Here is a 72089-nt window from a genome sequence, read left to right as displayed (position 1 = left end):
TGAAATGCATGCTATGCAAAAACATGACATTTCATCATCTTTGAGCATAATTAACAATCATATTAACATAACATCATAACATATGGTATCATCACAATTCTCCATACGCACTGCTAGTACCTGCTGGTGACAATAGTACAACTCATGTTGAAACTACGTTATTTGCAAACTCGTTCTCAATGCATTGGTAACATAACATTATCATCATCATAACATCATAACAAATACACACACTAGCCGTATGTGTCATACAATTTGACTTCGCTCCAGCGTTTTTTAAAAATGACTTATTCGAAACCCGTTGATTGTTCTTCGTCAACATAGGAGTTACCACTCCATTTTTACTTATTCCAGAGTGGACAAATGAGTTCCACTAGGATAAATCCTCACCCTAGCCTTTGGGGTCATGAAAGAAATTAAGTTTTCAAGCCATATTTGAGAATATCTTTCATGACATGCATTTGTCAGTATGCTTCTTGTGAAATGAAAATTTTGTATAACATGCTCAAATAACGAATTGCACATATCATGTAAGCAAGTAGTCATGTACTCAATATATCATATAACATGATATTTCATTCTCAAATGACATTTATATCATGAATGTAGCATTTATCAATAAATCATAAATAATTTATTAAAGTGTAAGTTAGAGACCAACTTACAAACTGTTCGAGTTTGAAAACATCGTAGCGGCGGTAAACAAGGTTATACTAAGTTCGTATTTGAGTTTCTAAGGAAGATATTCATAATCAAAAGGGTTTGAAATAAGTATTTACAAAAATACCCTAAACTTTCCAAAATTTTCATTAAGGCCCTAAATTTTCACTATTTTCCAATGAGTCTCAAAAGTTACCAAACTTCACAAACCACATATTGTCTATGTTCTAAACCTATCTATGCCCTTAGAATTTTAAGAATCAAAGTGCAACTATGCTAATCACACCCAACCCATGGCACGCATTCCATTAATGTCTAAGTGTGATTTCAACTAATTAACCCCCATGGATGCATGTGTACTCAATTTCATCAAGTGCCATCAATAATTACAACCTTAATGACAAACTAAAAACTTAGGTTCAGTTCATACAAGTTCATCCCAACACTTAAACATGGTTCAAGACCTTAATCACCACTAAATCATCTATTAAGCATGATGTTTCTAGCTTTATTCATCAAGAGATGTTTTAAAAACTTAACCAAATCATGTATTCTCATTATTATCTTAATCACAAGGATTTTCTAAATTCACATTATTCAAGTCTAGGTAAATTAATCAAAACTTCCATAAGTTAAGCATAAACTAATCAAGACTGATGCATGCTTAGATGATCAACACAAGATAGAATTAAAACCTATTATGGCATGCTACTAACTTCAAAATTAAATCTTCAAGATTCATTCTAAGACATTCTTGAGTTTAAAATTATTCTAAGACATGCCATACCTAAAATTTCAACTTAAAAACAATTTATGAAATCAATTATCCAAATTAATCTGGTTTTGAACTAAGCATGGTAACTATAACTAAACTCAATTAAAAACTCATTCCCAAGGCATAAATTAAAGCCTAATATGCTATGATAATACTAAACAAAGATTAGGGCCAGGTGACTTACAAAATTCGTGGCCCTTAGAACTCCCAAACACACTTACTTCAACAACACTCTCACAACTCACTCGGTTTCACTCTTTTGCACACTAAGAGGAGAAAATATCTCAAGAACTCAAGGGAAGGCTTGGGAAGTGGTGTGAGGAAGTGAAGTGGTGAAAGGGGGTATTTATAGGTTTCATTGCAGGGGTGAGGGGAGAGAGGCACGGCAATGGTGAGGTTTGGGATTGGTGGAGGTGGGCAGCGGATGATGAGTGCCAAAAATTCAGATTGTGTCATCCTTTGTGCAGGTGAATAGTGCCCTATAACTTCATAATTTTATCAAGGTCAAGTGTTGCAATTAGCCTATGGGTGTAGGGGCTGCTTTGGTTCAGATTTTAAATCAAAACAAAAATGATTTCCAAGAGGAAATCGTGATAGAGGCCGACGGGTTTGATTCCACCAAGCTGACTAGCTTTTGTTCATTTTTTTGTCTTATCTTTGTGGTCTATTTTGCAAGTATGATGGCCTTCATTTGGAGCCTTTTCATGTGAGGAAAGAAGGCTTGATTGAAAGGGAAGTAAAGTGATGGTGGTTCTACCAAGTGACATGCACAACCCTCTCCCTTTGCCCATCGGTTTGGCTTTCTTTGGAGAATAAAATGACAAACAAGCTTTTGAGTGCCTTGAAGTGCTTCTTTGGGATTGGAGGGTAAGGGTGGTGGCGTGTGAGAATGGCTCAAGGAAGAGCAAAAAAATCCTGAAAAATACTAAGGGCACTCGGTTTGATTCCAACTAGTTTTCCTAAGGAAATGATTGGCCTTTGGTTCGATTTCTTGGAAGAATTTCACCCAATGCTATGACTGCTCCATAAGTGATGAGATGATATGTGATTGGTGCAATTACAAATGACAATACGATGGAAATGGCATGGGCTAGGGGCTGTTTTGTTGAAGAGCACAAGGTGATGCATTAAGGTGCCGAGTAGTGTTCATTTGGGCATTAACATGGCTTTGCTTCTATTAATATGTGTTGGGTCAATATTAAGCTTCTAATTTGGCCTAGGAATGATGCAATTCAATAATAAAATAAAATAAAAACTTCAAATAAAAAATGTGGGAAATCATTAAAAGGAAAATTAATATTAAAACATGGTTTAAATATCACTAATCATGTGTAACTTGATTAATGCCCTTAACTCAAGTTAGAAGCTTAATTATGGTCAAGTGGAGACCTTAGGGATGTGGGGTACTTCTTGGGCTTGTGGAAAATCAATGGTATCGTGTATGTGGGCTTCAATTAAAAGTGTAAAAATGAAAGACGAGGCTTGTAGGGCTTGTAGGGTTATTTGTGTAAGTCTCTTGATTGTGGGCTTTTGGTGTGGGTCAATGAGTGGACCTTATGCTCAGATTTGAGGGCTCAAATAAGGCCTCAAAGGTCTACCAAGGTTGGGTCAAAATGGCATGTCTTTCTAAAGTTAGGCTAATGGCCTCTACTATTACCAAGTTAGGCCCAAAGGCTTCATGCCTTCTTCATGATTGGGCCTAATTTCTAAGGTTTTTCAAAAAATGCCTAAGCTTCTTAAATTCTCACGAGTCTTGGCTTATGGTATCTACCCTTAGCTCATCACATCCTTAGTGGCTGAAGGCCCTAGATAAAACACTTATGGGCTCACACCTAAATCCATCTATATTTAGCCCAATAATAATGTCTAGTGTCATTCTACTATTGGCTTCTTGGTAATTAATCTAAAATAAAATATAATACTAGAGCCCTTCCAATAATTCTAACTAAAATACAAAATGTGATTCTCATGCTAAAAGAATAATAAAAATCTCCCCAACAATAGTATCAATCTATCACTAACTAAGATTAAGGGAGGTAATATTAGGTTAAGTTTTAACATGCTTTTTAGGAGGGGTGTTACACTAATAAATAAAATTGGTATTTGCACAAATTCTCTCTTGTTTACCTGAAATTGCTATTTGGGCCTTAAACTTTCACTATTTGCCTTTTGGCTCCAAATTCCATCAAATTGCACAAACTTTATGTAATTCATATTCTTATTCCATTTATGACCACAGGGTTTCGTGAATCGAACATTCACTATGTGAAAATCATCTAACTTGTGGCATGCATATGGCTTGATTTACACTATATGTGATTTTTAAGCCTATAATTCTTATGAGCTCTTTATAACCATCATTGGATATGAACTTATTAACATGTTAATAACTTAGATTTAAGTCATATGGAATCATATCAGCATTCATGTGATGCACAAAATCAAGCATCATGAATTCGCCAAGACCGAATACTTAGCATAATGTATCTAGCGTCTATTTAATATATGAACCCTTGTAACTTTAAAGAATCATGCACTCTAACTCTTGACATGGTGATAATGAATTTCTAGATGCTTATAACACATGCTTGGATAGAATATCACAAGATAACCTCCAAACAACTCAAAACATAAACATGCTAGATGATCAACCCAAGATATAGATTTATAAACCTATCATGACATGCCACTTTCCTCAAATACAAACATTTAATCAATCAAACAAGACATTAGCTAAGCTTACAATATCATATCAAAACATGTCATGGCTAAAGTTTTACCACAAAACATGAAGAACACCAAATCTGAACTGAAACATGCTTCCCAAATATTAAACTCATCTCAGTCCCAGTCTCATTAATATACCATAAATCAAGGCCTAACGTGTGATTCTAACTTTCAATGGAAAGATTGGGTAGAGGTACTCATCAATTCGTGGCTTAAGGAGCTCTCAAGACCAAACTCAATCCAATGACTATATTTTCACCACTGGTTTCACTCTTCTCACTAAGGATGTTTTTGCTCTTAAGAAAACTAAAGAAAAGCTTGAGATTGGCGTGAGAAGAAGTGAGGGAAGGGGAGTGTTATTTATAGTTTTCAAGTGGGGAAGCAAGGGGTGAGGAGGTGCATGGTTTGGCTAAAATGTGGTGAAGGTGATTGGTGTGGGTTTTGGTGGAGTGTATGCTTGAGTTTTTTAGATTTGTACAGTTGGATAAATCACATTATTGACTCATGAAAAAGGACTAAAGGAGGATGATTGGTGTAGGGGTTGAGTGGTTTTAAAAATTAGGACAAAAATCAAGCGATTTCCCAAAGGAAAACAAGTATAGGTCGACGATTTTTAGTTTTCAAAACCTGTCCAGATTTGATCAATTATTGTCCTATCCTTGTGGCAAGTTTTTGGTTCCTATTCAATACTATTCAAGTGACTTTTTCAGAGATGAAATGAGGCATGAATGTTGGACACTTGGAGTTTGCTGTGTAGCAAAAAGTAAGTGGGTTGAATGGGGAAGGTTCCAGTAGTGAGTTTGCACATGGTTTCCCACCATTGTGCCAACGATTTTGATCATTGTTGGGGTGGGTTCTTACGGTGATTTGATGACAGATTTTTAGAACTAGATGTGGCACTATAGGCATGTAAAGATGGCTAAATTTGTTGCAGAAAAATTTTGAACACAATAGAGTAGTTCGGCTGAAAACATGTTCCATTTCCAAGGTGAATAGTTTGGTTTTAGAGTGATCATGGGAGCAGTCTTGGCTTCATCTTAGGTCTGAACTTTCTGGAACTAGGTATCATGAGGATGGGTTACTCAAGTGCAAAAAATCAGTTGATGAAGTGGATGAAAGAACAAGTTTTTGTTGGCTTGTTCTTGGAGTGCATTGATTTGCACCTAGTGCATCTGATTGGTTGGTTTCTTGGTATTGACATGCCTTCTCACTTCATGGCATGGATTGCAATCTAACTAATATTCTAGAGCTGTGGAAGATTGATCCAATGCAGGTGAGAAAGATGAAAATTTTAGAAAAAATGATGAAGAGAAAAAGCTTGAAGGAATCAGCATGCATGGTGTCAATGTTACTATTCCATGGCATGATTAAGGGCTTTGGGAATAAAAGCTTGAGGTCATGATGTAGGCTAACCATGGTTTAAAAAAAAATAACCCTAGAGGCGTGTGGGAGGTTTGTGTAAGAGAGAGGGAGAAAAAAATCATTTGCTAGATGGTGATGTCTCATTTGCATAGTGATGGGAATCCTTGGCTTAACTTCCAAGTGGTGCATTCTTATTGGGCCTCAAATTTATATTGAGCTAGACCTTAAAGCGGGCCTTGAAGTGAGCCTTCCCTTGGACCTCATGTTTAGATTTCATTAGGCCTTTCCTTGCACTAAATAGCCTATTACGTTGGGCCTTAGTCTTGGGCCCTCTATCTTATCAAGCTTGAACCTTATTTTAACCAACTCTTGGGCCTTCTTCAAATCCATCTAACTCCCATAGCTTGCTATGGACCAAGTTACAAGCCCATTAATGTGGCAAATCTTCCTACTATTGGCCTGTTGGCAACTATTGTCACAAAATTTCCATTGCTTCTAGAAATCTCTAAAAATCCTAACTAAAGCAATGGTGGAAGTCATTTTGCCAACTCATGATCTAATTTTTTTTTCGTAAGGATCATAACTTTCACTTGACCAAGATCACAGGTTACTATTGTCAATTTCTCAATATTTGACAATGTTACTAGGTAGTTTTGAGCAGGGTGTTACATAAAGCCCCCAGAATCTCAGTAACCTCTTCCTTATTTGGATCACATAAATTCAAAGACTCAACCACTTTTGCAAGAGAAACATACCTTGCATTGTAGTCAGGAATACATATGCCATTCCGTAGCTCGCTTATGCGATAAAAAATGGAGGCTGAGCAAGATATGTGCCTATGTGGGAACAATAGAAGAACAATCATTTGTTTCAATCCTTGCAAGGAATTGAGAAAATGTAATAAGCTCTTGCTTCCACTCTGGGCTCAAATAGTTTTTGCCAACCTTAACTGAACTGTGTGGTCTCCAGCAACTCTTCTCAGGTAATTCATGTCATGCCACTTTGTCCTTGCAAGCAAATGTGCCATACTGTCACTAATAATAGGAAATATTCACGCAAAAATCCCTCCAAAGATGAGCATGTCTCCTTCCCACAAGTTTCAAAGGCAAATACTAAAATGGAGAAACTGAAGCACCTTTACGTCACGAAGCTCGTCTTGGTGGATAAGTTTTCGCTTTGCGTGTTCCTCTAAAACTACAGTTGCATCCTTGGCCCTAGCTAAGACCTTGTCGACCATTGAGTCGAGGTCCTTCTTAAGGAGCATCTTGCCCATGATCAAGCCCATGTCCAAAAAGCCCTACGGCCTTCGCTTGCATCGTTAGAATGTTGCCGAGCTTTAGGATTTTAGGGACTTCTGGATGAGGACTCAGATTTTCCATCTGGATATTTAGTATTTGAGTCTTCCGAGGGACTTGCATTGTGGGTTTCTTGTGAGTTTGGTTCTTGTATAGAATTATATCTTATCTGGAACAAGGTTTTAGGTTGAGGTTGGAGATGATTCAGCTTGAAAAAGAAGGTAAAACTTTTGAGAATAGTTTTTCGTGCTGAAGATAGAGACTTGTAGAAAGGTTGTCTGTCACGGGAGAGAGAGAAGAGTGAGGACTAGAGACAATGAAAATTGACACCACTAGGGTCAAGCTCTCATCTAATGCCTAGAGGGGCGCCAGTCTCTATGCTATGACACCTCTAGAAAATCAAGGGCACCCCAATCCTTGTCGTCGGTGCCGAGAATGGTCCTGATTGCTAGGCCTCCTTTTTCGAGCATGGTATGAATTTTGCTAAGTACAGCCATTGAAGGAAAATGAAGATCTGAAAGTTCAACTTTCGTGGACACCACCACCTACTCATACATCAATCAGACTTCCCCTTTCTCTTCAACATTTACTGCATATTCTTCGTCTTCTTGCATATTCTTCGTCTTCTTGCATTGCACAAACCTGGTCTTGCGAGTGATTGAAGGTTTCCATAAAATCAGTCGAAAATCCTTTTAAATGTTGCTAGAATCCATTGAGATTATGTTGTGTTTATTCTACTAACTCCTTGGCTTTATTGATTAATACAAAAGTTTCTGCCATGGATTGATAGCATAGAGACTGGCGCCCCTCTAATACCAATTTGTATTTCACTATAGTAAGAAAAATCATAGAAAAAGTTGCTCTCTTCGAGAGGAGCTCCTCCAAAGAAGAAAAAAGAGATTGAGAGAGAAAACAAAACTATTTAACATTCCAAAACAATTTTTACAAACGACGGCCTCCACTACATATACTGTGAGGCACCCCTAATAGGACATCAACAAAATAAGGCCATGGGCCAATTCCTACAAACAACAAATAAGGTCATGGGCCCTAAGACAAACTTAGTAACTCAAACAAAACAAAAGAAAACAATTTAACTGGAGGCCCATCGAGCCCAGCCCGAGTTAATTGGGATTGTTACACAATTTGACAACTATATTAAGTCACATAAGTTTGCAAATCTCATTTAGTAAGATCTCTTTGCAGACCAAAAGTTTTTCTACCAAGTTATATACACATAGTATGTAAGCACAAGTAATATGAATACCCAAAAGTACATAATAAAAGGAAATAACATAAAAATGCATTTCCAATAATTCTAGAGAACCGTAGAATTGTTATACAAAGATACTCTTGATCACCAATACATTTGCAGAGATTCTTGAAATTAAGAAAGGAAACCAAGAAATAAACCTAGGACATAGTCCATGCTAATGATGAACTCAACTTCTCAAATGTGAAAAAAAGAAAAGAAATAAATCACACTCTATAAATAGAAAACAAGATCATAAACTAAATATGAAACATGAACTACACAGAAAGCATAAAATCCCATAAAAAGCATATGCATATTTCCTCTTAAGATCTCTACATATGGCACGAACAAGTGCACCCACCACACGTAGTTAACAAGAAGTTACAATTAATTTTTTGCATAATTTTCTCCCTTTTCTTTGTTTTTCTCAATACCAATCAACTTTTTTTTATACACAAATCCAATCAACTTAGTGAGCCTTGCACTCATATAAAACTCACGAAGACATGCACAAGATTCCCAAAAGAAGTTACCAAATTTTTGGATACGTCTATGGACTTCCTTGTCTGTTCACATGATTAGTTGGTCAGCAATATTAAAACCCTACAATAAATGGGTGAATTTTCTTAAAAAAGGAGATAGCTAAATAGGAAATAAACAACCACCAAATCTTGTAAAAATGTGGGCTCTGTCACTTTCACACTTTTTCTTGGGAGGTCCACTTATTTATAAAGAACTTATGCGAGATTTGTGCATTTAGGGTTTGTACATATCATTTCTCATCTTTTAAAGAGGGGGTAGCTAGATTTTCTTTTTAGGCCAACATTTATTACTATTTGCACTACAAGACTGAAGAATAAGTGAAGGTATAATTAACACCCCCATTTGTTACCTGATTGGTTGATTAACACCATTCGTTAGTGTGAGTGTGATTAATTACAATAAGGCCTCGTTCGGTTACTCATATGAAATGAGTTGAAATGAAAGTTAAAAGTTAAATAAAATATTATTAAATATTATTTTTATTTTAAAATTTGAAAAAATTGAAATATTTATTATATTTTATATGAGAATTTGAAAAAATTGTAATAATTAAATAATATGATTTGTGTAATCAAATGAGGACTCATGATATAATTGTCCACAGGAAAAAATTGAGGTGGTGGTTGGTTCTTTTATTCAAAAGAATAGAAAATATTTTGAATTTCTTTTTCTTTTTTTAAAGAAGGCTAACTATATGTGATCTTAATTTTCTTATTAATCTTAAATTTGACCCAAAAGAGTAAAAAATTATATGTGGACATTTATTATTATTATTATTATTTTTTATGTGTGTGGTTTTTTTTTTTTTTTAACTTTTCTTGATTTCCTTTAAGATGTTCTCTTGTAGGCAATACATATACAAAGTTTTGACTAAATAGAAATAATAACCTTCACAATGTGCATTTCTCTAGTTTTTTTTTTTTTTCAGTAATATATCCTTTTTAAAATGTGTGGTAATGAAATGGATCGGGTTATGGGTATGGAAAATAGGAAACGGGCTTTGAGTCCTTTCCATTTCCGACTCCAAACCCAACAAGAGCCCTCCCACAACCCCTCCCTAGGGTTTTAGAAAAAGTAGCTTTTCAGAATCTTAGATCCTCTGCGGGGTTTAGAGACAGACAGACGCTCTCCTCTCGGATTCAGATTTTTGTTTGATTACTTAATTGGATACAATGGCGACGGCCCTGAACGTTCCTCCAGCTACCACCACCACTACGCTGCCGGAGATGAAGAAAGAGGAGGAGAAAGTGGATTACTTGAACCTCCCTTGTCCTATTCCCTACGAGGAGATCCACCGCGAAGCTCTCAGTTTGTCTCTATTTCTCTTTCTTTATCATTTTTTTTTACTTCAATCTCTCTGTTTCTTAATTATTTTCTTGCTCTTGCCGTGCTTTGAATTTCAGTGGATGTCACCTTCTGCGGGTAGTTTTGGAAGATTTATTTGGTTTCGTATGAATTTCGAGCCGTTCAAATAAATATTTTACTGTTTGGACGGATTGATTCATTTTTTTTGGGAGAGGGGGGACTTCATGTTTATTTGTTGTATGAATGAATTCAGATGGACTTAATCTTGTATTATGGTCGTTTATAATCAGGAGGCATAATTGTTAAATCTGTTGAATGGGCTTTATATTTTTCTTTGTTTTTGTTTTTACTCTTAACATATGCAAAGTGAGAGGGATATGGAGTTTGTTGACAATATGCATTTGTTTCGGCAGTGTCTTTGAAGCCAGAACTATTTGAAGGAATGCGGTTTGATTTTACCAAAGGTCTCAATCAGAAGTTTTCACTAAGTCACAGGTAGCTTTGGCTTGCCCGTTTTGTTTTCAGTTTTCTGTGCACCTTTTCATTTTTTTAATATGTATTTTTTATGGTAACGGCTTATTGTTGACCACCAAGCAGTGTGTTCATGGGACCAATGGAGATTCCCTCACAATCTTCTGAAACAATCAAAATTCCTACTGCTCACTATGAATTTGGTGCCAACTTTATAGACCCAAAGGTAACTGATCTCATATTCAAGGAAATTATTTATTTCATCATGGATTCTGATTAAAAATATGCTGTTGGCATGGATGTATTTTATGCAGTTGATGCTTTTCGGGAGAATTCTGACCGATGGGAGGCTCAATGCAAGACTGAAGGGTGATTTAACTGAAAATCTTTCTTTGAAGGCTAATGCGCAGGTAAAATTCCAGTGTTGGATGAGCTATTATTAACCTTTTCTCATATTTTTTCCTCCTTTTCAGAAAAAGAAAAAACAATCTCCGACAGCATCCCTTATAATGTCTAAGTCATTTGTTTATCTTTTCTTGTGCCCATCCAGCTTACAAATGAGCCACATATGTCACATGGCATGGTTTCTTTTGATTACAAGGTTAACTTCTCTTACTTAATACATTCTTATATTTTTCATTGTGCTGAATTGGCATATTCTTTATTTATTTAGTTTGTTTCCTGATATGCTGTATGAGTGTTTTAGACTGCAGTGGCACCTTATTCACCCAAAATGTCTGTTACCTGCAAAAGTACTAAGAGAGCTAGGCTTTCTCATTTCCTGAAATTCATAGATGGGCATAAACTTATAGTAGAGCTTTTGTGTACTTTTCATGAAAGGTTCATTAAGGGGTTAAAGATGCAGATTTTCTTGATTATAGTTAATGAAGTATTCAATTTAGCATGATCTTCCATGAAAAAGCTTTTAGCATGATGTTTATCTCAATTTATTTAGACTATTCATATAGATACCTAGTTTTGTCTTCTTCCAAGAAGCGATCAAAATATAATGGAACAATTTTTTATGGTTATTGATTCCAATAGATACTCACTAGATATTCATGTGCTAATAATGAGGAAACTCTGCATTGAAGTGTCGTGGTACACTCACTGTTCAAATAATGTTAACTTTTGTTTAACTTTGAGCTGTACACACAAATGCACACATTGATATTCTAATAATTGGTAATTGAAGGTGTGAACTAATTTGATCGGTAAAGTATCTTGGCATCATACCATAGGCTTAGGATCAAATCCTGCATTCACTTAAGTTTGGGAAGTTTAAGGGTGGAGGGCTATTTCCCCTTATGTAGTCCTGTAACACCCCCTTCGTGTAGGTGAGGAGTGTTATGTACTTTTGTAATTATGCCTGATAAAGAGACAACTTGATAAAAAAAATCTCTCATTTATTGAAAAAATAATCTGGAAAAGATACAATAAACTGTCTTGAAAAGTGTTTAAATAAAAATTCTCTTGTAGCAAGAAAATTTAAGGCTGTTATTTTTATGTAAAAACACTTATTAACTAGCATGAAAATCCCTTGAAACATGATCTATGGCCTATGCCTGGTCGTATACTAGTCAACACTTATCTTTTTGACCTGAACATTTAAAAAACTTAAAAAAGCATACAAACAACCAAAAAGAGTTGAATGCTCAATAAGTAGTACTTCATATAGTAAGCATAATAAACAGAGTTTTCTTGAAAAAGTGCATACTATATACTCATACTTATACTAACATAAACATGTAACATGTACTATGCATAAGTCATTAAACTTGTCTTTACCTTTCTTTGATGGCCAGTACACCTTAACCCCCGTGTGCAGAGTTGTGCACTAGTTCCACTGCCTATGACCACAAGGGAAATTGCTTAGCTTATCATAATATACTTTGGTGGACCATGCTTAGGTCCATGGCTTGCACATCCACCTACAACTGCATTGGTACCGTGCATCTCTTATAACCATTCTTAAAGCTTCTTTCATAACTTGTTTTTTTTTATCTTTCTTACCATGTGCATGTAGAACACGTAGTGACAACTCATCGTGATCATAAATGATAACATATCGTGATGCATGTAAGACACGTAATAACATGACATTCAAAAATCACTTTCATCATAACTTGATACATAAAAAGGGGCTTTCAATAAAGGGCCATGCACACATAATACTTTACGAACATTGTTTACCATACAATACACGTGGGTGCAATAATGCTACTTACCTCTTTGCTTCTATTGATAACAAACACGTCAATAATTACCTACTTGAAGTTGCTGAAAAGGGGTTGGACTTGATAGGTGAGACTGGTTTTGTGAATCTCATAAAATTGCAGCAACTTTCCTAGGCTTTTCTTTAAAAAGATCAAGCAGGAACCTCAAGAAAACAAGGCTGACATCTTCCTTGGTATTTGCAGTAGTTATCTAGGTTTTGGGATTGGTTTTCTTGAAGAACATCACATGGGTTTTCTATAAAAACTTTCCAGACTCACAGCAGCCTCTGTTTTTCTAGTTTTCAGTCCATACAGTCCTTTTAATGAGACCTGAAAAACCTAGTAACTCATAGTTTGTTTAAAAAAGAGTTTAGTCAAGGTGCACGCAAGCTGGCCTGGACATCCTTGGTTATCCAAAAAAAAAAGTTTGTTTAAAAAAGAGTTATATGTAATGGCTAGGAGTTATGGGGAAATATGTTTCTAATCCTTGGATCTGGTTCTAACTTATCCAAAACGGGCTGGTTTCCAATTATCACAAACTTAACTGCTAAAAATCAAATGGGCTTTAGCTAGAAAATACTTGGGCTTATCCGCCCATATAATTGCCTAATGGGCCGAACCTACTCCATGTTGAATCTATGTCCATAATTTCATATCCAATCCTAGCTCCTCAATACTAGATCCTTAAATAATACGTACTGGCTAATGGGCCCGATAAAATAATCTTCCTTCTAGCCTTAACAAAATTGGGCCCGTGGTCCAAACTTATAAAATCTTTATCCAAGCCTATAAATTTTGGTTCTGGATGTTACAAGTTCATTCTTTAGAGAGAGAGAGAGAGAAGAGGAAAAGAACAATGACTGATAATGGACTTTCTTTAAGAATGTAGGAGGAATTTTCCTCTTGATTGTTAGGATAGGTGGTGAAGGAGCAGGTGAAGTTGGTGTAGTCATAGGGTTAAATATATTTAGACCAAGATGAGTACTGCCCCTGATCTCTAAACTCAAAAGACACTGCCTCTCAGTATAGGAACAAGATTGAAGGTGATTTTGGATTAAAGACCTACTAATTGTAACTTACTAATATAAAAATTAGAACTTACTTGCAAACAATATCCTTTATCCTTTATGCATCTTTGAATCAGGTACTTTTGAAGCTCCCCCAAATTAGTTGATCTTGGATTGAAAATTTGGGATCTTTCAATTTTTTGAACCCCTTGTGTTCTGTGCAGGGCAAAGACTACAGGACTCAGTTTCAACTGGGAAATGGTGCCTTATTTGGAGCGAATTATATTCAGGTATAAGATCTTCTGGAATCATGTGATGTTTTTATTTTTTTATTGTAAAACACCTTTTTGTGATGGATGGAGTATGATCAATTTTAAAAAAATTGCATGTCATGTGTACTTGGGCTATGCCTATTTTTATCCTCAATAGCATCCTTATTTGAATAATTCTATTTGAAGGCCTTTACATCACACACCATCCATATGGCATAATTTGATTTGTAAGATAAATTTTAAAATTTGAATCTTACAAATCATGCCATGTGGAGGGTGTGGTGCAAAGGCCTTCAATTAGCACTTCTCGTCATTAGTGGCATATTGTATAGAATTTCTTGATCTATGCCTGAACTAAAATGATCCGTGCAAGATATCCCTTACTGCTGAAATGAGGATACGGAATTTGCAAATATTTCGCTGTCCTATTGAGAGATCATTCTTGGTCCTCCCCAAAATGGTTCCTGCAACAGATCGCTCCACCTAAAATCTTGTCAATCATACAGAGGCAGATCACATAATTGACATTTAACCGACCTAATCCAACATGCGTAGAATGTTATACACACATCCTTTCAAGTTTAACGGTGTCTGACCTTCATTAATTGGGTGTATTTTGTTCCTTTATTTTCAAATTTGAATTGTTTTAATTTGTTTCAAATCTTGTTTTTTATAAGTGATGAGAATTTAATTTATTAGTGCTAATAAAACCTCTGTTACCTATAAAACCATTTGTGTCATTGATCTGTAGGTTAATTAACTAAGGTTCAAACAACAACAAAGTTGTCTTATTGTAAAACCTATGACATTTGGTTTCCCAATTTAGGAAAGTATCTGATTTGTTTGTACCTGTTTGTAAAAAATATTGAACTTATACGAATGTAGAAAATTGTGTGTTTTTTTGTCTAATCTAGACGAATTGAGTTGTCCTATTTTGCATTGGGTTTTATGTGTATGGAAGCCCATGCTTCTGCTTTTGCATGCTCCTCCAATTTGTTGACTAAAAAATTAGAGACTCAAACTTTTTCTTTTTTCTTCTGGATATAACAAACTTGTAAGAAAGAAAGGACTGTCATTTAAAGGTCAGGGCAGTGGAATGCTGATCTATATACTATTGTCATGATCCTCCCGGAACAACCACATAATACACATGTATACTTACAGGCTACTGAGAATATGCTTGAGGAAAAAAGGTTATATTATTTTCTCGACATTGAGTTATAAACTTTTTGCCAATTTACGTTTGTGATTTTCAATTTAGCAGCTTCGTAGTTTGTTAATTGTGGTGGTTTACTGTTCTGTGAATTCAATTCAAATAAGAAAAAATAATTTATTTTGGAACAATATAATACCATTATTTTATTATTGACCTTACCTAAAAAAAATTATTTTATTATTGACTTTGATTCTAGGCATTGCAGATATGCTGCATGCTATTGTTTGTAATTGATCTGCTTTTGAGAGTAGGTAGATCTCTCGTATACTTCTTGTGTACTGGGGTAACACCCTTTTTCATCATCAATAAAATATATATCTTACTCTAAAAGTAATTGATATGCTTTTTTTCTTATAAAAAAAAGTAATTGATATGCTTTTGTATTTCTCTTTTTATTGCCACTCATAAATCTCTCATGGTGAGAGAGAGAGAGAAAGCGAAGACAGTATTTTACTGAATGAACTTAATTTTTTCAGAGTGTGACCCCCCATTTGTCTTTTGGTGGTGAAGTATTTTGGGCTGGTCAGCATCGGAAGTCTGGTATTGGTTATGCTGCTCGATACAACACGGACAAGATGGTATGCTGGCTACAGTTTGTTTTGTCAGTCTTTTGTTTTGAAATGTGCAGATTCTTGACGTATTTATAGTAATTTAGTTATCTTGCTATTTTAAGATTACTTAGCTGCTCTTTTCTCCCCGACTAAGAGTTAATTCCTTCTTGTTTATGTTGGAAAATTCTTTACAATAAAATGTCATAATTGCTGACTTGCCTAAAGAGGTATAAGATTGCATGGAGAACCCTTTGGGTCAAGTTTTGGTGTAAAACCAAAAGGGTTTAGTACCCAAAATAGTGCATGGGATTTGCATGATTATCTTTTTGCTCATACGTTTCCAATTTTATCATTTTGCTGTTGGGTTTGTAATTTTTTTCCATTAGAATACTTATAAAAAATATCTATACGAATAAAATTCTATCTTATCAAAAAAAAAAAAAAAAAAATCTCTATAAGAATCCTGTGTTAGACTTTTTTTAATTGACATGTAGCAATATGCCACCACAACATGACAAAAAGATAAAAAAAAATATATATTTAAAAAATAAAGATATGTAAAAACATAAAAATTATTTTTCAAAAATTAAAAGAAAAAAAAATCTGCAAAATTAATTTTGAAAAGGTGAATTTAGAAACCATGAAATACAATTTTTAAGGTTTTTATTTTTTTATATATTTTTAAATGATTTTTGTTATATACTAATTTTTATATTTTGTTAAAGGTTTTTTTATTTTTATATTATTTTTTTGCCGTGTGACATGTCACACCAGATTTTTATTAAATTATCTATTAGAAATCTGACAGGATTATTATTGAAAAAATTTACTAACCCAATGAGCGAAATGATAAAATCTGAAACCCTAGAAGAAAAAAATAATCGTGCAAAACCCAAGACCCTTTTGTACTTAATCCAAACAAAAAATTATGTGACTTCAGATGTATTGTAATGATATGCATTATTAAAGGATTGGTAATCTTACTTTATTGTGGATTCTTTGAAACTGTTGTTTTCAACCTTTCCTTGCTGATCTGTGGTATTTGGGGCTTTTTTTCTTAATCCTGAAAATACAGTTTCTCAGTAACTGCCTAGATTTTCGAGTTACTTCAGCAGGCTAAGTTTCTTGTTTTCCTTTCCTTTCCTTTTTTTCGGGTGGGGAAATGTGGAGCTTCTTTATTCCCATATTCTGGCATGGAAAATTCATGTGCAGTAGTGGGAATATATAAACAAAAGCTGAGGCAAATATGTTTTATTTTTCTACAGGCATCTATAGCCATAAAACTCTTGTTGTAGGGATGACTTCATTATTTAACTCACATTCTTGTTCATACTTGTTTGTGACAACATGTTTGTATATACATTGTTGCTTGATGGCCAAACATTTTTCATTTCTTGCAATCTATTCCATAGTCCTCTATTCTACCTAATTTTTATTCGTTTGTCCTAATGAGCTTTATAAGTGGGGGTAAAATTCTTTTAGCATTTCTTTCAGAAAATATTTCTTTTTATAATTTTTACTGGGGAATGTGGAGAAAAGTTTGTTCCTTCTGGGGGCTGCAGATTAAGTTCGGGATTTTTCCTGGGTTGTATTTACCAATTTACCTGCAGGTTGCCACAGGGCAAGTTGCTAGTACAGGATTGGTTGCTCTGAGCTATGTTCAGAAGGTATCTGAGAAGGTGAGTAAAAATTTAGCTGTAGAGGAATGTGTTGTTATTGTTGCCAAGTTTTATTTCTTACAGAGTTTCTTTCTTTTAGGTTTCTCTAGCCTCAGATTTGATGTACAACTACATGTCAAAAGATGTCACGGCAAGTTTTGGTTATGATTACATCCTTCGACAGGTAGTTTCATCTCTTGTGAAAATGCTCTGACATCCTGGAGTTGGTATTGTCCTTTCATTTATTGATTAGATGTATTATATTCCATGTGTTTGGTTATCAAATATGAATCATATTACCATTAAGATGTGAGAACTGAGGCTAACAGATTTATTCAGCTTCCACTTTATAATGGATATTTTTCATGTCAGTATGACTCTAGGCCTAGTTCATGGGCTAGTTATAGAAGTTCTCAAACCAAATTGCTCTTAATTGTGATGATGGAGTCATAGTATATATTTGCTAAGTATGCTTTAATTAGGTGGATACAAATACCACTATACCATGCAGGTACTATATCAAGTATATTACTATTTAATATATAATTTTATTTAGGTTCTCTCCCACTCTGCACCAATATTGGATAAGCCTTGATGGGGAGAGTTTTTGTATTTGGGTGGTTTTGGATGGTTTTCTGGTAGTTTTCCCTAACAATGGTTGGCACGATTGTTTTGCTTGGTGGTGGCCTGGTAGTCATTGGCCCAGGAATAATTGTAGTAGAATAGTTAAAAGGTGAGGAAGCCAAATGGGTAAATAACAACGAGTTAATGACTACAATAATGAAGTCTTTTTCTTTATTAGAAAAGTAACAATAAAATGTTAGAAGAGTTAAGTGTAGGAAAGTTAAAGAGTACATGTAATGGGAAATCAATAACCACTATAAGATGAAAAGTTTCTTTTCCCTCTATTGAATTAGTATAAATTGCAGGAAACCTTCCATATTCAAACCTTTTTTTTAAGTTTAATGTCAAAGAATCGAGTAGGTTTATTGTGGTAATAAAGACAATGCGATGAAATGTCTTTTTTGCATATGAAGGGGTTGGGATATGTCAATTAAATAAAATGAAAAATAAAATAAAATAATGAGGTAGCTCAATAGAATACAAAGAAGATGCTTCGAAAATTGTATAGGTGATAGATTTTGACCGAACTTAAGCTCTTTGGGACATTTTTTTAATTCTCCACCAAATAATTGAAACTAATTGAGATTTTGTAAAAATGTTTTGATGCAAAATGTTATATTATATTCGTCATTTTATGGAAAATAAACACTAAATAAATTTCTCTTGATTTACTAGATTTTTCTTTTGTTTTTTTTATAAGTAAGATTATATTAATAAGAATAGGCATAGCCCAAGTACACAGGAGTTAACACCTAGTTAGGGGAAGAAATAGAAACAAGAAAATCATGAAAATCTAGACCATTGAAATCTACAGCTAATAAAGTTTTAACAAAGAACATTCTAATCTCCTCCGATGAACGCTCCTTATCTTCGAAAGTCAGATCATTTCGCTCCTTCCATAGGCACCAAATTTCACTCCTTTCATAGGCTTTGGAAAAAACTAATGGACCAATCAAGAAAATTCTGGGCAATCCTATGGTCTGGAATAGATTACATTGATTCTATTCAGGCTGTAATGATTGGCGAATCAAGTGGTTTCAGAAATTTGTCAGTGTTTTACTAGATTCAAGTTCAGATTCATAAAGAAATGTACCTATAGATTACATTTAAACTAATGATAGAATAACTAACTATGGCATGTACCTGGCTTCGCCTATTTAAAAATTCTTATTTACTGATAAAAATAAAAAATAAAAAATAAAAAAATAACTAACTATGGCACGTGTATGGTAGTTTTGACAAATTCTTGTCCATTCTATAAGAGGGTAGCAATGCCACTATCTTTATAGATCAGTGCCTGGCTGATGAGTGTCTCTGGGATCTAGGTTAGTTTATATGACTTTGGTTAAATCATGAGAGAGATTATTGCCTCGTTTCTATTGCAAGACACATCCACTCCAGGCAACTTGAGTTTTTCCATATTTAACTTTTCGTGAACGAGACATACTGGAAGAAGTTTGTATGAGTCCATTCGGTTGTGTAATGGGGAGGAGAACATCCCCTGGAAGCCTTCATTCAGACACAGGAAGAGGTTGGGAACCCTCTATTCATCTCTCAGAGAGTTTTTAATTGGCTAATTGTAAACAATGATAGTTATTCCTTCCTATAGAAGAGAGCTTGGTATGCTTTCTGCTTAAAAAAGGTGAAGTCCATAACCCCAAAACTTAGAAAGCGCAAAGTACATGGGATGTATACAAGTTTAGTCGTAGTTATTGTAATAGGAAAAAGGTTAAATATTGCATTGGAAGTTCTTGTCAGAAATATATTCTGTGAATGATAATCTGGATTCTGTGCCTTAAGTCGAGTCATCATTCTGCTTGACTAATTGATATGGTTCTAACAGTGCCGCCTTAGAGGGAAGATTGATTCCAATGGCTGTGCCGCTGCCTTTCTCGAGGAACGATTGAATATGGGGCTAAATTTTATTCTTTCGTCGGAGGTGAGGAACAATTGTTACTGCTTTTTCCTTACCTGCACATCAAGCTAACATGCTTATATGGGGTCCTACAATGTCTAGAAATTATAAATCATCCACTTATACCTGCCTGCATATTGACAATTTTTCGGAATGATTGTATATCTTGCAGCTAGATCACAGGAAGAAAGATTATAAATTTGGGTTTGGGCTGACAGTTGGCGAGTAGATTCAAGCAAAAACTTGGAGCTGTTTTATATCCTCATTTGTCCGTGGCAACCTTGCGGGCTCTTGCTTTGTTTCTCCTATTGTCGCAGATCATAGAATCAGTTTTGTACTACTTCTATTTCAGGCAAAGTTCTTGTGGGGTAGCTTCAGATGCTGCCACAATTCAAGAGATCATCATATTGATTGATTTGGAGTTGCACTCTTTGTTACCCTTTAGGTCTTCAGAATGAGATCGAATAACGAACATGAAGATATTTTAGCACTTTTAATAACGTGCTTATTTTGCTTCTTTCGTTTTCTTGCTCGGGATATGGAAAAACATGAAGAATCTAAGGTATTGATGAGTTATCATAAACCGAAAACAACCTCGATACATCAGAATGGATACAATCCGAAACAAAACCCGAGATTATCAGGGTATTCTTGAGACAAATTCTTGTAGAATCTAAGGTATTCAAATTGTTTGAGGAACGTAGTCGACGGATTCGCTTGACTTTGGAGTTGTCCACGGTGAACTAGTTCATTAGAGCCCTGGAGGAATGCTTGACTGGAGATAAAATGGAGTTTTTTGCAACCTCACGGGATGGTAATAGAAGCTACATTGCACAAAGAGGTTCCAATGCTTAAGGTTGATATAAAGCTTTGGTGGAATATGGCGGTGGCACCTGAAGGAATTTTGTTTTCATACCTGAAGAAATGGAGGGTAAATGGTGGAAAAAAATGGTGGTTGCACTGAGGGAAGCTTATGGCAGCTTGGAAAATGGGAGACAGATTGGTTTGTTAAGGTCTCAAAGTCCTACCTAGAAAGTGTCGATGAATGCTCTACCTAACTCCTACGCAGAGGTGGTTCAGTCATCGAGGCTTGATGCCGGAAGTGACGAAATGGAAATATGTGCTTAGGGAAATACAATAGCTGCGGTACTACGGGTGATGGGCAATTCTGAGTTTTTGAAATCAAAGAAGGTAGTTGTTGTGGAGGAAGAACGGAGACGTAAGCCACCTGTAAAAGTTACATCGAAATGGTAAGAAGCCCCCTGACCGAAAGAAGTCACACTGAGAGGTCTGAAGATCTTTCCTCTCTTAAACAAGATATTTTTTATTTTTATGAATAAGAAATTTTTTTTGGGACAAGTAGCAAGACAAAGCCTAGTACGCATGAAGTATATAAAAACTTAACCTAGTTACAAGCTAGGAACTAGAAAAAGAAACAAGTAAATCATAGACACTAGTTCCATTAAACACATTTGCTGAAACCCATAGAAATAAGGTATTAAAGAAAAAACGTCTAAGTTCATCACTGAGCATTCCTTATCTTCAAAGCATCGACCATTTCTCTCATTCCAAATATATTACATAAGGCATGAAGGGATCATATTCCAAACAATAGCAATTTGTAAATTACTCCCTCAATGTCTCCAGCAAGCAAAAAGATCGGCCACCCTCCTTGACAGCGCTCAAGCCATTCCACTTCTATTAAATACTTCATACCATAACATCCTAGTCCCCTCACAATGTATAAATGATCTCTCGATACACAAGCTTTCTTACATAAGAAGCACAAACTCAAAACAATTAATCCAAGCTTCCTGAGATTTTCCAAAGTCTAAATCTTTTCAAAAAAAAGCAAACCAGCTAAAGAATGCAACCTTTGAAGGCACCTTACTCTTCCAAGGAAAGGAGTGTACCCCATTCAGCCTAGACAACAAATTGTACAAAGAAAGAACTAAAAACTTCTTATTGACAATGTGGCTCCAAACTATCTTATCGCTTTCATCATGCCCAAGCTGTGGAGCATACAATAAGCCAAACAATTAAATAAAACCTCTATTTCCCAATCATTAATGGCTCTAGAAAATTAAACATTCCAATGGGATGAACCACTAGAAGAGTCCAATATCTCAACCACTGAAGCATTCGAATATTGAGAGATACAATAGAGATCTGGAAAAATAACACCCCGACCACCACATCATGGATCATGCCAAAAACAAAGTTTGGATCCATCACCAACCACAAAAAGAAAAAAATCGTTATACAAAATCATCCCAACCACTCCTAAAAAATCATTATACAAAATCAATCAAGGCCCTCTATAAATATTTGCAATCCTGATGATAACTCCATAATCACTTCCCTCCCAAGTAATGTTTTATTAGGTCTTGTTTGATTACACAAATCATATCATCTCATCTCATCTAATCATTACAACTTTATCAAACTCCCACACAAAATATAAAATACAATAAATAATTCAACTTTTTCAAACCTCAAAACAAAAAATAATATTAAAAATTATATTCTAACAATATTTTATTCAACTTTCAACTTTCAGTTCATCTCATCTCATCCATGTAACCAAACGAGGTAAATATACTCAACTTTCTAAACCCCAGCCCACCACACAACAAAGAAGTACAAATCTTATCTCAGGTAACCAAATGAAACTTAGCTTCCTCCCCTAAACCTCCCCAAAAAAAAGTCTCAAAATAACTTCTCCAATCGATTTGCCACACTAACAGAAATAGGAAATAAAGATAGAAAATAAGTAGGAATATTAGACAAACTACTTTTAATAAGAGTGATTCTTCCCCTTTTGATAAATACAACCTTTTACATCCCGCTAACCTTCTCTCTTCCTTCTCCAACACTTCGTCCCATACCATACTGGCCTTGAATCAAGCCCCCAAAGGAAGTCCAAGGTATCTAATCAACAAAGAGGAAACCTGAAAATCCAAAATGCTTGTCAATCTTCTCATATTTCTCACCTGGCCCACCGGTACCATCTCAGACTTACTCAGATTTACCTTAAGGCTAGACACAGTCTCAAAACAAAGCAAAAGCGCTCTCAACGATTGCAAATGACCAGAATTCACGTTGCAAAACAACAAAGAATCGTCTGCAAACAAAATATGAGAAGTTGTAGTCAGACCATCTTGATGCCCTCATATCATAAAACTTTATAACAATCCACCACCAACCACTGCCCCCAATATACGACTAAGAGCGTCCATTATAATGAAAAAGAAAAAGAAAGAAAGGGAGACAACAGATCCCCTTGTCTCAAACCACAGAAAATGTTAAGAAACGCTTTAAAAGAACCATTGACTAATACTGAGGAATGAACAGTCGAAACATAATGTTTTATCCATCAACACCACCTCCCTCCAAATCCACATCTCCCTAAAAGATAAAACAGAAAATTTCAATTAACATAATCATAAGTCTTCTCCTTATCAAGCATACATAAATTACCTGGCTCACCAAATTTCATTCTACTATCTAAACATTTATTTGCTATTACCACAAAAGCCATAATTTGTCTCCCTTTTACGAACGTATTATGAGATTTCAAAATAATAATCCTCATAACATTACTCAATTTGGCCAAGACTTTAGAAATGATATAGACCCCACTAACTAGACTAATGGGGCGAAAATCCTTCACATCAAAATCTCCCTCCCATTTTGGAATAAGTGCAATAAAAGTTACGTTAAGACTATTTTCAAACTTACCAAAAGAGTACAGTTCATGAAATACACTCATCATATCCTCCCTCACAATGTCCCAACAATCCTAAAAGGAAGCCATTGTAAAACCATCTGGACTAAGAGCCTTATCTTTGACCATTCATCTTACCATAGAAAGAACTTCATCCTCTTCAAAAGGATGTTCAAGCCATTGAGAACTCAAAGGATCAATGACATAGAATGCTAAGCCCATCCAGTTTAGGTCTCCAAACATGTTACTACCTAAGAAGCTTCTCATTGAAAAGGGAAATATGCTCATTAATGTCGGACCGATTAGAAAAAACAGCACCATCAACCGCAATACACTCAATAACATTGTTTCTTCTATGAAAGTTTGCCACCCTATAGAAAAACTTTGTACATTTATCCACTTCTTTTAACCAAAGAGCCATTGAGTTCTGTCTCCACAAAATCTCTTCCATCAAGATCACATTTTTAAGGTCAGCCCAACTATTCTTTTTCTTAAAATCTTATCCTCCAAAAGAATACTACCCTCAGTCTGACTCTCCAAACCCTGCAATTCCTCAATAAGAGACTCCTTATGTATATCCAAATTCTCGAGAACTTGCTCATTTCATTCCTTTAAATCCTTTTTCAAAGCTTTTAACTTTCCGGCCATTATGAAACTAGAGGTACCAAACAATTGATAGGAAAATCACCATTGTCTTATCATATCTTTGAAACTGTCAGCCTTAAGCCATATGGTTTCAAACATGAAATATTTGCATCTCCCATGAATACCACCACAATCCAATAGAATAGAAAAATGATCCAAGCAAATATGAGACAAGAGCTTTTGCTATACCTAAAGAAAGTGAGATTCCCAAGAAGAAGAAACCAAAAACCTATACAAATGGGACCAGGTCCTATTGTTGGACCACGTAAAAGCACCCCCCACGAGGTAAATCAACAAGACCAGCCTAAAAAATATACTTAGAGAACTCTCTCATCGTCGGGGTCAAGCTAGCATCTGTCAAGTTCTCGCTCAAAAATCAAATGACATTAAAATCCTCACCAACACACCAAGGCACGTCCCACCAACTAATTATACCAGCAAGCTCTTTCCACAACAAACTAATATTGTGGTTCACATTTGGGCTATAAATTCCAGAAAAGGCCCACTCGAAGCCATCGGCTACATTTCTAAAATGACAAGCCATGAAAAGTTTCCCCAAATATTCCTCCAAATTCTCTACTACCTTTCTATCCCACATTACCAACACACCACTTGAAGTCCCATTTGAAGGGAGATAGGCCCATCCCGCACATAAACTTCTAATAAGACTTCTATCCACCCAACAAAGCTTGATTTTTTGCAAACATACAATGTCAACCTTCTACAACCTCAACAAGTTCTTAATACGAAGGCGTTTGTTAAGACCATTCAGCCCCTAAACATTCCATGATATGATCTTTGGCTTCATAAAAAAAATTAGTCCCTCTACCCTTGGATCTACCATGACTAACATTGCCTTCGTTCGAGTCATAATTAACAGAACATGTTAATCTCTTTAACTCTCTATCTCATTTTGAAGCTGGTTTTGTAGTCGAAGAACGGTTCGACTTGATCACAATAAGCAAAGCCCGAAACTGCTCTTCAAAACATTCACATGAAATACCCACACAATCTTGAATTTGTTTTACTTTTCTTAACACCCATTTTGAGGATTTGGAACCCAAATCAGAAATTAGGGCAAGGAGCGTAAAGGTATTTGATTGAGACCTTCCCTCAATTGTTGGTCCCAATCTTCTGAACAATCCACATCACCTAAAATGATCTGAGATTCCTCCTGTTCCACCATGACAGAAAGACAAGAAAGATTAACCCTTGCCAAAAATATTCCTCGCATTCCTTATCAAAAGACGAAACATCTCATTTTCGAAAACTACTCCTTACTTAAGGTTTTGTTCTCACAAAACCACTACCCTTACTCTCGACCTCCTTCCCTACTCTCAAATAGCAACACATCGTTGCCATCTGCTTTACTATAGTAGCACCAATAGGTGATCAATCACCATTAATAGACCTAGAAACTACCAATGAGAGAGTCTGTGGAGGCGTTGTCACATGAACAGGGACAAACAACTCCTAGAAGCCATAGATAGCAGCGACTCTGACATCCCTACACAACTAGTCTTCCCATAGTTCATGACAACGATTTTAGGAGAATGGTTCTTCTACGGGCAATCCATTTTGCGCACACTTTGCGCACCCTCGTTGATGTGGCGGCCGGGCAATTTAAAAAAGAAAAGCTCACTTGAGCCCATGGAACTGATGAAATTCGGGGGTGAAATTTTGAAAAAGAAAAAATGTGAAGAAGACGACATGAACAAGCCCCAACTTTCCCCACTGCTTAGGAACCAATTTTCATTTTTCTCTCTCGTCTTTGCCAAAACATCTTTGCACGTCTCTCTCACCACCGACATTTACACAATCTTGATTAAATTCAGGTTTGGCCCAGATGATAATCATATCAGACAACACATCTGCCAAAAAAATTAATCAAATTTCACATCTCCCTTATGGTTTGGCTCCAATTGTTCTCGATTCTTCAAATGTAATTTTCAATTGATAAATCCATTCGCACTCAATAAATATGTTAAGCATCCTTAAGGCCGCAACCTCATATTACATCAACCCAAGTGTGATGTAACAACTACTTTACACCATAATTCATTTATAATTTCATTCTCGGCAAATCATTAAACCGCAAGATAATTTTTCTCATCATATAACTCATATGATTGCGATTTTGAAATGAAGCGCATTTATATGATGAAACAATATTTTTATTATCCAAGTCCTTAGTGTGCATGTATAGAAACTTTCACATAGAAAATGCTTATATTTGTCTTTTGTCTTTGACTCTTCTAAATAAAGGAGTGAGATCTCATTAGCGAGAAAAAAACTTCAATTTCTCAAACTTCACACTTATGATCCTATGCCTCTACGGCACATTTTAGCATATTATCTGTCCACCCGAGAAATAATATTATTGAGTTAATGAGTGACCATCCAATTCCTAAACCTCTAGAAATTCTCACTAACACCATTATTTTCAATGACTCTTAAATCAAATTAGGTCTAGAATTCTCTAATATCGCATTAAAAGCGCTAATAAAAACATCGTTTTGTGCAACAAACGCAGTATGTGATATTTTAGCTGCTAACTAGCGATATATCTCAATTTCTTGCTTACTCGATATTTTCATATTCTCCAATCCACTATAGGAGAGAAAAGAAAAACTTTGCGAGAAATTATTTTAGCGTAAAACCTATCTTGCATCAGTGCAACCACAAGCAAGATTTTTAGACTTAATTAAGTTGTACCTAATTATTCAAACTTTTGCTATAGTTATCATGGAAACCTCCAAGTTGTTTGATATTACATTACTCTCAAGGGTGCTCCTAAGTTCATTTATCTGCAAGAACCTATTTGTTCTCGCTAGAAAGAAAGAAAACTTAAGCAAGATTACTAGTGCTAATACCATAGAGATGTGTACTAATAAAGCCTTTAAAATAAATGTGTCAATCAATAATGTCTTCAACACTATTGCACACTCAGATTTTTATGTCCTTACTTGTTAGGACATACTAGCAAATTTTAGAAAGTATGTTCTTATATATGAGGTAATCTAAGTCGTTTCAAGATTATAATGCTCAACTTTAAATATAGGAGTAATTAATTTTCGCGATACAAAAAAAAAAAAAAAAAGAACAACAACTCTCGACTTCCATTATTACCCACAAGATTTTCAAAGGCAAAATAGTGGTTTAGTTCTATCTGATAGTTGATCTCTTCAAGTTCTATGAAAATTGTAATGCATGCGTCCCACGCGCACTTCCAATTTTACTCTAGATCTTTCAGAGATTTTAAGGATAATAATGGTCCGAGACTATTTGACACTCATAATAATCATCATTTGTTTCCAACTATTGCTCATGGAGGAGATTAATGAGACAATTAAATCGCATAATTAATCTCTAGGCTTTCTTTTTAATTATCTCAAAGTTACTAACCTATGCTCATCTAATTGCTTACAAATCTAAGAAATTTGTTGGGTTAATCTAAGTCATAACAAAAAAATAATTAATGCACGTCATAAGATCGAAAATTCACTAAGTTTCTTAATCGTTTCTTGCACCACAATGCCCAATTATTAATTTCTAACTTAATTTTTACGCAAATTTATATCATATAGGAGATTAATTCCAAATCATTCTCAATTATACTCCCACTAGGATAAGCAATCTACCGAGTTAATCACATACAAATACAATTTCTTCTCAGATCGAAGAATTTCATTTTGGGCTAATCATAAGCATGGACTATTCATACTCAGGTTACTTAATTATCTGTTTTATCACATTCTAACAATTTGAAGACTAATTTCTAAAATTAGCCTAGCAAATACTAGTGATAAAATAAACTTATATTTTGACGTGTAAACACAATACATGTACAAAAAATCATCACATTTCTTCCAAATAGTATTCGCAAAAATAATAATCTAGATAATTTAAAGCCTAAATTACAATGCCTAACAAATGTGATAATATATAATATCATGTCATGTATATATTCAATAACCACATGCAAAAAATATTCAAGAATAATATTCATGTCACAATTACATGTTGAATTAGTAAATAAACATTTTGTCAAAAAAAAAAAATTATGTGCCACTGATCTTGGACACAGCCACTAGGCCGCACCCACTTGGGCACCTAGCTGCTAAGCTCACAGCTCAAATCTCCCAGTGGCCACTTTTTTATTTTAAACATAGCACACTAGGCCAAACTGGAAAGCCCACGGTCTGCTTAACTGGAAGCCCAACAACCATGCAGGTCCTAATTGCCTGCTTGTTGGGGCCGAATTCCTAGTTACTAAAAAAACTACTTTTATTTTTTTTAATAAACTGAGAAAGAAATAGGCGGAGTCTAAAATAAATAACAAGATAGTTGGGACATACTCATTTTTCAGTCCTAGAACTAAAACCATAAAAAAAAATATCATTGTTTATCTTCCTCCACCCAACGGTTACAATGTGCTTGTAATGGAAAATTCTTGTATATATATATATATAGAAATATATTTATTTATTTATTTATATACCAGGTCAATTGACGGAAACATTTTTTTATAGCTACTTGTAACCACTGCATATTGTAGCGTGGCTGGAATTAATGGATCGTAGTAGCGCTTCCTCAAGCGGCATAGCATGCAGCGCTACTCCTCCATCGTTTGTGCTGCAGATTGCACCCAACTGGTGCCCGCAGCGTCTACATGGATTGCTGCACTGCCATTTCGAGCGGCTATGCATGTAGTAGAGCTTGCCAAACCAGCCTCGTGCATAGTTGTTCCCATAGTAGAGTTTGCCGCACTGGCCAGGTGCACAGCGGCGGCCGCACTGCATTAAGGTGCTTGCACTTCTAGGTGCGTGACGTCAAGGTGCGGTGCCGTGCAGAGCTTAGCTCTGCGTGCGGCCCTACATGCAGTTCTACCCGCAGCAAAGCCTTCGGCACCACCATGGGCTCTGCATGCAGTAGAGTCCCCATCGCATCTAGTTGCTCCCCACAAATCCAGGTGCGCTACGTACTGTGGCATCATGGTTCCATGGTAGTGCCTCGATCGTGGCATCAATGTGCTCCTCTGTGCGCAGCAAAGCTCGCAACATTACCATGGTGTGCATTGCTCTGCATGCAGCTATGCATGTAGCAAAGGCGGCCACGTCGCTCCTAGGTGCTTCTCACACTTGCAAGTGCTCTGCACCCCATGGCAAGTTTGTTGAAGCAATCATGTGCTACGGCCCTTCGTGTGTGCTATGGTGGTAGCATCCTGTTGGTGCATGCCTTTTTGTCCGCTGCACCATCACAGTGTGCACATCTCTGCGTGCAACAGAGCACATTGTGAGGCATCATCGCACGCTCATAGGTGCGATGCACTGCTGTAGAGCAGTTTACTAACCCCGTTTGGTCTGCAGCATTAGAACGTGGTGCAGCAACACCTTAGGTGCACACCGCTACCATCTGGCATGCGCGCAACACCAAAATGCTCCCATCACCTATGGTTTGCACTGTGCAAGTGGTTGCAGTCGCTATCGGTGGAGTGGCTCTACAGCTCGTGAGATACACTGAGGTGCACAACCACCTCTTGCTATTATGACTATTCACGAGAGCCATGGTTACAGGACGAAAAAAAATTATATCGTACGAAAAAAAATTTCATAAAAGAAATCACAATAAGAACATCAAATGAAAATCGAGAACAACCAATTTTATGCTCCGATACAAATGTTAGAAATACTAGATCAAAATATACAGTGGAAGCGATATTACCTCGTTGGTAAATTGTAGATATAGTGCGGTTGTTCCACAAATCCTCCAGTGTCATTTTTCATCCACAATCTTCGTATCAATGGTAGAGTGTGCTACATGGTGATACTAGAGCAACACTCACAAATTCTATAGCTTAGATGCCGGGACTTGAGAGAACCATTTGAGAGAGATATTGTTTGTGATGGTAGTAATCCATAAGGGGGAAGGGGCTATATAAATAGCTCCTCTAAGTGTAATCCTCGACTGGCAATTAAGGACCAGCCATCAAGGCTCATAAAGTGGCTTAAGAGCCACTTCATAACCCACAAGAGAAGGAGAAGGGGTGCCCCACTATGGGTGCCCCTATCTTATATGTAGCATTTCCTTATAAATATGTATGCATGAGTGTAACATGAGCTGAGTTGTAGAAGCCATTCTAAATGAAGTAATATTTTCATGGTTAAACCAGAACTCAATGAGAGTTAAATTAGATTCGACAATAGGGAAAAGCTTCCGGCTGGATGGGTTTAAAACCCAATTTTCACACTAGCCAATAGATGGATGACACTTAGGCACTCTAGAAAAATGAAAGTTGAATCCGTGTCCACCCAATTTCGCTCTCCCTCCCTCTGAATCTCTCTTCCTCCCCCATCTCTGCACACAAGCTTCTCTCAAAAAAATAAAAAAATCCCTCCACAACTCATGATGATGAACCAAGCAAAAGGAACACTCACGTCGAAACACCCACCACGACTCATGACGGAAGCCCCACTTGACGTGACGTCCACCACCTGCACTCATCTTCAAAGCCGACGAAAGGTAAACTCTTAGAAAATGGGGGCATTGTTCGAATTTAGGTTTCCTTCTTTATTCCTTTTCCTCTTTGTTAATTAGCTTTCTATCTCAACTGGGTTTCTGGTATTCCTCCCCAGTAGGTAAACTCTGCATTTGAAATGTTTATGGCTTTATATGAGCTTAGATACAGTTAGTTGGGATTTTCGACGCCTAGTATGGGTAAATTTATGCCCAAGTTCATTTCCAAATTGTTGTTTTTATAGATTTTTTTCCCTAATTGTTAATGTTGGGGAAAGAAAGATAATTTATTCTAACGAGCTGGAAGCTTGACTTATTTAACATATCATTCTTACATTGAGTGCATGACATCTTTAGTTTGACATTTTTTTTTACAAAAAATAAGTAGTATAGAAATTTTATTAGTAAAAGGACAGGCCTAAGTATAGTCAAAGTGTACAGAAGAATCACCTAATTTTTTGTTTTCTTATATTCCTCATAATATTCTTCAAGGGTCAGAACTTATCACCGAAAATGTGTTTCAACCATAAATAAGCTTGTGACCACCGAATTATCTTTAAACTCTACATCTCCAGTAGCTTTACATGGACCATTTTTGAAATGTGGCTTCCTGTGATTAGTTGGTAATATTTGGATATATGTTATAATTGGTGAAAATTTTTTTCTTTGATTCTCTACTAAGCTATCGTTGCCATGTAAAGTTCCGTGAATGATGAGTACATCAAGAGATCATGTTGAGATTTTAAATAGTTATAATTCTAGAGCTGATAAAGTTGAGATGATTGAAGAGGATCGTGAGGTTGAACTCGATATGAACATGCCCAAGTGAGGCCATATAACGTCATCTTCATATTTGGAGCCATATGTGGGGCTATAGTTTGATGATGTGGAGAATGCACTTAGTTGCTATAAAGCTCCAAGTGAACTGGTTTTAGCATTCAAACAAATCATACTCGGTTGTCAGGCATAGACAAATCATTAATTGATATAGAGTATGTGTGTTCGAGAGAATGATTTCGTCGGTATAATCCTAAACTTAACAAGAGAGCAGGACTCGAGGCTTTAAAAACAAGGTGTGGTTGTAAGGCAATGATGACAATAAAGAAGAATGAAGACAAATGGGTTGTGTCCAAATTTGTACTGTAACATAATCTTGAACTGTTGACACCTTGGAGTACAAGTTTGCTTCGTGGGCAAAAACGGGTGACATCGGCACACAAAAATTTAATAGACATGCTAAATGAGTCGGAGATATCAACACGAAAAATAATGTCTGTGTTGAGTAAGGAGCACGGTGGTGATTATAATATTGGTTACAGTCCTAAGGACATTCAGAATTATTTGGGCAATCGAAGGAAACAAGTTCTTAAAGAGTGAGACACAAAATTTATATAAGTACTTTTTGAAAAGCGAACGTAATAATCCAAGCTTTGTATATTCGATCCAAGTTGATGCAGATAAGTCGATGAGAAATTACTTTTAGACAGATGGTAGATCAAGAGCTGCATATCAATATTTTGGATGTCGTTACATTTAATGCTACATACCTAACAAATCGCTACAAGATGCCATTTATTCCACTAACTAGAGTTAACCATCATCATCAATCTGTGATGTTTGGATGTACATTATTGATAAATAAGACAGCTGAATCTTACACATGATTATTGAAAACATGGTTGGAAGCGATACTTGGTCGTGCTCCCTCTACAATATTAACTGATGATGACAAGTCAATGGCTAAGGCCATTGTGAAGGTATTGCCCAATACAACTCACAAATTGCGTTTATGGCATATCCTACAAAAAGTCATTGAATATCTAACTCATGTTTATAACAAATATCCACAATTTAAATATGATTTTAACCACTATATTCATGACACGGTAACTATTGAGGAGTTTGAATTGGAATGGACTGAAATGTTAGTGAAGTACAAGTTGGAAAAAAATAGTTGGTAGCAAACTATTTATGTCAAGAGAGAAAAGTGGGTGTTAGCTTACTTGAGATCTACATTTTACCTTGGAATGTCCACAACTCAACGAAGTGAGAGTATGAGCAAATTTTGTAAAAACTATGTTTGTTCAAATACAATGGTAAGTGACTTTGTCCATCAAAATGATAAAGTTTCGAATGCCTATTATCTAAGTGAGAAAGAGAAAGATGTGAAGACAAAAACATCGAAGCCAATTATAAAAACTTTTTACATTATTGAAGAGGAAGTGACCAAGTTCTATACAAGAAAATATTTTTTGATCTTTCAAGAAGAGTTATTTATTAGCCAACGGTTCAAGGCACATAAAACATGTGAGGAAGATGGAAGGAAAATATATTTGGTGGCTATTCCTGGAGAGAAAAGCCAGCATATGAAGCAATACTTGGGAACGACAAAAATGTTATGTCTTGCACATGTCTTAAGTTTGAAGTTTGAAGTTATTGGTTTTCTATGTAGGCACATCCTACAAGGTTTGACAAGAAAAATTATTTTGAATCTTGTACTGCAATCATATGTATTAGAGAGATGGACAATCAATGCAAAGAGTCGCATGGTACATGGAATATGTTTCGATGATGGGCCATTGGAGACAATCCCAACTGCATTTGATAAGAAACATCGTTTGATAAGACAATTTTATATAGTTGTAGAGATGGGGTCACTTTCTATTAATAATATAAGTATATTTCACAGAGTAGAGAGTATTTATCAAGAGCTTCTCTTGATGAGTGATGATGATGACGACGCAATAAATAACACAGAGGGACATATGCTTCAGAGCCAAATAGTTTTAAACTTTTAATTGCAAAATCTCACAATCATTGTTTCTAAAGGAAGGCCCAAAACATTATGACAAAAGAATCCAAAAGAATCCAAAAGAAAATGTGCCAACAAAGAAGCGACGATGCAGCATTTGTAAAAAAGAAGGATATGTTAGAACAAAATGTCTATCACATAGGTACTTGCCATGATTTAATTATGTTTCTAATTATGTTGTATGTTTCTTGTGTGAATCTTTTTACTTGATGAAATCTTTTCTTTTATAGTGGTATGGGCGAACCAAGTTCAACTACATTACCTCCAGATTTGGCCACTATGTCAACAACATTTGATATGTATGAATACTAATCTTATCTTATTTATTTTATATTTAAATGTTTGATTTAGTCACTTATTGTCATCCATTCGTGAGAATTTTTCTTGATTTGTAGAAATATGCAATTCCCAATTGCGTCACAAGATGAGAAGTATGGAGCATCATGGAGTTTTCACTTTTCAGAAGAAAATTAATGATGAATCTTTTGTAGACAACATTTTGTAGCCATTCAATATTTTTTGTAGTACAATGTTGGTTGTATGTAGCCATGACATTTTTTGTAGCCATATGTTGGCTATATGTTGGTTGTATGTAGCCATCGTGGAGTTTATTGTAACCATATATTGGTTGTACGTAGGCATGATATTTTTTGTAGCCATATGTTGACTCTAAGTTGGCTATATGTTGGTTGTAATTCAGAATTTGAATGAAGAAATGACACCTTCTTATGTTCTCTTAATCTTTTCATACAGCCTGGTGATTCAAATACAAACATATGCTTCTATTAATCTATTACATAATATCGTACTATTAATCTTTTCACACACCCTGTTTCTTAAGTTCACACCAACATTTTCAGAAAATGCCAAAAGAATTAGAAATCAGAAAAGTCATCTGAAAACTGATCCAAAAAATAGTCTATTAATTTCAATAATCCACATTCACTGATCCCATAAAATATAGTCTTTTACAAAAATTGATCAAAAAAATAAATACAAATTGTCCCGATAAGCCAAGTATATCTTAAGGTAGCATTAAACAATTTACAGAGCATGAAAGCTCATAAAACTTCAGAGAATGAAATAACGCAATAAATAGAATCTAAGATGCAATCAAAACACATTTGTACTTCTTCACCGATTGGAATTTTATGTGTTCAATTCGTTTACATTCAACTACTATTCTCTAATTTCTTCGTTGTGTTAATTTCAACGTTCGTTTACAACAATCTAGTTATTCTATTACAAGACTCATTCGAAAAAACCATACTGTTTTTTATCCTTATAATTTGGACAATTGAAAAACCGCTGACCAAAACTTTTTGAGTTGCCCGAGGTCCACATTTTGGAGGGAATGCCGCAATAACATATCCTGATATCACATCATCTCCTGCCCTTATAGACTGTAAGCTAGATATGGTGTCTCCTCCACTACTTTCCATATTGCTGCAGAAAAAAAGAATAAAAATATATAAACACTTTTGATTGTAAAATGTTAGGTAGAGAAATAAACATTAAACTGTTCATATGGGGTTTACCTCAAACAGTTCTTGATGTCCATAGAGTTCCTAATGTGGCTACTTAAAAGTCTATCTCAAACAATTCCTCTAAAAGTCTACCTCAAACAGTTCCTGATTTGCCATTTTGATTAATCATGTTAGGTTTATGCTAAGAGTATAAGATATGATTAGTGTTATAATTAAGTGGGTTCTGCCACCTGTTATTTTTACAAGTTTTGCCATCTTATCTTAATGTAGCAATTTACTTTTCTAATTTGTTTCATTTTCAGAGACATATAGGATTGCTAAACTAGAAATAGCAAGTGGAATCACAAACACTAACAAGTGGAATGACCCACATTCACTGATTCAAAAACTATACTTAATCTTTTTACAGCTGAACCAAGAGCCAAAGAAGAATTTTAACCATTTTATTTGCATTTTAAAATTATCTTTGTATAGAGAAGTAAGAGCTAGAGAGCCATTGTAAAAATATGAAATCAAATCTTCTCATATTAAAAATGCAATAATGTATTTTTTTTTAATAAATTGTAACACATTTCATTACTTCAAACAGTCATATACAAAGCATTTTAGAAACAACCAAGTCCTCTATCACAGAAGGACCCTCTTCTACCCAAATTTTACAACCATCCATAGATAAAACTTGCTTGGCTAACAAATGAGCTACCCCATTACTAGACCCATGGATAAAAGATGCTTTCCAATGTAACATAAGTTTGAAAAACTGCTTGACATCCTCTAGCACTTGCCCATACCAAGTCCAAAGTTCTTCATCTTTATTTACAACATTCACAATTACTTGAGAATCTCCTTCAAATTGCACCTTATTAAGGCCTAAATCAGAACATAATTGCACAGCTTTCCTCAAAGCTAAACTCTCAGCCATTGCAGAATCTGATACTAACTGCACTTGATCACTAGCTGCCACAATCTAGCCTTCCCAGTCTCTAATAATTACTCCCAGTCCAACAAGCTTCTTTTGATCATCAATAGCATCATCAATGTATGTAATTGATGAAGATTAAGCCATTTCCAAATAAAACTGCCAACATAACCGTAATAGTTTTAAAATGCCAACAAATATCACAAGTGGAATCACAAATACTAACAAGTGGAATACCAGAAATATGATGTAATTGATGAAGATTAAGCAAAAATATTAAAAATCTTCTCATATTAAAAATGCAGTAATGTAATTGATGAAGATTAAGCAAAAATATGATGTATGTATATACAGTTATATTCGAACAAATTAGAGAGGTGCCGGAAATTAGAGAGGTGCCCAAATTAGATTAAGAAAAAAACCCTGATCTCATTTCTATTGTAGAGAAGCTGAAATTTGAACAAAGAATTGTACTGGGGATGCATAGTTTACCTAATGGGGAGGAATACCAGAAATCCAATTGAGATAGAAAGCTAATTAACAGAGAGGAAAATGAAGAAAGAAGAAAATCGAAATTCGAACAATGCCCCTATTTTCTCAGAGTTTACATTTATTGGGTTTGAAGACGGGTGCAGGTGGTGGACGTCGCGTCGAGTGGAGCTTTCGTTGTGAGTCGTGGTGGGCGTTCCAGAATGAGTGTTCATTTTGCTTGGTTAGTCGTCGTGAGTTGTGGAGGGATTTTTTTATCTTTTTGAGAAAAGTTTGAGTGCAGAGATGGGTGAGAGAGAGCGAAATTGGGTGGATACAGGTTCGACTTTCTATTTTTAGAGTGCTTATGTGTCGTCTATTTATTGGCGGAGTGCAAAATTAGATTTGAAACCCATCAATCTGAAAGTTTTTCCCTCGACAATAACATATAAAAATCCTTGTATACACAGAATTCAAGAGTTTATTGCAAAGCATTTAATTATGTGAAATTGTACGTTCTATTTCAAGAGCTGGTGGGTCCTAATAATGAATTCAACACATTAGGGGAAGAACCAACTACAACAACGTACAGACGAACTCTAGGAGCTATTGAAAGTAGAGGAGCCTTAAAATGTAAAAGATCAGATATTTAATGATCAGATCGTTGTAAATTCCCCATGGACCCTTCTACTGTGTCACCCAGCTCTTGTTGTTGGGCGTGCCTTCCAGTGCATACAAGATTCCATACCATAAAAGAATCAAACTATATCTCAATTAGTGAATTAAATTCATTTCTTATCATTATCTTTTGTCGCTAACAAATTGGTTGTTAATTAATGTTATATGCTCTCACCTTCCACTATAAAAAAATCCCGTATACGAATCTCTGACTCTGAGTACATTAAAAGGTGGGTAAATAAAAACCTGCAACGAAAGCAATGGGCCGAAGTGGTTTCTTCTGGTTTCGTCAAACGTTGATTCTTCCATCGCCAGACTCCGCGACTCGGTCTCTCTCTCTCTCTCTCTCTCTCTCTCTCTTCCTCCAAAACAGTATCTCTGTCTCTTCCTCCAGAACAAACAGAGTTTGGAAAGAAAACGAAAGACTGAGCCATGACTGCGGCCACGATGAAGATCGCGTTCGGCCTTCTAACACTCGTCACTGTCGGAATGATTATTGGTACAGAATCGAACCCTTTCTTTCATTTCTCACATACATTATGCTTTATTTGCCAAAATCCTAGTCTCTGTCCTCCAAGTAATCTTTGCTTTTATGGTCAAGTTCTTATGTTCTTTTCCTTTTTTTTGTTGTTGTTGTTGTTGTTGGAAGAGTACCAAGGATTCGGTTTAATCAACAGCTTGGTTGTTTGTGGACGTTCGTTTTCTTTTCTGAGCGCAAATTAAGAGTAAACGAAGAAGAGACTTCATCTATGCTTTCCCTCCATTTTTCTTGGCTACGAGCATACCTTCAAGCTCTAATACGAGTTATTAGGTTTCTATAGCTTAGAGTGAGTGAATTTAACATATTAAGTGGATTATACTATTTTTGTTGCTGTCCGAGTTTATTCCATGAATTTCTTGGCCAGTATTAGTTGTTTGATAGATTACCGATAAAGATCAACGATCTTGATCACTCGTCTACGGCCATCCAAGTGATTTTTCATAAACAAACTCGGAAAGGAAAAGCCGCCGGAGTGAATCAACAACGAGTTTCATTGGTCTCAGGTCTAGCTGGAAATGTCATAGTGAGGGGTGGATTACATTATTGTTAGTTCTTTTCTTTTGCTAAGGAGATCAAGTATATTTCTTTCGTTTGTTTCTTTATTTTTAATGGACTGAAAACTCAATTCCTTCCCTAAAATGATGTTTTACATTGATTATGCTCGCAATGGTTTATAAACCGCCAATAGAGAGCTTTCTATTAGTATATTCGTGCTGACATGTTGTATGGGAATCGTAGGTGCTTTGTTCCAATTAGCATTCATACGAAGGTTGGAAGACTCCTATGGTATATTTCTCGGGCATTTCATCTTTCAGATGATATTGAGCAATTATTTTATCTGTCCTTTCCTTGCATATCATACTTATGTTATATCTTTTAAATGATTGGTAAAATAATTTCTTTATATTTGTCTACTGAATTACCATTTCTTCTTAAATTACTTTGTTGACATATGTTTTCTATCCTATTATTATACAGTACGTTGAAGAGTCTGCACCCAATGTAGGTTAGGCAAATCTTGAATCATATATTTTAGGTTTGCTGGCAATTACAAGGTATTAGGTGGTAGGTAGGAAATTTGACTCTTGAAATTACTCTGAATTATAATCAAGAAGTTTGGAGCATATTTTGGAAGATTGTATATTCTCATACTTGTGGGAGGACTACTTCTTTATCTGGGCGGTACGGATGATTGGAAGATAAGAAACTTAAACATTAAATGGAAGGGAGAAGTAGACATGATGAAATTTGCAGGAGTTTAGATGATATATGATTATTTATTTAGGTTTTGTGGGGTTTCTGATATGTTTACTTCCAGGAAGCTAGTCAGCCATTTTAAGGTATAGGTTTGTGGTTTTAGAATTGATTGATGGTCAATGCAGCAGCAGATTTGGTATCTCCTCCCCAGATGAAACTTAATTTGTTACCTCAAAATGAGCATTAGTGTCTTTCTTTGTTTTTTGTAATAGCATTATAGTCATATAATCAACTCTATAAAAGGTTTGTTGAGGAGCTCAGTTTCAACATTATGATATTCTTTCATTCCCAAGATTTTAATTGTTTATTACTTATCAAAAAAAAAAGATTTTAATTGTTTATTGATGTTGTTTGTGCTAAAAAAATAGTTTTTTCTGTTGATATATATGCTTCCTTAGTCATTTTTGTTTATCACTACTTTATCGAATGAAACTTAAGAATGATATCCTTTATGGGCACAGAGGTTCCATCATTTAGAAGATTGCGGGGAAATCAGAATGATGGCTATCTTCAACTGCCCAAAGGTCAGTATGCTTCCTAACCAATTTTTTCCCAAAATTGAGTTTTGCATAAGAAATTTTGATTTCATTGTACTCTAAATCGGTTGCATCTGTGAACCATAAAGTGGAGCATGTGATGAGTTGCTTATTTAGATGGGCACATACTGACTTGGATTTATGGCATCTACAGTTTACGTAGTCTGAGTTTGAAACATGTAAACACAAGGATTTATTGGTTATTATTGTGACCATTATTTTGTTCAGTAAAAAAATTAATAAGTATGCTTTCAACATTATAGCATTTTCAATTGTTCCCATGGAGAAGATGCCTGATACAGCATCATTTTGGTGAACTAGTGCACGTGTCAAAAAGAATTTAGTGGAGTCTGGGAGTACTTCTTCTCTGATCTCTTATATGTTTACTATTGTCAGGTATTCCCCACTGGGATAACGACAAGGAAGCAAGAATTTTACGTCTTGGATATGTATGTTCATGATTGGAATATCTATTTTGAATCCTATGGCCTCTGTATCTCATGCGCAATGATGGGGTTATATAAAAGAAGAAAAGTTCACTTATAATCTTAATGGCTTGCATTTTGAAGTATTACATTTTTTATAGGTAATTTTTAAAATATGAATGTTTAAATTAGAAATATGCAAGCAATTTTTTAAGCATAATTGATGCTACTATCAGACCAAGATGGAAATTCTGCCTCCATATGATTATTACGTTCCACTGGGGAGAAATATATATATATACACTGTATTTTGCTCATAAAAAAGACATATCTATTTTATTTTCGGTAAATGCATATTTATAAAAGGATTTAGAGTTATAGATGAATTAGGTAAAGATTTTTAGAGCAAGTTAACTGTATATACTTACTAGGACAGGTAAGAGATGTGTCATTTACAAGTAGTGTGGTTATTTATTTTGTGCTGATGGTTGTTTCTTACTTCTTTTCTTTCCTTCTTTCTTTCTTTCTTTATATTTTCTTCTTTCATTAGGTTATGCTAAAGGAAATGGGGTGGGATATGGAGAAAATATAAAATCGGAGGGTATTGATGGTTTTGTTTGATGTTGTCCCAAATCTTGAATTTGTCCTAAGTTCCTGTGATGCATAGCCAATGCATTACAGATTACTCTCTCTCTCTCTCTCTGTGCCCGCCCCCCCCCCCTCTCTCTCTCCACAGAAATAGATGCAGAATACCCTTTATCTCATTTTGTGGCTAACTGGTATATATTCAATTTTAATATGTAACATTCTCCTGCATCTCTCATCTCTCTAATTTTTTTCCCAATCTGTTTTTTTTTTTTTTTTTGAAAACAGTACTTATGTTTCATTTTGGAAACTTTGATGCTTAATGCTCTTTTTTTCTTTATGTAGGTCAAACCTGAAGTAATTAGCTGGTCACCTCGAATAATTGTACTTCATAATTTTTTGAGCATGGAGGTAAGTTTTTGCTCTATTTTATAGCATCTTCTGATGTTGACATCTACCCTGGCTCTTTACTATTAAATATGCTGGCTCTGGGGGTGCTAAGGTGAGCAAACTGGAAATCTGAAGCTGAATATTATTTATTGAATTTTTTGAATATGACATTTATAAATGTTGAAGCTTGTAACTGTTTAATTCACGGTATCATTCTTAATGACATTCTTTAGAACTAATATAAAGTGTAGATGTTAAGCCTTTCTCTGCTGATCTGGTTCCAAACATCCACATAATTACAAGCTAGGCCACATCTTTCTATTGCGTAGTACATTCTACTCCTTTCTACCTTGTAATCTATGTTTATTCCAAAGTTATTTTCCAAAACTTGAATAGTAAAATCTGCACTAAAAATTGTCTTCCTATACATGGGTAGAAACTCCCATATGGGATGATTGATCTCAAACTAGCAGGGACTGACTGCATCAATGTAATTTGGCAACATATTCTGGATTTTAAACTTTGGTAGAAATTTAATATTCTCTGCTTGATTCATGAATGGTTTAAAGTTGTTCTTTTGCAGTCTGTTGAATTTTATTTTTTTTCCTTGAAAAAAAAAATTACAGATAAATCTACAAAATGAGTAATTCAAAATGGAAAATTTGTTTGTTTTACAGGAATGTGACTACCTTAGGGCTATAGCCCTCCCTCGACTTCATATTTCCACTGTAGTGGATACAAAAACTGGGAAGGTAGAGACAATGCCCTTCCTTTTAATTAATCTTTTTATTGGCCCTTAATGTTAAATTTAATATTCTCCCTTGCAAATATTTGGTAGAAACCCCAAGGGGTTGGCCCAAGTGGTGAAGGCCTTGGTCTTTGGGTATTACTCCCTTCAAGGTCCAAGGTTTAACACCTCATATGTGCAAACAATCATTTGGGGCCACACCTCCTAGTGAAAAACCAGCGATTTAACCAGTTTCGTATAGGGAAACTTCTGAGGGTGCCATGTACGGAACTGGGGTTTACTCTACAGGGGTGGGTCCAAAGGGTCTTGCCTTGGAGAGGTTCCCCGACAAAAAAAAAGAAAAAAAAAAAGAAAAGGTAGATTTTCTGTTGCGTGATTTTATTTCATGATATGTTCACCTCTTCTCTCTGTTTTTTTATCTTTAACTTTGATAATAGAGTTGGCATCGGGAAATATTTTCTTCCCAGATGCTTCATTTTACCCCTATGCTCCAATCTGCCTAACATGTAGCTTCTTTGACTTATCAAAAAAACATGTGGCTTCTTTGTCTTAGCATTAGAGGCTCATATGGGGCGTGATCTTCCATTTCCCTAACTATTAGTTCTTGTCATTTATGTTTTACAAACAGATAACTTGTCTAATGTGGTAGATACATATCAGCTGTAGATGATATTTGTATCTGTATGCTTTCAGATTTATTTCATTGACTACCAAGTGCATGCATATTTACTAGAAATCACGAAGAGAGAGAGAAAGGGAGGATGATGAAGAAAAAAGTTTCTGGTGAAAAAAAAAAAAATTCTGTGCTTTCCAATTGATTTGGGAAACTAAATGGTTACAGATGTTAACTAACAGAATACTAAGTAATTTTGGGAAAACCAAGCTTGATTTACTTAATTATAAAAGGGAAAACATATGTTGAAATATATCTGGTTGTGATGCACTTATAAAAAAAATCTGGTTGTGTTGCAAAAGCTGTCACAATATGGTTAGAGTCACCTGGTTATTGTGAATTCCATTTACTTCTGAATGGTGTTTTGAATTCACAAATTAGCAGCATGGGCCATGAGACTGATCATGCATGTCATTACCTAGATCCTATAGGTTAGGGAGCTAAGTCAGCTGATTCTCTTATTTAAGTGGTTTAAGTATTGAAAATAATGCTGATATGCAGCAAACTTCCCATCCTTTCTAGTATATGTTAGGTTCTGGGTCTCAAACCCGATTGACTTAATTCACTCGTACAAGTTGTTTATCTTTGTTTCACCTAATAAAGATCCGATAATCTACAATAATGTTGGTAGTCAATGAAATAAATCTGAAAGCATCATCCCCACACACATGCACACACTCACACTTACTGAGATGAGGTTGTCCTAATTTGTTAGACTTGGAAATGAGCATAATGTAGTAATTTATCTGATACTGGCACATTCCCGTGCTGTGGTAATGTGGGATGCCTGAACCCTTTCACGCCAGAAATATTTCATAAAGCAAAATTCTCTATATGAGTTTTGTCATCATTTGATCACAATCGAAATAGAGCTCTTGATGCTAAAATTTTTCTTGCCTTAAAATAACCTTATTTTTTTAAGTTGCAATGACTGAAGTGTGCTTGCCTATTTCAGGGAATCAAAAGTGGCGTTAGGACTAGCTCTGGTATGTTTTTAAGTCCTGAAGAAAAGAAGTATCCAATGATACAGGTTAGTTTACTGTCTAGTTTGATTATTGCTTTCTTTACTTATCAACAAAGTTTACTGTCTAGTTTACTTTTGAACTTCTACGACTATATTAAGATATGGAATTTAGAATGAAATGCAAACTTCACGGAAGACTGCATTTTGTTGAACAACTCGGGTTCGGGAGCACGTACTGAGTATTTTATTTTATTTTTTGAAAAAACTTGTTCTACATGAAACAACTCAAAACTGTCAAATAGAATCATTACAATTTCTTGGCTAGGGGCAATCTGCCCTGTTGGAGGTATGCTTTATGAGTGGTTGGCATCTGTCCTTGGAAACACTCTATGCCCATGGCCAGCTTGAGATGTCTTCTAGTGGAGCTTATATTTGTGTGCGCGCATGCATGCAAGTAACAAATGGGGAATTATTTTTCTACTCCTATGGCAACGTGAGCTTTAGCTGAAATGGTACCCTTGGGGCAAAGTGGACAATGAGGTAGTGGGCTCAAAATCCACTAGGTGCGCATGTCACTTGCCAATAAAAAAACACGGGGGAAAAATATCCACCCTTGTGGTAGCTGTTTAGCATGGCTACAGCTGTAAGTCGAGCAGTAACTCTTTGAAGTTTCACCTTTGCATTTAATATTGGGGCCTGATTCATTGAGAAATGTTACTTCATTTGAGTGGTGAGCAAAAGTAAGTTATGAATAAGGAATATTAAAGTATGATTAAGATTAAAGTCTCACTTTTTGCCATACTCTCTACAAAATGCCTCGTTTCTTGTTTTGGTTCTTTATTTTCCTCTACTCTTTTTATTTTGGGACGTGGGAGGGAGTAATGTTCACAGATGTGGTGCCCAAAGAGAATGAGAGCAGGGAGAGATTTTCAAGAATATAATTTGCACGTACTATGATGTACTGAACATTCATATAATTTTATTTTTTAGTTTGTATTGATTGGGGGCAGGCCTTCTTTTTGTTGCTGACTTGTAATTGAATTCTCTGCTGAATTCTTTTCTTGCACAATCAGGCAATTGAAAAACGAATATCTGTCTATTCTCAAGTACCAGTAGAAAATGGTGAGCTCATACAAGTATTAAGGTGGGAATTTAATTTGCATACTAGTAATGTATTCTTTGCGATCAGGAAGACATTTTTTAGTACCAAGGCTAACAGCTGCAGCAGCGCAGGTACGAAAAGAGTCAGTATTACAAACCCCATCATGACTACTTTTCAGATACTGTAAGTTATTTACCCTGGATTTTATTTGGATTTATATCCTTTGTAGTCATTGCTCATACATGTTGTCTTTAACTCCTTTACTTTGTGTTGTGAAAAGGAATCAAAATCTTCCCTTGTTTTTTTTTGGTCAGTTCAATGTGAAGCGAGGTGGTCAGCGAATAGCAACAATCCTTATGTATTTAAGTGACAATGTTGAAGGAGGAGAAACATATTTCCCTATGGTAATTACCTTTTAAAATTTGACGCTTAATTCTTATTATGGTTTTCTATATAGATGAAGGTTAGAACCATAGGTGCTTCAAGTTATTTTACACTTTTGTTTTTCCTGTGTACTTGGGCTATGCCTATTCTATATCGATAAAATATCTTATTACTTATAAAAAAAAATTATTTTACACTTTTTTCATGCTTTTCATTTTTAAGAAAATGTATAACATTTTATTATAGTTTTCACATTTGAGCTATTTTCCGATTTGAGCATCTTTTATTCACCAGCCCATCTCACTCGAAGAGAATACAACCAAGCATAGAATGAGGTAAAGAGGTCCACCACCCAGTTCTCTGCCACTCTAATAAAATCCACTTCCCCTTAAGGAGAGCTATTTGAAAGCTGTAAAATATTTGATCCATCCTTAACCCGAGCAATGCTGAATAGATTTGGCAATGCCCCTTAAAGTTGTTGATATTGATGCCATTAATAATACTAGAATTTTATCTTAGATCCATCTCCCACCTTATATCTGTCAAAGTTGTTCTGAATACCCTTTCCATAGGGATTGCTTTCATTATATAGAAGGAAATTTACAAGGTAAGTATTTACACGATTACGTGTATATCTAGCTAGAAAGGAAAGTATCGAGGTAGAAAGGGAAATGTTACTAAAATACAATAATCATATCTAATCATATCTCCATGACAATATCTAGTGTATTGGTAAAACTCCTCCCAACCCGTTTAGATGTTATTCCATAGCCCAACCCCATAGGTTCCATTTACCTCATTGGAACACCACCCACCCCTTGCACTGCCACATGTGATCTACATAGGCTGTCTTTTTCATTGGTATAGCTCCATAGTCACTTCTTTAGTAAGCTCTATTGAATCTAATCAATTTCCTGATGCCCAATATCTTCAGAGATATGGTACAAACCTTGGCCCAAATAACTAAATGGAATTTCAGCTCTTCTCCCTTACTACCTCATAATAAGCCCCTCTGCAACTTTATAATACAGCTGGCATTGCCAACAGGGAGGGATGATATAACCATAAAGTAAGTGGGTAGGTTTTAGAGTGTTCTTTATCAATGTTGCAACCTCTTGTAGAACTGTACAATATGGTCACTAGTCTCTTGATGATTGGATACTTTTATGTCATTTCTTTCAAGGAGTCTGAATTTTTCTCCTTCTATGCGGATTTTCCATTTGGTGAAAAAACTTTGTACACATATCCCCTTCCCTTAACCACAAGAATTTTGATTTTTGTTTCCTTAAAAACCTCTTTATTGGAGAGTAAGCCTTTTCGAAATCCTTTGTTTTCTCTTCAACATCAAGCATCCTCTTAACTTTGACGACTTCAAAGATACACAATTCATCTAGATGGAGCTTTTTCTGTCTCCCCACATTTTCTAAGGCTTCATCATTTCAAAATTTGAAGTCAGCTTTTAGAGCTTTGAGTTTATGTTTCAGAACATAACTAGAAGAACCTTGGAAGCTATGCGAAGTCCACCATTCTTTCACCTCATCCACAAAACCCTCAGATTTCAGCCACATATTCTGAAACTTAAAGTATCTTTTGCCCTTCTGAAAGTGCCCTTGATCAACTTATCATTTTTCTTGAGCACGCATACTACTTGCTGCCTACTAGCTTGGTTTTCACAATTCTCCAATCTAGGGAAATTGTCACCACGAGCAAAATGAGGGACAGGAGGTATGTAAGACAAGGTTTCTGGTTATTTGTTGTGCACTTGACAAGATGAGTGACTATGGGTGGGGAAGAGTTTAGGAGCTGGAGAAGGTGTTGCTAATGGAGGAAATCTCGTGGAGACAAAAGTCAAGAGTCCTTTGGCTGAAGGAAGGGGACCGCTGTACAAAAATTTTCCACCGGATGGCTATTCACCGTAGGAATAATGCTATCGAGGTGCTTCAGGATGAGGAACAGGTTTAATTATGATGCTATAACTGGGCAATGAAGGTGGGAGTTGACACCATTTCTTTACTAGAAACGGTTAGAACTTTACTGCAGCTCTTTCAATTTGGTAGGTCTTGCACCTTTGGTGTTGAAAGACTTTGATCTTTTTATTGCAAGCTGTGTTAGTTAGCTGCTGTTGTAGAATCTCGTGGTAGGTTCTTGCGCATGGTTCGTTTACCTTTTGTTTAGCAAAATGAACTCTTTTAGTTGTTTAGCTATAGAGTCAAAGGTTTTTGAGGTGAGAAGACTTGGGGATAGGGTGTCCATTACTGAGAAAGGATGGAAAGGTGTGAGTTGCATATGGTTGGGTTTAGAGACTATCAGTTGGTTGGCTAACTCACTGGAGGCGTGTTTGAAGGCTGAGAACAAAGGCTTCTACTCAGCTCGACGGGAAGGCGACAGAGGCCTTACAGCCCAGCGTTGCTCTAACTCTCGTGGCTCATATATGGTTTTGGCTGTGTATGGGGGGGGAGGACGCAGGAGCTACATTCTCATACCTGAAGACAAGGCAGGAATGGGATGGAGGAAGATGGTGGCAGTGTTGAAGGACATGGGCAGAGTAGGTGTCCAGGGAAGAAACCCATCGCCTGAGAGGGTGAAAACTTGGCCATCCAAGTCGTACAAGGAGGCACTGGAGGTGCCTCGAACTGTGCAGCTCAATGTGATGGGAGACTTGCAAAAGGGATTAACTCCCTTTTCGGCAGAAACACAGTGTGGAGTAGGTGATGGCAGAGGGGTGATGGGACTAAAAGAAGGAAAATTTCTGAAGGAGTTACGTGAAGTGCAGGAATCGTTGGGGGAGCTAACTAATAGAGTTGGGGAGTTGATACGGTGCGTTGAGGGTTATGGATTGGAAGGAGTGGGCTCGGGTTGCCATTTGGGCCTTGGGGACACGGATGGTGGGCCTAAGGGGAAGGGCCAAGTGTTGTATACTGAAACCCAGCCCAAGAGGGCACGGCAGGGAGGCCCTTTCTGGAGGAAGAAGATGCAGGCCGCAGGTGGCCCGTCGATGAGTGGGCCTGAGCCACCGTCGCCGGAAACGACGCAGTCAACTCCGTCGAAGGTTGCAGAGGCCACGTTGGACGTTGCATCGCCGGCGGGTACAGAACCAGAGCAAGTAGAAGAGATGTACGACGGCCTCTGTGCTCACGATGGCCCGAATACTGCACAGAATGTCACGATGAAGAGTATCGGCGCACAGACTAAGTCGACGACGTCAGAGGAGCCGTTTGCGAGCAGCGACAAGACCATAGGAGGTTCGGAACTTATACGTGATGTTGCTCTGGCTACTGTGTTCGAGCCTAAGTCTTCGAACCAGACACAGACAGTCCCGATGACGTGGTTGGAGCTTGCGGAACCAGTCACAGGTTGTCCCGATGAAGTGGTTGAATCAGACGCAACTATGGGTGGGTCAAGACTCACTATCTTGGCGGGAGCAGATTCTGTCGCTGGAAAGGAGATGAGTACCAGTCAGCTGAGCATTTATGGGGACTCTGTGGGTGGAGAAGAGGAGGAGATGGGTAGCCCGTCACCCTTACAGATGCTCCCACCTCATATCGCACCTCGAGCTTCAGATTGGGTACTAAAAAAAGTAGAGGAGCTTCATGGTTGGGTGGGGATTTCATGTGAAGGGTACGAAGACCAATTCATGGCTCTCTTAGTAGCCATGGAAGCTGGTCGTTCTACGGTACTGAAGTCGGCTGCTAAAAAGGAGAGAGAATTGAAAAGATTGCAATGCTCCATTAATTATGATAATAAGGAGGGAACCTCGGGAAGAGATAGAGCAAAAGGGAGGGACGTCTATATTGTTAATGAAGCCTAAAATCTTATCTTGGAACGTGAGAGGGATCAATGACATGAATAAACGACTACTTATTAGGTCCCTTCTCCGTAGTTGGAAAGTAGACGTTGTTTGCCTACAAGAAACTAAACTGGCACTTATTTCTCTTCGTACTATTAGGAGTTTGTGGGGCGGTATGCATGTGGGATGGCTGTACTTACCGTCCAATGGAGCTTCCGGGGGCATACTAGTTATGTGGGACAAACGAGTGGTGGAAAAAATGGAAGATTGCGTGGGGGATTATGTGGTGGCTTGCTCGTTTAAGAACATAAGGGATGGTTATCAGTGGGCTTTTGCAGGCGTCTATGGTCCTAATCTTGACCGGTCTCGAAGGCTACTATGGGATGAGTTGGCCGGTATTAACAGTTTATGGGACTTACCTTGGTGTATTGGAGGTGATTTTAACGTCACCCGTTTCCCGAGCGAGAGATCAGGTGGCTCGGGTTTCAACTCATCAATGGTAGATTTTTCTAACTTCATTTCCGAACAGAATTTACTAGATATTCCTCTTGCAGGTGGTTCCTTCACCTGGTCTAGCAATCGAGAACTTCCATCTTGGTCGAGGATAGATAGATTTTTAATCTCTCCGGAATGGGAGGCACAATATCCAGATCTCATTCAGAAGAGACTTCCCAGGTTGTATTCAGATCATTTCCCCATTCTTGTGAATTGTGGGGGCATCAGAAGAGGCCCAAGGCATTTCAAATTTGAGAACGTGGTTGAAGTCGGAGGGTTTTCTGGACAGAATAAGACAATGGTGGTCTTCTTACCATTTTAATGGTAACGCTAGCTATAAAATGGCTTGCAAGTTAAAGTCTTTGAAAAAGGACCTGAAGGAGTGGAATATACAAGAGTTTGGTAATGTGGACAGTCAGAAATCTGTTCTAATGGAGGAGCTTAAGAACATGGAGGGTGTGGAAGAGGAGAGGGTTTGCACTGAATCCGAGCGGGCCCGCAAATCCCAAGTGATTGCGGAAATTGAACGGTTGTCTCTTTTGGAAGAAATATCGTGGCGTCAAAAATCACGAGCTTTATGGTTAAAGGAAGGGGATAGATGCACCAAGTTTTTTCACCAAGTGGCCAACTCACATAGGCGGTACAATGCTATAGATACTTTGTTGATAGATGGGGCGGTCTCTTCCAACCATACCGAAATTTCAGACCACATTGTCAATTACTATGATAAGTTGTTTTCGGAACAATTTGGGTGGAGACCAAGACTTGACGGGTTGGTGTTTGATGTTCTTGACCCGCAGGTTGCGGAACGACTCGAGAGGCCATTTGATGAGGTAGAGGTCAGGTCGGTGATTAAAGGTATGGCGGGTGATAAAGCCCCAGGTCCCGATGGCTTCTCCATGGCTTTCTTCCAGACATGTTGGGATGTGCTTAAAGATGATATTATGGAGGTTTTTCATGAATTTCATAGAAGTGGGCGTTTTGAGAGAAGCCTTAATAGTACATTCTTAGCACTCATTCCTAAAAAGCCCGGAGCTGTAGAAGTGAAAGATTTTCGTCCCATTAGTTTGGTGGGTGGGCTATACAAAATTTTATCCAAAGTATTGGCGAACAGAATGAGTAAGGTGATGGAAGGCTTGATTTCGAAGCCTCAAAATGCATTTGTTCAAGGTAGGCAAATCTTTGACTCGGTGCTTATAGCCAACGAATGTCTGGAGAGTCGTATTAAATCAGGAGAGCCGGGACTCCTTTGTAAGTTAGACATGGAGAAAGCTTACGATCACGTCAACTGGAGTTTCTTAATTTATATGTTGGAAAGATGCGGCTTTGGCTCTAAATGGTGTTCCTGGATCCTTCATTGTATTTCCACGCCTTGTTTCTCTGTTTTGGTGAATGGCACATCCAAAGGTTTTTTTAAGAGCTCTCGAGGTTTGCGACAAGGAGACCCTCTTTCTCCTCTTCTCTTTGTTTTTGTGATGGAAGCTTTTAGCAAGATGATTTTAGGGGCGGTAGAGGGAGGATTCATATCAGGATTCTCAGTGGGAGAGGCAAGTTCAGGTTTGCTTAACATCACTCACCTTTTGTTTGCCGATGATACACTAATCTTTTGTGAGGCCAGACGGGAGCAAATCCGAGCTTTGAGAGCTCTTTTATTATGCTTTGAAGCTGTGTCAGGCTTGAAGGTGAACTTGGCTAAATCAGAGGTAGTACCAGTGGGACATGTACCCAATGTGGAGAGTCTGGCATCCATCTTGGAGGGTAAGATAACTCAGCTGCCCATGAAATATCTTGGTCTTCCATTAGGCGCGGCGTTCAAAACGAAATCTATTTGGGATGTTGTAATAGAAAAAATGGAGAGGAAACTAGCTGGTTGGAAGAGGATGTACTTATCTAAAGGGGGCCGGGTGACTCTCATAAAAAGCACTCTGTCTAACTTACCAACATATTTCCTTTCCTTATTTCCGCTCCCTGCTAAGGTGGCTCATCGCATGGAGAAAATTCAACGTGATTTCCTATGGGGAGGGATCAAAGATGAGTTTAAATTTCACTTGGTGAAATGGGCCACAATTTGTTCCCCTATCAAGGAAGGAGGTTTGGGTATACGGAATTTGAGAACTTTCAATCAAGCCTTGCTTGGCAAATGGTTATGGAGATATCACCAAGAACGGGATGCCTTGTGGCGAACCGTTATTGCGTTGAAGCACGGGGAATCTTGGGGAGGGTGGTGTTCTAATGCAGTGAGTGGACCTCATGGAGTTGGGCTTTGGAAACACATTAGAAGAGGGTGGGACACATATGCAACGCTTACTTGCTTCAAAGTCGGCAACGGATCTAAGGTAAAGTTTTGGCATGACTTATGGTGTGGTGATCGGGCACTCAAGGATGTTTATCCACAAGTTTATAGCCTAGCAAGAAGGAAAGAAGCTTCTATCGCAGATCTGATTATCTCTTCCCATGGCTCTTCCCAATGGAACCTCACTTTTCATAGAGATGCACAAGATTGGGAGATGGACGACCTTTCGGCCTTTTTTGATTTTGTGTATTCCACTAGTGTGTCGGGGGAAGGAGAAGACAAGTTATGTTGGCGTCCATCTAAGAAGGGAGTGTTCACGGCTCGCTCTTTCTACCATTCCTTAAACTTGCACAACTCAATCCCGTTCCCATGGAAAAGCATTTGGAAGACAAAGGCACCGCTAAAGGCAGCTTTTTTTGTATGGACAGCATCTTTGGGGAAGATTCTTACCATAGATAACCTAAGGAAACGTGGCATTATCGCTATAAATTGGTGTTACATGTGTAAGAAGAGTGGTGAGTCCGTTGACCATCTATTACTACATTGTGAGGTTGCCATGTCTTTATGGACAGATGTCTTAGCACGGGTGGGGTTAGCGTGGGTGATGCCGGAAAGGGTGTCTGATTTTTTAGCCTCTTGGGGAGGTATTAGGGGCAACACTCAAATTGCATCCATATGGAAGATGCTACCTATTTGTCTATGGTGGTGCATTTGGAGGGAGCGGAATGCAAGATGCTTTGAAGATCAAGAAAGATCAATGGAAGAGCTTAGAATTCTGTTTTTCAATACTTTACTCCATTGGTCGATTGTAATTGATTTTCATGGCAGGTCTTTTCATGAGTTTCTTGTATCTCTAAGATAGACATTGTGAACGTGTTCATGTATATGTCCCGTGTACTTGGACACTCTATGTCTCCCTTTTGATCAATAAAAATCTGTTTACCGATCAAAAAATTATGATGCTATTAAGAACCATATTGTCAATTTCTATGAAGACCTACTTGCTGAAAAATCCACATGAAGACCGAAACTGGATGGTATGCCTTTTGAGAATATTGATCAAGTAAGCTCTTTGTGGTTAGAGAGACCTTTTGAAGCAAAGGAGGTTCTTCAGGTGGGCCAAGGATAAAGGCCCGTGGCCGGAAGGGTTTTCGATGGCCTTTTATCATGATTGTTGGGATGTGGTAGGGGAGGAATGTAGGTTTTTCAGGAGTTACACACCTTTGGCAAATTTGAAAAAGGCATTAGTGTGTCTTTTATTGCTCTTATCCCTAAGAAAGTTGGGGCAATGGAGGTGAAAGATTTCGGCCTATTAGTCTCATTAATGGGGTGTATAAGATTATCTTAAAGGCGCTTGCCAATCGCATGAGTAAGGTTATGAGTAGTATTATATCAAAATCTCAATACGTGTTTGTGAAGGGGAGACAAATCTTGGATTCAATGTTGATTGCCAACGAATGCCTAGATTGTAGAATCAAGGAGGGTACAGCCGGTCTCGTTCAAGCTGGACATGGAGAAGGCCTATGACCATGTTAATTAGGATTTTCCGTGTTATTTACTTGGGAGGTGTGGTTTCGGGGATAGATAGATTTCATGGATTAGGCATTGTATAACTACAGTTCGTTACATGGTTTTGGTGAATGGAGCACCAGAAGGATTCTTTAATAGTTCTAGGGGATTAAGACAAGGGAATCCCCTCTCCCTTTGCCGTTTGTCATTGTTATGGAAGGCATTGAGTCGTATGTTGAGTACAGCCGTTAATGGAGGCTTTATTGCTGGATTTTCTGTGGGAGGTGTTATCATATCTCACCTACTATTTGCTGATGACACGCTACTTTTTTGTGAGCCAGACATTGATCATATGTAATACTTGAGGGTTGTATTACTTTGCTTTGAAGCGGTTTTAGGCCTGAAGGTAAATCTCTTGAAGTCTGAAATGGTTCCTGTGGGTGATGTGAACAATATTTAGGGCTTGGAAACTATCTTGGATTGTAAGATTGCTTTGCTGCCCCTGAACTACCTCAGTCTTCCATTGGGGGCTGCTTTCAAGACAAAATCTATTTGGGATGGGGTGTTAGAAAAAATCAAAAGATGATTGGCTGGGTGGAAACAAATATATTTGTCCAAGGGTGGTAAATTAACTCTCATTAAGAGCACTTTATCTAACCTCCCTATTTATTTTCTATCCCTATTTCAGCTACCTGCAAGTGTGGTCTCGTATTGAGAAAACTTTTCATAAATTTCTTTGGGGAGGAAACTAAGGCCTCGTTTATTGTCGCAGATGAGATGAGTTGAGATAAAAGTTGAAAATTGAATAAAATATTGTTAGAATATATTTTTTTAATATTATTTTTGTTTTGGGATTTGAAAAGGTTGAAATGTTTATTTTATTTTGTGTGAAAATTTGAAAAAGTTGTAATGATTAGATGAGATAAGAATGGTTGTGAAAACAAGTGAGGCCTAAGTTCCATCTTGTGGGTTGAGATAAAGTTTGCTCACCAATACCATGTGGTGGGTTGGGGGTGCATAAAATAAGGGTCTTCAACAAAGAATTTTTGGGGAAATGGTTGTGGAGGTATCAAAGGGTAGGAGAGGGCTTATGGAGATAGGTCATATATTCTAAGTATGGGAGTCTTTGGGGTTGGTGCTCTAGTGAAGTTAGGGGGACACATAGCGTGGGATTGTGGAAAAACATAAGAGCTGGATGGGGAAGATTCTCAGTTTTTCAGATTTGCAATTGAAAGAGGCAATAGTGTTTTCTTTTGGCACGATGTGTGGTGCGGTGAAAGGGCTCTAAAGCAGGTGTTTTCTATGCTCAACCAAATTTCTTGTGACAAAGAGGCTGTTGTGGCTGATTTATTGGTACTATCTAATGGTGCTGTCCATTGGAATGTGGGATTTTCGAGAGCGGCTCAAGATTGGGAGTTGGATATGTTTGCTGATTTCTTTGATTCGTTATATGCAATGTCGATTGGCAATGAGATGAGGGATAGGCTGTTGTGGAATCCGAGTGGAAATAAAAACTTCTCTGTGCGCTCCTTCTATAAGGCTCTCTTGGGATTTTCTAATGATCATAGCTATCCTCGGATAATCTGAGACAACGTGGTCTCATTATTTCAGATCGGTGCTTTTAAGTACAAGAGTGATGGGGAAGCAGTGGATCATCTTTTGTTAAATTGTGAGGTGGCCTGGTATTTATGAAATGAGATCTTTAATAGGACTGGGTGGCATGGGTTATGCTTGGAAGAGTTAGGGATATTATGTGCTGCTGGACAGGTATCTGGGGGAATGCCCACATTGCCGCTGTGGAGAATGATCCCTCATTGCATTATGTGGTGCTTGTGGCTGGAAAGAAACAAGAGGTGCTTTGAAGACATGGAGCATTCTTTGGATGAGCTGAAGCAATTTTTTTCACTACTTTACTCTCCTGGGCTTCAGCCATTATTTGTAATACGCAATCTTCATGATTTGCTTGTATCTCTCACTAGTGCTTAGATGTAATTAGGCATATTCATTGTATACTACCAGTGGACTTTGGCGATGTCCCTTATATCAATAAAACTTTACTTTTACCTATCAATAAAGAGTTCAGGGCTGCTTGATGATTCTCAATTCAAGTAAGTTATAAAATGAGCCGAGAAAAGTTTACCATGATCTTGGTGTTTGAGTTTCTGTTTCTTTTATAGAAGTTCACGGTCTAAGGCTTCTCTAAGTTTTGCATCTTGGTGGCTTCACTCCTTTGTTATTTTGTTTAAATAACTGGAGTTTATTATCGATATCATCACCTTTGATACATTTCATGTGTGTGGTGGCTACTTGACAAATTAACACCTGGACATTAGCCAGGCACCTAGATAGGCACTTATGGTTTCTTGAGGATTTATCACCCTGATACTTCTATATTTATGGGTTTGGGCACATCTATGGAAGTAAAAAGAAATGAAAGATGCTCTGGTAAGTGGATCATTTATTTTTTTTGATCGGTAAACAAATTTTTATTGATCAAAAGGGAGACATAGAGTGTCCAAGTACACGGGACATATACATGAACACGTTCACAATGTCTAGCTTAGAGATACAAGAAACTCATGAAAAGACCTGCCATGAAAATCAATTACAAACGACCAACGGAGTAAAGTATTGAAAAACAAAATTCTAAGCTCTTCCATTGATCTTTCTTGATCTTCAAAGCATCTTGCGTTCCGCTCCCTCCAAATGCACCACCATAGACAAATAGGTAGCATCTTCCATATGGATGCAATTTGAGTGTTGCCCCTAATATCTCCCCAAGAGGCTAAAAAATCAGACACCCTTTCCGGCATCACCCACGCTAACCCCACCCGTGCTAAGACATCTGTCCATAAAGACATGGCAACCTCACAATGTAGTAATAGATGGTCAACGGACTCACCACTCTTCTTACACATGTAACATCAATTTATAGCGATAATGCCACGTTTCCTTAGGTTATCTAAGGTAAGAATCTTCCCCAAAGATGCTGTCCATACAAAAAAAGCTGCCTTTAGAGGTGCCTTTGTCTTCCAAATGCTTTTCCATGGGAACGGGACTGAGTTGTGCAAGTTTAAGGAATGGTAGAAAGAGCGAGCCGTGAACACTCCCTTCTTAGATGGACGCCAACATAACTTGTCTTCTCCTTCCCCCGACACACTAGTGGAATACACAAAATCAAAAAAGGCCGAAAGGTCGTCCATCTCCCAATCTTGTGCATCTCTATGAAAAGTGAGGTTCCATTGGGAAGAGCCTTGGGAAGAGATAATCAGATCTGCAATAGAAGCTTCTTTCCTTCTTGCTAGGCTATAAACTTGTGGATAAACACCCTTGAGTGCCCGATCACCACACCATAAGTCATGCCAAAACTTTACCTTAGATCCGTTGCCGACTTTGAAGCAAGTAAGCGTTGCATATGTGTCCCACCCTCTTCTAATGTGTTTCCAAAGCCCAACTCCATGAGGTCCACTCACTGCATTAGAACACCACCCTCCCCAAGATTCCCCGTGCTTCAATGCAATAACGGTTCGCCACAAGGCGTCCCGTTCTTGTGATATCTCCATAACCATTTGCCAAGCAAGGCTTGATTGAAAGTTCTCAAATTCCGTATACCCAAACCTCCTTCTTTGATAGGAGAACAAATTGTGGCCCATTTCACCAAGTGAAATTTAAACTCATCTTTGATCCCTCCCCATAGGAAATCACGTTGAATTTTCTCCATGCGATGAGCCACCTTAGCAGGGAGCGGAAATAAGGAAAGGAAATATGTTGGTAAGTTAGACAGAGTGCTTTTTATGAGAGTCACCCGGCCCCCTTTAGATAAGTACATCCTCTTCCAACCAGCTAGTTTCCTCTCCATTTTTTCTATTACAACATCCCAAATAGATTTCGATTTGAACGCCGCTCCTAATGGAAGACCAAGATATTTCATGGGCAGCTGAGTTATCTTACCCTCCAAGATGGATGCCAGACTCTCCACATTGGGTACATGTCCCACTGGCACTACCTTTGATTTAGCCAAGTTCACCTTCAAGCCTGACACGGCTTCAAAGCATAATAAAAGAGCTCTCAAAGCTCGGATTTGCTCCCGTCTGGCCTCACAAAAGATTAGTGTATCATCGGCAAACAAAAGGTGAGTGATGTTAAGCAATCTTGAACTTGCCTCTCCCACTGAGAATCCTGATATGAATCCTCCCTCTACCGCCCCTGAAATCATCTTGCTGAAAGCTTCCATCACAAAAACAAAGAGAAGAGGAGAAAGAGGGTCTCCTTGTCGCAAACCTCGAGAGCTCTTAAAAAAACCTTTGGATGTGCCATTCACCAAAACAGAGAAACAAGGCGTGGAAATACAATGAAGGATCCAGGAACACCATTTAGAGCCAAAGCCGCATCTTTCCAACATATAAATTAAGAAACTCCAGTTGACGTGATCGTAAGCTTTCTCCATGTCTAACTTGCAAAGGAGTCCCGGCTCTCCTGATTTAATACGACTCTCCAGACATTCGTTGGCTATAAGCACCGAGTCCAGGATTTGCCTACCTTGAACAAATGCATTTTGAGGCTTCGAAATCAAGCCTTCCATCACCTTACTCAGTCTGTTCGCCAATACTTTGGATAAAATTTTGTATAGCCCACCCACCAAACTAATGGGACGAAAATCTTTCACTTCTATAGCACCAGGCTTTTTAGGAATGAGTGCTAATTCATGAAAAACCTCCATAATATCATCTTTAAGCACATCCCAACATGTCTGGAAGAAAGCCATGGAGAAGCCATGGGTAAGTGGATCATTTATGGGAATCATAAATGCTGGAATTGGCCAGTGTATATTAGAGACGGAAAAATTAATTGCTTGCAGCATTTAGAAAAATACCAAAGAGATATGAATGGCTTAATTTGAGTTATTTCCTAATATCAGTCATTGGTGATGCCTGCGAGCAGATTTTTGTCTTATTAATGTTGATGAGGCAGTTTTCGGTGATGTAAACTGTGGGAGATGATATTGTGCTTCAAAATAGTTATGGGCTGCTAATTGCTGAGAAAGAAGACATCACCTATATAATTATCTATTGATCTAGTGGTAGCAATCGCTTCCTGCCTGAATTTTTAAATTGCATTGGTTAAAAATCCTTAAATTTTGTTCTGGAGAGGACATTGCCAGTTGTTATTCATCTTAGAGACTTCAGATCAGATCCTGCCTTCATCATGCTTTTCCGGGTGTGAGTTTGTGTTGTGCCAGGGAGGGGAGGCGGGAAGTTTGTAGGAGACTGGTTGGGGATAGCACCGAGTATCAGAAGTATCTCCAATTGGGCAGGTCCCACAAGTATGCTCTAAATGTTAATGATTTATGTTGTGGATTGGGAGAAGTTTTAAAGTGTTAAGTATATCCCAGACCTGAGCATCACGAATATCTTGTGATTAGAGATGTGATTTTGCTTCTCTTAGATTGGCATGCTCCAAATGTAAAAAATTTGTGGTACAGACCTTTAGGTAAAACTGAGTCCTTCCAAATTTAGCGAAACTGTTATATTAGTTGTGAAAGGAAGAGAGAGAGAGAGTTATGCATAACTTTGAATGAGAGATTTCGTATTCTTAGGTAAGAAACCCGCTATGAATTAGGCTTTTTTTCTATGAGACTACATTCTTTTAAACAAAAAGTACCCTTGTTTCATCATATATTATATGTTGATGTTAATATTGTGGTTGTTACTTTACAGTTCCCTTGAAAGCCAGCAATGTTATTGGAAATACAGTGGATTGGTTTCCCGTTTTATTCATAAATCTATTGCAAATGATTCGTGGTTGAAGTTAAAGTTCTATTGCATATTTACCAAGAAGGAAACAAAGAGATGTATATGTTTTAACTTTTGACTGATAATTCTCAGGCTGGTTCGGGTGAATGTAGCTGTGGTGGGAAGATTGTCAAAGGGTTGTCTGTAAATCCCAACAAAGGAGATGCTGTGCTTTTTTGGAGCATGGTTTGCTTTCTTAATGTTGCTTGCTAAATTTGTGCATCTTTTTGGTTCTTGTGAAAGATGGTCAGATGACCCTTTTTATGGGGGTTCGAGGGCTGTGGGCGGCACAAGCTAGCTAATATTTGGAAGGAAAGGAAATGTTGCCCTGTGCTTAAAAGAAACGCACAAGGTGATAGATCAAAATAGGTCTAAGCACAAGGGTGACCCATCAAAATTTCCCATTTGGAATAGGAATGGTGTATGGCTTACATTGGTCAATGTGCCATTGAGAGTTAAAAGGGCCAGATTCAATTAAGCTTTGTACCTGGATGTCTGATCTAATCTTGTCTTTTTAGCTTAATAATTATTTACTTGCATCTTTCAGGGACTAGATGGAGAGTCGGATCCAAATAGCATACATGGAGGATGTGAGGTATTGGCAGGGGAAAAGTGGTCGGCCACAAAATGGATGAGGCAGAGAACTACTTACTGATTTCAATTTTGCTAACCCATTTCTCACAAATACAGAAAGGGATCCCTCTTCATGGGTTTTTCCTCCCCATATAAACCCTTATTTATAAAATGACCAGTGATTGTAAATAGTTTTTCAGATGTATTAAGCCTCGTTTGGTTACATAGTTGACAATTCATATGAGATGAGATAAGATATTTTGTTAAAAGTTGAATAAAATATTGTTAGAATATAATTTTTTAATATAATTTTTATTTTAGAATTTGAAAAAATTGAATTATTTATTATATTTTGTGTGGGAGTTTGAGAAAATGTTATGGCCTCTTGGAGAGAAGGAAGGAAGGCAGCTGAAGAGGACTTACAGGCAAGAGGAGCTGCGTGGAAGGTTATGGAGAAATGAAGAATAGGAGAAGCTTGGAACGTTGAAGAAGGAAGGCCCAATGCACCGTTTGGGGAATTTAGCTAAATGCATAGTTTTAGTAAGTGTCTCTTGACGCACAGTTTTGGCGTACTGGAGATTTACAGTTTTCTATTGTATTTCGTTTCCTTTATTAGTTAGTTATTAAAAGACTACGAGTCAGTAGTGTATTGGGTTGGTTTGTTATTCTGCAGAGCATAAGGAACGGGACTGAGGGAGAGAAGAGGCATTCTAAAACCTGGAAAAAGAATAGATCTATGTATGGAGGTTGGAAACCCTCGAAGTTTCCCTTAGCAATACAAATGAGTCTATGAGTCTTTTTATCAAACATCTTTCCTACAATTTATTTCTTCCACAAATCACTTTATTTTTCTATAGCAACTTCATTACAAACCATGCCCAACCTTCATTACACTACAACAGTCTATCGAAGTTACATTAAATTACAAGTGGTATCATAACAAGTGGTAATCAGAGCACCGATCCTCCATGGCTGATAACACTAGAACCAAATATCAGGAGCTTGTCCTCAGGCAGGATGCCCAAGATGCACGTTTTCAAGCTCTTCATGAGGAAGTTGTTCAACTCACAGCACTAGTCCGTGGCGTAGCTACCAATCAACAAAGGGAGAACAATGTGGAGATGGAAATGGATTCTCATGAGCACCGAAGGAACCCCAATAGAGGAGTTAAGTTAGATTTTCCCCACTTTTCCGGTGAGGACCTGGCTGAATGGATTTTTAAAGCCAACCATTACTTCAACTTTCACCAAACACTACCAACCCAATGACTTCTAATGTCGTCCTATCACATGGTTGGAGAGGCTTTACCATAGTACCAGGGGGCTTTTGACAGTTGACAAATTAATTCATGGGAGACATTTACCAGAGCATTGTTGACTCGCTTTGGTCCTACAGCCTACAACGACCCAATGGAAGCACTTACAAGGCTCAAACAAACCACCACAGTGGCGGCTTACACGGCTCAATTTGAAACATTGACCAATCGGTTGAGTAGCCTTACGGACTCACACAAGCTGAGCTGCTTTTTATTAAGTGGCTTGAAAGATGAAATTCGACTGCCCATTAAGATGTTGAACCTGTTGAATCTTGGGGCTGCTTTCAGCCTGGCAAAAATCCAAGAAGAGTATCTGGTTAGTATAAAAAAGTCCACAAAAGGGTGGGGGGAAAGGAGTTTCTCTCAAGCTGGAAATTCAGGAAGTCAAAACCACATGCATTCAACCACAGAAAAAAGTTACATGCCCAACCCACACATTGATAATGCCCAAAAATTTTAGAAATATCACCCCTACTTAAGAAAGTATACTCTACTCAGATGGATGAGAAGAGGAAGCGGGGTTTATGCTTCCATTGCGATGAGAAGTGGAATCCAAACCACACGTGCAAGAGCCCAAAGGTTTACTTAATGATGGTAGGGGAGAATGAACAGGAGGACAAGAGTGATGAATTATTTTTTGACTCCAACGAGGTGGCTCTTACAGTGATACCCGAAGGTAAACCTAAAATTTCTCTTAATGCTTTAACCGGTACACCTTATCATAGTACTATGTGGTTATATGGCAAATTTGGAAATGATATGGCTGTAATATTGGTGGATTCAGGAAGTACCCACAATTTTCTTGACCCCTCTATTGTTAGGAAGAATCATATACCATTAACGGGGGTGAACAGTTAAAAGTGAAGGTAGTGAACGGAGCTGTCATACATAGCCAAGGTAGCTGTAGCAATGTCATGACTAAAATTCAGGGGTTTCTGCTCAGCCCATCTTACTGTGTCTTACCTCTAGCGGGCTGTGATGCTGTCCTAGGGGTCCAATGGCTTGAAACCTTGGGTCCCATCACATAGGATTTCTCAAATTTACAAATGTCTTTTCAGGTGGAAGGCTTACTTGTAAACTTACATGGGCTGAAACAAACTGGTAATTTCTTTGTGGAGGAAAATAACATGGCCATGAACACATTCACCAAGGGTAAGGCTATTCTACTGTAGTTGGTGTCCCAAGAATCACAGTAGAACAGCAGCACCACATGCCCAGAAATGGACCAGCTGTTACTTGAGTATGTACCAATCTTCCAAGAACCCGTGGGGCTTCCTCCTAGAAGGGATCATGATCATAAAATTGTGTTGAAGGAAGGCACCAATCCAATTTCTACTCGCCCCTACAGATACCCTTATTATCATGAGGCAGAAACTGAAAAGGTAGTGACGGAGCTTCTGAAAACAGGGGTGATAAGGCCCAGTTCTAGCCCCTTTTCATCCCCCGCCCTTTTGGTAAGAAAATCAGATGGTAGTTGGCGCTTATGCGTGGATTATCGGGCTTTGAACCAGGAAACAATTAAAGACAAGTTTCCTATTCTGGTCATTGATGAATTGCTAAATGAATTACATGGGTCGGAAGTGTTTTCAAAGCTGGATTTATGGTCGGGGTACCATCAAATCCGAGTTGTGCCGGAGGATATCCCTAAAATGGCCTTCCGTACTCACGAATGCCACTATGAATTCTTGATCATGCCATTTGGGCTTACCAACGCCCCCTCCACATTTCAAGAGCTTATGAATACAATTTTTAAACCTTTTTTACGAAGGTTTGTCTTGGTATTTTTTGACGACATCCTAGTTTATAGCTGCAGTTGGGAAGAGCACATTGGGCATGTTAAACAGGTGCTGGACATTCTGTCACTCTATAAGTTGTTTGCCAAGAGGTCTAAATGTCACTTTGGGGTGAGAGAGGTGGAGTACTTGGGCCATATTTTGACTGGAAAGGGAGTTAAGGCAGATCCAAAGAAACTAGCAGCCATGGTTGAATGGCCAACTCCTAAGAATACCAAGTCCTTACGAGGATTTTTGGGCCTAACTGGATATTATCGCAAGTTTATACACGGGTATGGGCCCATTGCAGCCCCATTAACAAGTCTCTTAAAGAAGAATTCATTTGTGTGGGATGAGCAAGCTGATAGGGCCTTTCAAGAGCTGAAAACTGCAGTAACAACACCCCCGGTACTCAAACTACCAGACTTTTCTCAGGCCTTTACTATTGAATGTGATGCTAGTGGGCGTGGAATATGGGCTGTTTTAATGCAGCGTGGACAGCCAGTAGCCTTCCTGAGTAAGGCTTTAAAGGGGAAGGTGCTGGACCTCTCCACCTACGAAAAAGAGCTACTGGCCCTGGTAACAGCAGTTCACAAATGGCGGCCTTATTTGTTGGGCCAAGCATTCATCATCAAGATGGACCAGCAGGCCCTTAAATTTTTACTGGAACAGAAAATAAGAACTACAGCCCAGCAAAAGTGGATTACCAAACTAATGGGGTACGATTTTCGAAGCGAGTATAAGTGGGTAAAGAAAATAAGGTGGCTAATGCCCTCTTTAGAAGGCATGAAGCCGAGGGCAGTGCAAAAGGTTCAGAGGTGATGTTGGCCCACATTACGTTTCCTACCCCAAGTTAGATTGATGAGTTAAAAGAGAGTTACGACTCCTCTACTGAGTTACAGCAGATTCTGTCCAAGTACCAGGCTAAGGAGGAAATGCCTAAGGGAGTTACTATCTAGCAGGGCATCATACTGAAAAAAGGGAGGGTGATGATTGACCAACAGTCCTCATTTAAAGAGAAGGTGCTGAAGTTCATTCATGAAGATCCCCAGGCAGGACATTCTGTGTACCTTAAGACTTATATGAGGACAAAAAGGGACTTTTGGTGGAAGGGTATGAAGAAAGACATTAAGAGAGTGGTGCATGAGTGTGATACTTGCCAAGTCAACAAGGCTGAAACTGTACCATCTCCCGACCTCCTCCAACCACTACCGATTCCCGAGAGGGCTTGGGAGGAGATTTCCTTAGATTTTATAGAGGGTCTGCCAGTCTCACAAGGAGTCAGCGTGATATTAGTGGTAGTGGACAGGTTAACGAAATATGGCCATTTTATGGCTCTTGCTCACCCTTACACAGCCTCGACAGTGGCTCAGATTTTTTTTAAAGAGGTGTTCAAACTACATGGCTTGCCCAAGGCCATAGTCTCTGATAGGGATCCAATTTTCCTAAGTTCTTTTTGGAGGACCTTGTTTGAGCTGCAGGGGTCAACTTTGAAATTTAGTTCAGCCTACAACCCGGAGACCGATGGCCAAACTGAGGCCCTGAACAAGAGCTTGGAGGGCTATTTAAGGTGCTATGCCGATTTGAAGCCCATAAGCTGGGCCTAGTGGCTATCCATGGCTGAGTGGTGGTACAATACATCCTACCACACTTCAGCCAAGATGTCCCCATTCGAGGCACTGTACGGGTACCCCCTCCAAAACTAACTACCTACGTGCCAGGGACAGCCACCAACGAAGTAATGGATCAACAACTCAAAACCAGGAAGCAAATCATTACACTACTCAGGGCTAATCTAGAATTTGCAAAGCAAAGAATGAAACTTTATGCAGATAAAAAGAGGATGGAAAGGGAATTTGAGGAAGGGGACTGGGTTTACCTTCGTTTACAGCCCTATAGGCAGAAATCTGTCGCAGCCCGCCATAACTTGAAACTGTCACCGAGGTTCTACCGGCCATTCAAGGCGGTCCAGCGTTTAGGAAGGGTGGCTTATCGCCTTGAGTTGCCAACAGATGCCCGAATTCATCCAGTGTTTCATGTTTCCTGTCTCAAGAGGAAACTTGGAACCCATATTCGTGCCCTACCATCTTTGCCACCAGTCAACGCCCAGGGAGAAATACAGCCTAAACTCGAAGCCATCTTGGACCGTCGTGTGAAGAGATTGGGCCACTGAGCCACCACTGAGATACTCATCAAATGGGTTGGGGCAACGGCTAAAAATAATAGTTGGGAGGGGTTGAAAAAAATGCAAGATCTTTACCCACACCTTGTGGGCAAGATTCTTTAAGGGAGAGGGATTGTTATGGCCTCTTAGAGAGAAGGGAAGGAAGGCAGCTGAAGAGGACTTACAGGCAAGAGAAGAGCTGCGTAGAAGGTTCTGGAGAAATGAAGAAATGAAGAATAGGAGAAGGAGCTTGGAACGTTGAAGAAGGAAGGCCCAACACACTATTTGGGGAATTTAGCTAAACGCACAGTTTCAATAAGTGGCTCTTGACGCACCGTTTTGGCGTACTGGAGATTTACAGCTTTCTATTGTATTTTGTTTCCTTTATTAGTCAGTTATTAAAAGGCTACGTGTCAGTAGTGTATTGGGTTGGTTTGTTATTCTGCAAAGCATAAGGAATGGGCCTGTGGGAGAGAAGAGGCATTATGAAACCTAGAAAAAGAATAGATCTATGTATTGTGGTTGGAAACCCTCAAAGTTTCCCTTAGCAATACAAATGAGTCTATGAGTCTATGAGTCTTTTTATCAAACACCTTTCCTACAATTTATTTCTTCCGCAAATCACTCTGTTTTTCTATAGCAGCTTCATTACATTTCATTACAAACCATGCCCAACCTTCATTACACTACAACAGTCTACCGATGTTACATTAGATTACAAGTGGTATCATAACAGAAAGTTATAATAATGAGATGATTTTGTGTATCCAAACCGGGCCGAAACTTTTAGCCGAAACTCTAATATTAATATTGGGAAATTACCAAATACTCAAATCAATGATTAGGTAGGTTGAGCTTACGACCTTGTGTTGACGCGCTGTGTGCTAAAGATGTGGGCCTTCTTGCTGATAATCGAACGCCCTAACGACATGAATCTAATGGATTTATGATAAAAACAAGTGCTGATTGCTATTAAAATTTATAATTTTTATCCATAAAATGTGATGTAAATCAAGTTGGCAACGTGATTAACAATATGGATTTAAGATAACATAACTCATTATTATTATTATTACTATTTTATAAAGGGGGTAGGGGATTTGAACCTTGGTTCTCCTATTTGGAGATCAAGCCATATGCCATCTGATCTAAAGGAACTTGACTATAAAATAACACATTAGAGGTGCGAGAAAACAGAAATAGTAGCTCTTTATGCAATGCAAAGAATAAATTATGAGGGGTGGGAGAAGGTAAAAAGAGTGGTGCTATATGTACCCACAAAAACGTAGGGTTTCTTATGTGCTGATGTGTCATGACACGTGCCATTGTCACCTTATTTAAATAAAATAAAATAAAACACTATACCTGAGAAAAAGCCTCTCTAGTTTCAAAATTTCCCTGCCTCATTCATCCCTCCTTAGACCTTCTCGAAAACCCTAGCCTAGCTCTTATGAAACTATAGCAATCTCGCCAGCATTTCTCATTCAAGCTTGTAAGAGTTCAAAGGAGGAACGTAGAATGCAATTGCACGAAGGATGAAAGAAGAGTTTTCTAAATATTCTCTGTCAGCATGTCCTATATATACACTTTTGTGTAACAAACTAACTATTTCTATACTAAAAGTAGCAGCTAGCTAAATAAAAGAATAAGAATTATTTGCAAAAAAAAAAAAAGAAAATCAGAGTAATAGAAATAAGCAAACTCGAATATATACAATTTATCCCTTTTCTAACTTTAGGCTCAAATGACTTGTAGTTTCTTTTGAAGATGAACGACCTGCAGCTTGATCATCTGTAGTGTGTAATAGCCCTCCACAAGATGGAGAATAGAGGTTCACTATTCCCATCTTGGACAAATGCAACTGAAGAATAAACGAAAGCAAAGCCTTTGTAAAGATATCAACGAGTTGACATTTTGAGGAAACACGGGCTGTGATGATGTTGCCCTCTTGGATCTTGTCTCTGATTAAGTGACAATCTAATTGGATATGCTTTGTACGTTCGTGGAAGACTGGATTGGCAGCGATGTGGATGGCTGCTTGATTGTCACAGTAAAGTAATGCAGCCTGAGGATGAGAAACCCGAAGATCAATAAGCAAATATCGAAGCCAAGTGAGCTCAGAACATGTGGATGCCATGGAGCGATATTCAGCCTCGACTGAAGAATGAGACATCGTAAATTGTTTCTTAGACTTCCAAGAAATAAGTGAGCCTCCAAGAAGAATGCAATACTCGGTAACGGAACGACGTGTGTTAGGACACGAGGCCCAATCAGAATCACAATAGGCCTTGAGTTGAAGTTGAGAGGAAGATGAGAGCAAGATGCCCTGTCTAGGTGTTGCTTTGATGTACCAAAGTATTTTATGAGCTGTAGCCAAATGTGAAGTCGTGGAATGATCCATAAATTGACTGTGGAGCTAGACAACATAACATATATCAGGCCTAGTGATGGTTAGATATAGCAAATGGCCAATAAGTCTTCTATAAGAGCTTGGTTCTGAGAGTGGAGCACCATAAGATATGCTTAGCTTAAAATTCTGCTCAAGTGACAGCTTTAGAGGTTTGCTACCAAGGTATATTTTCCAAGGTATCCAAGGTCCCTGAGCCAGCCGAGATATCCAAGCTATATTTTCTTTGGTACAAGTGAATACCTTTGGAAGACCTTACAACTTCCAAACCAAGAAAATAGCGCAAACAACCAAGATCTTTGATCTTAAACTGAGTGTTAAGAAAATATTTGAGTGATGTGATGGGAGAATGATAGTTACCAGCCATAATAATATCATCTACATAAACTAGTAAAACAGTGAAGGATGAACCATCTGGTTTAGTAAACAAGTTGTAATCAGCTTTAGATTGCTCAAATCCAAAGGCAATAAGAGAGGAGGAGAATTTAGAATACCATTGTTTGGAAGCTTGTTTAAGGCCATAAAGACTCTTGAGAAGCTTGCATACTTGAGTGGGTCCTCCTTTGTTATAACCAGGAGGTTTTCGCATATATATTTTCTCATCCAAATCGCCATGAAGAAATGCGTAGTTAACATCAAATTGGAGAAGTGACCAACCTTGTATTGCTACCACAGATAACAAAACTCTGATAGTAACAAGCTTGGCTACTAGAGAGAAAGTCTACGTATAATCTATCCCTTCTTGTTGTGTGAATCCCTTGGCAACAGCCTTGCTTTCAACCTTTCTACAGACCCATCAGCATGAAATTTGGTTTTGTAGACGTACTTACAGTCAATTACCTCTTTTCCAGGAGGCAAGTCAGTGATAGTCCAAGTCTGGTTTTGTTCTAAGGTTGACAGTTCAATGTTCATGGCTTGACACCAACCAGGGTGTTTGATAGCTTGTTTGTAAGTCGTTGGGTCAGAAATAATGGAAATAAAGTTGGAAAAAGCAGTAAATGATGGGGAAAAATTCTGGTATGTCAGAAAATTGGCTAGGGAGCAAGGATTACCAGTAAAGGATGATGGAGACCTGGACAACAATTGAGAAGGGGCTGGAAGTGAAGTCTGGTGGCAGTGAAATTCTTGCAAGTATTGTGGAGCTCTCCTTACCCTGTTTGACCTACGAAGAGAAGGAAAAGGTGGGGAACGATGGGTGAAAATGGAAGGGTCATCATGATGGGAAGAGGGGAGGGAATTGTGGGATGTAGTGACAGGTTAGTGTGATGAGTTTGGAACTGAAATGGAAGGTGAAGTGGCTGGATGGTGGGGAAAAGAAGTGGTAGATTTGAGAAATGTGGTAGGGAAATCCAGGGAATCAAGCAAGGGTTGTGTAAAGACAAGGGAGGGGTTTTGAGAGGGAGTTGGTGAGAGATGAGGCAAGGATTGAATGGGAAAGATGGACTCATGGAAAAGCACATCTCGAGAGGTGAAAGTGGTTTTGGACTCAAGGTCAAGTAATTTATAACCTTTGGTTCCAAAAGGGTACCCAAGAAAAATGCACATGCGACCTCAGGGATTAGATTTTTTTTCTACCTTGGGAAAGTGTGGCAGCAAAACAAAGAGATCCAAAAACATTTAAGTGAGCATAAGTATGTGGGGACTTAAATAAAGTTCAAATGGTGTCTTGTTTTGAAGTAAAGGACTAGGAGTCCTATTTATGAGATATGTGGTTGTTAAGACACAATCATTCCAATATTCAAGAGGGAGACCAGCTTGAAATTTTAAGGCAGAAGCCACATGAAGCAAGTGTTGGTATTTTCTCTCCACAACTCCATTTTGTTGTGGAGTGGCAACACAACTAGGTTGATGAATGATTCCTTTGGTATGAACAAATGCCTGTATTTGGAATTCTCTTCCATTATCACTTCTTAAAATTTTGATTTTAAGGCTAAATTGAGTTTCAACCATATTGGCAAAGAATTCAATGTTATTTATGATTTCTGCTTTAGTATGAAGGAGATATAGCCATGTACTTCGAGTGAAGTCATAACCTAATGTCAGGAAATACTTTGAACCATCAAAAGTAAGGATTGAACAAGGTCCCTAGAGATCACAGTGCACAATTTCAAAGGGTCTTGATGTTTTATGTGTGCTATGAGGAAAGAGAAGTCTATGAAATTTGGCCAATAGACAGACGTAACAAGGCTTTGTATTAGAAGTATAAATGCTTTCCTTTACAATGGGATCTGAAATCAGATTTAAAACAGGAAATGAAAGGTGACCTAGGCGACAATGCCATAGGTCAGTAACATTTTCAGTATGTAAGACAGAAGTTGTAGCAGAGTTCTTGACTTTTGATAAGTGTGAAAGTGTGGTGACCAGTGTAGAGGGAGAGGCAATAGTGTTAAGCAAGTGATATAGGTCATTCTTCACTTTACCGTTTCCAATCGTTGTCCGAGATAAAAAGGTCCTGAATTATACAAAAATCAGAAAAAAGCACTAGGCAACAAGTGAGATTGGCAGCCAACTTTTTGGCTGAAATTAAATTAAAATTGAAAGATGGAACACACAAGACTTCTGTGAGACAAATGGAGGGTGTTAAATGGACTATGCCAGTGTGTGTAACAAGTACATTTGTGCCATTTGGTAATTTAAAAGAGTGAGATACATTGGCAGTAATGGTAGTGAAGAAGGTGGTGCAACAGACTATATGGTCAGTTGCACCAGTATCAATTATCCAAGGGACATTTTTAGAGAACAATGAATTGTGTGTGCATGTGGATAAACAAAGAGGGATACCAGATATGTGGGCAGTCGAAGTAGAGGGAATGTTGGACTAGATTTGGTTAGTAGAGGGTTGAACAGTGGTGGAAGACTCCCTTGGTTGAAGTAAAGCCATTAATTACTGATACTAAGACTTAGTAAAACCTACTCGATCATCACTGATGTCCTCAAGGTCAAGAGCAATTTGAGCAGCAAGAGCATTCGATCCTTAAGACTTATCAAAAAGTTTATGTCCAAGGGGGTAGCCATGGAGCTTGTAACATTTCTCCATGGTGTGTCAAGACGTGTGATAATGAGAACAGATAGGTGCCTCAACATTACCATCCTTGAAATAGCTTTCAAAGGAATGTCATGTGATTTTGTAGTGAGAGCAATAGGTTCTTTCTTTCTTGAATTTGGGTTGGGTGAGTTTCTGGTAGAGTATTGAAAAGGTTTTTGAATGGCAAAAGAAATTGAGTCAGATGGGCTAGAATTAGGGATTAGTTGGTGGTGGCGTTCTTGCTGTTGAATGAAGGAAAAAACTTTTGTGATGGGAGGGAGAGGATCTAGGAGCATGATTTGGTCTCAAATAGAGGAATAGGTGGCGCTTAAACCATCAAAAATTGAAACACACAATCACGTTGGTAACAGTCTAAGAGGATTTTCATTGAACCACAAGCACAAACGGGAATGGGATCATAAATGAGCAATTCATCCCAAAGAGTTTTAAGGTTGCCATAGTAGACACTTACAGTGTCAAATTCGGAGGCTAGCGAGGGTCTTTTTGAGCTAGTAGATGTGAGGTGCATTCTGGTGGGATTGCCGATCCTGGAGATCGAGCCAAATGGCGTGGGCATCTTCAATGAAGGCAACGCTGGATCTGATGGATGAGCTGATAGAGTTGTGAAGCCATAAGACAACCGTATAGTTGCAGCACTCCCAAAAGGTCAAGAAGAGGGTCGTCTGGGTCAGTGGGTTGAGGGATTGAACCGGTGATGAAGCCCAACTTGTTTTTGGCACGGATGGCTCTTCTCATCGCGCTGGACCAAGTGGCATGATTGTCGCTGGTGAGCAAGTCTGTGACCAGAATAATGGTAGGGTTGTTGCTAGTATCCGGGCGGAAGGGGTTGTTGGGGTCAGCGACGTTCGAGTATTTGGCCATATATGTGGCACGAGGGGTGTTTGAGGTTTTGCCTGAACGGGCAGAGGAATTGTTTGAGGAGCTATCGGAACCTTCAAATCCTCCATGAATGTTGCTCTAAGAACTCTGATGCCATGTAAGAGTTCAAAGAAGAAGAAGGAGGAGGAACGCAAAAAGCAATTGCACGAAGGATGAAGGAAGAGTTTTCTAAATATTCTGTGTGTATTGAGCACTGTATAGTCTGTACTACATATACACCTTTGTGTAACAAACTAACTGTTTCTATACTAAAAGTAGCATCTAGCTAAATAAAAGAATAAGAATTATTTACAAAAAAGAATCAAAGTAATAGAAATAAGCAAACTCGATTAAATACAATTTATCCCTTTTCTAACTTTAGGCTCAAACGACTTGTAGTTTCTTTTGAAGATGAACGACCTGCAGCTTGATCACTACTTGATGCCAACATCTTCCACACACAAAGTTATGGTCCTAACGATTAAAAACTAACTAAAAAATCCAATCAGCTATTCCCAACCAAATAATTAGCAAAACCAACCAACAACTTGTATGTGTGCGCTTTTAGAAGCAATAACTTTAAACCAGCCAAGCCAATGTGCACACTTTGAGCATACACAACAAAGCAAACCAACAAAGAGACCCTATAAACTGGAGATAGTGCAAAAATTGCAAACATACATATTGAGATTTCAAACAAATGACAGCAAATTGCAAACATAATGAACCTACCGATACCAATGGAAAATAATGTCATCAAAATTAGCTTGTAAGAGTTGGACCTTAGACGTTGAAGTTGCTTGTTGATACTAGTGTACTAGATTTCATGTGATAGAAAAACGTATTTTTTAACACGACGATACAAGCTACGCAACGACGCTCCAAGCAGGACTACGTTCGTCGTAAGCCTTATGTGTGAGGTTCTGCTCCCTGACTAGGGAGTGGCTTCACGGAAGCGCATGGCTGAGGTAGGGGGTTCCCAACCCCCATCACGTCTTCCAGTCCGGCAGAGGACTTTTGTGGACTTATTGAAAAATCCGCCTCAGGCTATCCCGGAGGCCAGTGTTCCACTTCGGCAGCCTAAGCATGTTGAGGGAGAAGTATTTGTGCAGTTTACAAAGGAAGAGCTGGATCGCTCTGCGGTTCCGTTTCGGTTTTCGTTAGTCTTGAAGTTCCTGCGGCAGAGGCCTTCTCTGGATCGTATTAGAGGTTTTATACATAGCCGATGGGGTCTTTCGATGCAGCCTGTGGTATCTGTGATGCGCTGGCCAAGAAATGTTTTGTACGCTTCTCGAATGAAGAAGATTTCCTGAAAGCTTTATCAAGGGAAAGCTGTGATATTGAAGGGGCTGCATACCGGGCATTTCAT

The 72089-nt window shown here is 37.8% G+C and overlaps 2 protein-coding genes across 2 annotated transcripts; both read left to right on the top strand.

The window, feature by feature from the left end:
- The first annotated feature begins 9590 nt into the window (after positions 1 to 9590).
- On the top strand, positions 9591 to 20378 carry LOC108987347 (mitochondrial import receptor subunit TOM40-1-like). Its single transcript, XM_018960252.2, has 11 exons — positions 9591 to 9925; positions 10336 to 10417; positions 10520 to 10619; positions 10708 to 10803; positions 10944 to 10994; positions 13841 to 13906; positions 15581 to 15682; positions 17266 to 17334; positions 17414 to 17497; positions 19781 to 19876; positions 20025 to 20378. The coding sequence occupies exons 1-11, from the start codon at positions 9790 to 9792 to the stop codon at positions 20079 to 20081; spliced, it is 939 nt and encodes a 312-aa protein (XP_018815797.1). The 5' UTR covers positions 9591 to 9789; the 3' UTR covers positions 20082 to 20378.
- Positions 20379 to 37343: 16965 nt separating this feature from the next.
- LOC108987336 (prolyl 4-hydroxylase 1-like) lies at positions 37344 to 59491 on the top strand. Its single transcript, XM_018960232.2, has 12 exons — positions 37344 to 37603; positions 38384 to 38431; positions 39364 to 39426; positions 39835 to 39887; positions 40794 to 40859; positions 41516 to 41590; positions 43215 to 43289; positions 44297 to 44367; positions 44457 to 44508; positions 44640 to 44729; positions 58679 to 58771; positions 59133 to 59491. Exons 1-12 carry the CDS (start codon positions 37537 to 37539, stop codon positions 59238 to 59240), a joined length of 861 nt encoding a protein of 286 aa, XP_018815777.1. The 5' UTR covers positions 37344 to 37536; the 3' UTR covers positions 59241 to 59491.
- The last annotated feature ends 12598 nt before the right edge of the window (positions 59492 to 72089 follow it).

This window comes from Juglans regia, chromosome 7, assembly GCF_001411555.2.
Source record: "Juglans regia cultivar Chandler chromosome 7, Walnut 2.0, whole genome shotgun sequence".
NCBI classification, from domain to species: Eukaryota; Viridiplantae; Streptophyta; class Magnoliopsida; order Fagales; family Juglandaceae; genus Juglans; species Juglans regia.
Note: the sequence above shows the minus strand (reverse complement) of the source record. Positions and strands in the feature narration are given on the sequence as shown.

Bases quoted from the DNA above. Each gene is read 5' to 3' on its own strand.
- LOC108987347 (XM_018960252.2), top strand. From the start codon at position 9,790: ATGGCGACGGCCCTGAACGTTCCTCCAGCTACCACCACCACTACGCTG. The intron at 15,683-17,265 runs GTATGCTGGCTA...ATTTACCTGCAG, and splicing joins GATACAACACGGACAAGATG to GTTGCCACAGGGCAAGTTGC. The intron at 19,877-20,024 runs GTGAGGAACAAT...TATATCTTGCAG, and splicing joins ATTTTATTCTTTCGTCGGAG to CTAGATCACAGGAAGAAAGA.
- LOC108987336 (XM_018960232.2), top strand. From the start codon at position 37,537: ATGACTGCGGCCACGATGAAGATCGCGTTCGGCCTTCTAACACTCGTC. The intron at 38,432-39,363 runs GTATATTTCTCG...TTATGGGCACAG, and splicing joins AAGGTTGGAAGACTCCTATG to AGGTTCCATCATTTAGAAGA. The intron at 44,730-58,678 runs GTAATTACCTTT...GATAATTCTCAG, and splicing joins GAGAAACATATTTCCCTATG to GCTGGTTCGGGTGAATGTAG.